Source organism: Camellia sinensis, chromosome 8 (genome assembly GCF_055761805.1).
Source record: "Camellia sinensis isolate YWXY chromosome 8, ASM5576180v1, whole genome shotgun sequence".
NCBI lineage: Eukaryota > Viridiplantae > Streptophyta > Magnoliopsida > Ericales > Theaceae > Camellia > Camellia sinensis.
This window is the reverse complement of record NC_138968.1, coordinates 39,549,661-39,621,749: the sequence shown is the minus strand read 5'-3', so window position 1 is coordinate 39,621,749 and position 72,089 is coordinate 39,549,661. Positions and strand designations below refer to the sequence as shown.

Below are 72,089 nucleotides of genomic sequence, written 5' to 3'. Positions count from 1 at the left end.
TATATAAAAAATAATCACTTTATTTGTTTTCACTTTTTAAAAAATATTTTTTTAAAAAATTTTACTTTTTTATTTTTATTTTTTTATTTTTACTGATTTTTTTTAATATTTTAAGTAATTTTTTTATTTATTAGACACACTTAACATAAATACACCTAAAAAATAAAAAAATTATAAAAAATTTTTTTTAAAAATTCACTAAATATCAAAAATACAAAAAAATATAAGAATTCAGTATATTTTTTTTGTATTTTTATATATTTATTAATTTTTTAAAATATTTTTTCATAAATTTTTTACTTTTTAGATACATCTAAGTAAGATACATCTAAAAAAATATAAAAAATATTTAAAATTTAAAAAATATTCACTAAAAACAAAAAAATAAGAAAATCAAAAAGTCAATTTTCAAAAAATTTAATCTAGAAAACTCAAATTAAACACACTGAATAGTTTTTTTAGTTTCCCAAAATCTAGGTAAGTTTATTTTAATCGAAATCAAATAATTTTGTCTCATATTTGAATATTATTTTTGAAGCTGAACCAACATAGCGTACTATTTTTCAAGAAGAAAAAAAAGGGCTGAAAAAGTCATTTCGGTGTTTAGGAAGACACAATGTTAACTAAATAGTCAAAAAATTATTATAAAAATTCTACTTATTCTCTTCATTTTTTATACATCTTCTCATAAATTGATAAAAAATTGCTAAAAAATTAATTCTCAAACGAATCCGAATAAACCTTTTTTTCAAAACAATAGAGACCGAAATCAAAACAAAAAGAACACAAGAAACAACTAAGGAGGAACTGCATTTCAACATGAGGATCTTGCAAGACTGTCAACTCCATTGCTGCCTTTTAACAAAATTCTATGCGTCTCAATGAGATCGGATATGAAATTTTGTTTACTCACTTTAAGTATCAATTTTTTTCCTTTTCGTGTTACCATTGAAGATTCTATGTTTTATATATCTATAGGATTGAGTTCATGAATTTTCGAAATGTACCCCCAAAAAGAAAGTTTTTCGAATCTTTTCTATTTGACTTATTCTAAACAAATAATAATATAAAAGTCCAAGCTGCTGTTTAGGAACACAAAAGGCACTAAAAGTTGTGAAAATTAGTGACACTGCATTTGGCACTCTCCTTTGAATTCAGCACAAGTTTTGTCTAATATTCTAAAGGCCCATTTATTCGTATTGTGTTTGTTTGTACGTTGTTTGGTTGGCACCTCTACGAACTCACTAGGAAATTCAGTATAAGAATCAACTAATTCTTTTGCGGATTTCTTTCCTCTAATTCCATACCTTACGGCTTAAAGTAGGATGTTTAAAATATCGGTCACATTGATAAATCGAATCAAAAAAACAAAAAAATACTAAAGATAAAAAATATTTGAAAAAAAAAGAAGGTAAATTTCTTTAATTATATGCCAAACTATGCGTAAAAGGAAAGGGCACTGTTAGTTTTAGTGTATAAGACTATCGTTATCACAAAATTTTAAAAAATTAGATGTACAAAATCTTCTATAATTTGAATTTATGAATGGTTTTGGTTGATACGGGGTTGTGGCTCAAGTGGTCACAAAGAGACATTTAAGGTGAAATCTCATATTCCAATCAAGGAATTGCCAAAAGTCCCTCAAATGGATTACATCTTGTGAAAAGTCCACGTTAAAAAAATTTAATGGTCAAGATCTTTCATCTCATATTTTTATTGTGAAAATGACAAATTAAATTTTTTTTAGACATTTTTGCCCACAACTCATTATATTTTTACAATCTCTCATTTTCTATCAAAATCTATCTCTCTTTGCACCTTCTCCACCCCCGTCGTCGCACATCGTGGAACTCTGTCACGACCCAAACCTGCCCTTATATGTTTAGTATCGTAACTGACCAGTAATCCTTAGATTATCAAAGGTCTCTAAATAGAATCACAAAATATAAGGGGCTACAGAAGCAAATATACAAAATACAATGTCTATAGAGCTGTGTAGACGTACATGAGACAGAAAATTTAAATCATACATATATATATATGTGAGACCCCTAAATTTTGTGAATCCTAGTATGACCCTTTTGAATTATTATAATAAAAGCCCTTAATTCCCTGTTAATTCGCAAAATTAACGCTAGAACTGAAAACGTATCACGGATGAACCCGTACAAACCCTAATCAATCTCGTTAACTTAGAAATTATTTCTAACACTCTAGTATTAATTATTTAACTCTCAAATTTTAGATTAGTAGCTTAAAATCCTAATTTTTGATTTTTATCACATTCATTCGGTTGCGTGTCTTTTAATTCAAAGTAAAATCATTTGAACCAAATTATTTTTCCTAACATTATTTTAATTAATACTACACTTGAAATAGATGTTCTAATCAATTCTAAACCCACACATTTTATTTTAATTATATTTTGAGCCCAAATCATTCTTTATACATATAAAAGCACACCCCCAATATTATAATCTTGTTTTCAAAATATCTACAATATGTATATATATAAATAAATGAGAAAAGACCCTCAAATCTATATCACATGCCCAACCACCCTAGCATATACACTTGGAGTATACTTTTGAAAACAACATTGCATGATTCATGGAGAAAAATTTGACATTGGTACCATAATTCAAGAAAATTTGTCTTGTACTTGTAACGAGGTAAGTTCCAATTAAACATAACCCTAACTAGAACTTGTTTAAGTACATAATTAAGGTCCTAATCACCCCTCATTCCATTACATTGAAACTAAATCAAAGAACTATTCAATTGAATTGGAACCAAGGGCAAAATAGGCTTTTTATCATTTTTTTCTTCTATAAATATACCATTCATCTCCACCTTTTGAGCATAAAACACACTCACACACTACATATTCAGTTGAGAGAAAGAAAGAGAGGGAGGAAGGTGAGCTTGGTGGAAGATAAGAGAGGAATATGAGTTTGTTAGCATTTCCAGCAAGCCTCAAGTAAGCCACAACACAACTCTCTCTTATTTTTCCTTTCAAATACATGCTCTTAAAAGTTTTAAACATTCATTTCAGATGTGTTTTGATGGTATTCTTGTATTAAAAATGAAAGGAACTGAGCCTTGATTCTACCCCTCTTAATCGGTATAAGACTACCTATATCCATATCAATCTCTCAAAATTTCCAAAGGCACACCTGCACCTTAAATTTATGAGTTTAATACATATTATATATTATTTAGCATGTTTTCATCACAAGAGAAGTGAAAAATTTCCCCTAGTTGACCTCTTTCCTTACCAACTTCTTATTTCAAGAACTGTACCAGAAAAATCTGTTTTACAGCCAACTTTTGAAAATTCTAGACAAATGTAGAAGAATATTCTAGACCTTGGTTTTATGTCAAAATCTTCCTTAAGGAATTAGCTTTCAACGAAAATTGGTTTCATTGAAAAAGAGTGAGCGGTTTGTAAGAAAATCTGATTTTTGTAACGATTGACGAATCTGGATAGCGCTGGAGTGTTTTTTAAATAACTAAAAATCTAGAAAAGTTATTCCATTTCCGAAACATGTTCTGAAAACTAGATTGAGTTCTATACAAACCATAGAAAGGCCGAGTTTATGAAAAATTTGAAATAGCCCTTTCAATGTTAGTCTCTAAGTGGTACTAAATCTGAAAATTATGTTTAGCATTGGTATTTTATGCTCATGTGTTCATGAATATGTTTATTAATATATGATCATGTCTTGGTATAATATTTCATGTGTTGTGGTTATATACCTTTTATTTTCGTCCTTTGATGATGCTCATACTTATGCAAATTTATTCTTTGTTATTTGCTCGTGCTAACTAACTTAAAACATTAATCTAAACGAAAAACTTAATAGGATGGCTAATGGGGTTTCGATCACATGAATATTGTTATGAGATAAGATTATGTTTTAATTAAATCATTTAGAGGGACATGTTCTCTTTTGAAAGTTAAAGTCTTGCGCAAGTGGTTGTATCAGAACCCTTGAATGGATTGATTGTATTCGGACCCTAAGTGTTTATGATAGATAAGGTTGAATGAGGTTATGGGCAAGGCCCTTATTTTATCGTCTCTTTTGAGGTCCTCGATTGGCGCTACGCTGTATATAACCGTTGGTAGGCATCCGGGTGCACAGCAGCAAAAGTGGGGAAATACTGAATAATCTGAGTCTAATTCTTGTGGTTGAGAGGATGAAATCTCTTTGGGGGATTTTTAGATTACTAATATCTAACCCTGTAATCCTTTATTATTGAATGATTATCATGCTTCATTACCTGCTTATTATAATTGTGATGGTGTATTGGATTGGAAAAAAGGGACGGCGTGTGTGTGCATTTACTAGGCATTCAAAGCTCATTGCGTTTCATGCCAGGTATTGAAGACTATTAGACTGGTCGAAGGCAAAGTTGAAGTATTTGAAGATGTATGGCTATCTTATGAGAGTTAGGAACTAGTTATGTAAAAACATTTTGAGTTTGTAAGTGATTAATCCTTGTTGTAACCTGTTTTGTAAATTAATATGTATATCATTTGTAACCTATTTGTACACTCTGTCAACTCATGTAGGTTTTGTGTTAATACTTGTCAATATCTGTCAAAAAGGTAGTTTTACTATCTAAGGTGGTTGGACTTAAAAGGGAGACTATATTGACTTCTCCGACCTTCCTAAGATCTTACTTGGTTATTAACCAAATGACTCATTAGTGACATTTCCTACTCTTGTAATCTTAGGTAAACCCAATATTTATTTGTTAATATATTCTCTAATGTTCCCGATTTTAGGGCGTCACACTATAAATAGTGTCAACTTTCATATGTCATGCATCACCATACAAATAATATCATAAAGGACTTAGCCCTATCTGTAGATGGACAAAAACAAAACAAAACAAAACATCTTTCACATGATTCACAAAATTGACTTCTTAGATGGGAACCTACCTAGGAGGCACAGTGGTTGGCTGACAAAGCAAAACTCTCTAGGCAACAGCTTAGGCCTGGTTACGCGCCTACTCACCTACATATATAATATAAATATTGAGTGAAAGCCCAGTGAATAATAACAGAGTAAAGGGGTTAATGAATGATGTCCCATAATAATTCAGAAAAGAGAAACAGATTTACGTTCATATTCTTGATCGAATCATATACAGAATTCAGAGTTCATGCTTGATCATATGTGGTACATCCAATAGTGCTAATAGATCAAATACAGAGCATTAAGGGTCATACTTGTCAGTTCCATAAATGAACCTCCTGTACCAGGAACTTGTAACGTACTTGAGCCATGGTATTGTTACCCCCAGGAAAGGGCCATGAGACTATGATATTATTATCCCCGGACAAGGGCCTTGTGCTCATAGACCACTGTATTGTTACCCTCGGGCAAGAACCATGTGCTAAGGATGTCACAAATACATTTCAGAAACTTGGACAATCATTCATTCATACAAAACATAGCATTTCAGAAAATTGATTATTTTATATTATCAGAAAATAATTAAAGTTAAACATAACTTTATAGAGTTATTACTCACAGATGGCATCACTTGCAGAATAGACAAAACAGACAAATCAGATAACTTGTGGCGTGTGACCTACATAAACATAACAGACACACATATTGAAACACACACTCGGAATTCGTTAACTCATTCTATTTCGTTCCTACTGTGTTTCTAGTCTTTTCCTCATCATTATGTCTTAAATATAGCCTAGGAATGCCTACGATGCGATGATGATGCCAAAATGCCCTTGAAAACACTTAGGCAAATATGCTGAAAACAAGGGCCTCGTTCAAGCGTAACTTCCTCCACTCGAGCGGAAGGTCAAAAATGTGAGTGGTCGCTTGATCGTAACTTCCTTTGCTCGAGCGGTCTGTAAACTCTGCAAAAGTACTGGTTGTGTGAATTCTCTGCTTGACGACCGCTCGAGCGTAAGATTGAGGTCCTCACTCAAGTGCAACTCTTGTCGATCGAGCGGTCTGCAAAACATGTGAACTTCTAAGAGCATGCATTTTATGCTCGAGCGAACTTTTGGTCACTCGAGTGAAGGTGCAAAACACAAAGGTGTCGCTTGAGCGCAGGTTCTGTCACTCAAGCGAAGAGACAGAATCTGGAATTTCTAGATTGCTGTTCATGATGCAAACTTCGAATTTAAAGCCTTAAAACTCATCATTGGGACTCAAAAGTTGAGAAAACACTTGGAAACTTGTAAAACATGGAGAATTAAAGATCATTTCATGAAATCAAGGCCTAAAGCTTTGCAAATTGTACAAAACAAAACTTAAAACTTTGAACCCTTAACATGTATACATTAACTTACTTCAAAGTTTCCAAAACATGATCAATTGATATAAAATGGCATCAAACAAGATGGATTCTCAAAATAAAGGTAAGATAGACACATGCATGTGAGATTTGCTTGAAATTCAAACTCAAATTGTCATGAAAATGCATGCATGCATGAACCATGCTCAATTCTATCATCTAAGCTTAATTTTTGTATTTACTCTTTCAATTCTCTTGAACTCATCCTCTTATTGAGCCAAACACTTAATTCATGGGTTGAATTCTTACCTTAAGCTTGAGTTCACAAGTGTGGAAGCTTAATTCTCCTAAGTCTTCTTCAATTCCCTCAAATTCTCTTCAATTCTCCTTAATTGAGTTCAAGTCTTCGCTTTCCCTTTCTCTCTCACGTTTGAGCCTCAAGAATGATGAAATGAGAGTGTGAGAGCGGTTCTAAAATCAATTTAAGCCTTATATAGGCTTGATTAGTGGTATTTAATTAAGCTAAGCTTAGGTAACTAATTCACATCATTTAATCTTAATTAATTCGTTCTGAATCGAATTTCAATTGAACCTACCATAATATTCTAAAAATTCTAAATAACACATATACCAAGTCAATTTCATGATCGGATGTCGATAAGGCCTTTAATTCGCAGAGTAAAGCAGAAACACAAACAGATATTTCTATAGCAGACAGATATAAACACAAATAATGTAATGCACATGTAATTAACTCATGATTTTATCTTAATTACTTATTTGGCATACTTAATCATGGCTTAATAGTTAATCATGGGTCGGGGTTGTTACAAACTCTCTTTCCAACGTCTCCCCCGCCATTGCTACTCATCGCCTCTATGGTTCGCCACCAATACCACCATGTTAGATCTACCACTGGCAGCTACCATCTTCACTGTTCACCATTACCATCTAAGATTTGAGATTGACGACATCGGATCTAAGATCAATCACTCAAATCTATGCTCTCTCTTTCTCTTTTCCTTTCTTCTTCTTCTTCTTCTTCTTCTTCTTTTTCTTCTTTTTCTCACAATGCTCTGTTTTCGAACAGTAAAATTTTACTCTAGTTTGAACAAATTTGATATTGGAGATCTTAGATCTGATAGTTTAATAATTTTTTCCAGTAATAGTAATTGTAAAATTTTGCTAATGATAATTGCTGTAGTAAGTGTGATGTTTAGTGATGAAGATAAAATTTAAATATTTAAATGCTAAAATTTAGTTAGTAAATTTTTACTGTTAACATCAATAAATTTTTACTCTATTAAGATTAGTTTGGACAATAAAATTTTACTGTAATTTTTTTTTTGAATTTCATATCTAACATGAATATTATTTAATAGATCTCAATGAAAGAATTTAAAAAATATCAATTTTGTTAAAATTAGACAATTATATAAAGAATTATGAAATTTTCGACTGTTTTTGGTTAGGTGTTCCAGACACATTTCCACCCACTGATTTGAGTGTGGTGTTTATTTTGAGTTTTCAAATTAAAATTTCACACCCACTTTTGAAAACTCCTTTCAAGGCGGGAAAATTTGGCTAACCTAGTCATCCTCCCGGACATCCAGCCAGTTGACTGGCCGGTTGATCGGAACAGTGTTCAGTTTTTTTTTTTTTTCTTGCACCTGTTATTTTTATATTGTAAATAAAAAATATTTTAGAAATTTTTTTAATTTTTATATGAGCTTTGAATAGAATTTTGGGTTGTGTATTTGGTTATGAGTTGTAAGTTTTTGAATCAAATAACTTTTCTAATTTCAAAAACTCAAAACTCAAAACTCAATTCAAAACTCATAACCAAACAAATTTTTCACACTCAAATCATAATTCCAAAATTCAAAAACTCAAAATACAATTCTATTATCAAATCATATTTAGAAAACTCTACCAAAACACTACCTTAAAGTTTCAAAATAAGTTTGAATCGAAAGTTACGTTATACCTTTAACTTGAAATCATTATACATATATAATGGTATTTATGTTATCTAACTTCCATTTGTTTAACGAAAGGACCTCTTGCATGAAAATTGTTTTTACCTATCCTTTTCACAATAACTTCTTGTGAAGAAGGGGCTATGGCCAAAATCTCATTGAATCAATGGAATGACATTGATTTATTGTAGTAATCTAATCTAACTCTGCTAACTTACTAATGCCGAAATAAAAAATTTAAAATAAAAACTATTTCACTTTTTATTTTTAATTGTAACAATCAACCTTTACATTTTAAGTCAAATTATATTGTCACCCTTCCTTCTATCTGTCTATCTGACCTTGATGAAGTGTGATTATTTTTTTCACTCATTAACATCGTCCCCACTTTGATCTTTCTATTTTTATCAATTTCAATTTAATTGATCTTGCCTACAATATTGATTGAAATTCATCCATTTATTTTCCACCACACCCCGATATGAAAGTATGGTGGGATAAGTTTTGCTTCTCTCTTCCTGCCCTGCCCCAATTATATTTATTAAAAATATTTATGTGTGTATATATATATATATTCCTATAATAATAAAAATAAGACACTAAAATATTAAACTTAACATTTATTTCCCATCTTACATTTTATTTTTTAAAATTACAAAATTAACTAGCTCCATCACCAATATCGGCACCAATCTATTTGTCCCACTCTCAATATAATATGAGTATAAGAGCCACTCTAAGAGAGGTGGCAAATTGAGCATTTGAGACATTTTGCCTATTGGAGTTGCAATTTATGGCCTCCAACAGGCTATGCAAAACTATAGGCATTTTAAACCCCTCATTCCCTTCCCATCCCTCTCCCTTCACTCTCTATATGTAGCTACCATTGGAAGGTAGGCAAAACTTTCTCTATCAAATTTCATTCTCCATCCCTTCAACAATCAATCCTCCAAAGATCAAGTTGTTGGTATTTTCTATAATAATTCAAAAATAAATTAGGTAAAATAAAATAGGGAAGATAAAGTATTCTTGTTTTTATTTACAAATAAAATAAAATAACATATAGATTTGGAGAATAAACTACAAAAACTGAAAATACATAATCGAACTAGATTACAACATGGAATTTGAATAAACCAAATTATTAGAACAAATTAGTAACATGGATAAATAAAAATTAGAACTCGTCAAAATAAAATTAATTCTGAAAAATTGAAGAACAAATGATAAGGGATGCAAATCGAGGCCCGTGTTTTACACGGTGTTCTTAAAACCGATTTGCCGCCTCACTTGTAGTGCTAAAGGTCTACTGGCATCTGTTTCCCAAGATGAACGGTTGAACGTCTGCTACAGTAGCACTCACTAAAGTAGCTTCAGAGAACTTAAACATTAGAAGTACTCTCTCTAACAAGAACCAAAGAAAAAGGACTAGCAAAAAAAGAAGATGAAAAATTCTAGAAATTTTTTGGTGTAAAAATCATCTCAATCTTTTCATCTCAAAAAACTCATCTCCAAATTGGAGCGGAAATGCCATTTTTATACTTATAGGGAATTCCCCAGCCATGAAGGCTATCATCAACTTGGCATCAAATTGTCATTGACCAAGGCCATTAACTCTAGCCATTAGGGTTGGAATAACAAAGGTTAAAAACCCCATGTGCATTATATAAATATCATAATGTGTATATAATGCATCATTTTGAGAATTCAAAAAAGATGGATCGCAAAATGGATATGGGTGTTGGGCCACAACTTGATCCAGGCCCAATATCAAAACACATGCATAAACCAAGCCCAGTGCAGCACAACGCAGCCCAGCCCATGCCCAAGACTAAGTCCAAGTCCAAACTCAACGGGCCATTCTATTTGATCCCAAAAATTATCTCAATACGATCAATTCAAATTTTAAAATTTTAATTCCTATGATACCTCAATGTGAATTTACTAATAAGGACAACACATATTAAACATTAGAATAAAATATTTTTTTTCCTAATGGTACACTCTAATCAATTGTACGTATTATTACTATTCAAATCTCTTCATATTCTTCCCCAATATTCAATTATTTTCTCTTCTTTTTCTTCTTTCTCACCCCAAAACTTTAATCCACCTCACCAAAACTCACAATTATCATCAATATCATTGTTTTTTATTATATTGTTACTTGTAAATAGAAGAAAGATTGAATAAAATCAAACAATGGATGAGAGTAATAATCCAAATAGTTTTTTGAAACAACCCATCAAAGAGGAGGTAAATATTCACATAAATATCAAAGCACAATTATTGAGTTCTATGTTTTTTTTTTAATAAAAGCGAATATTCAACCTAGTTTTCATTATTATTGTTCGGATTTTCATAACCAAACAAATTCACTTTATTCAGTTCTAAAAGTCTAAACAATAATGATGAAAAATAGGTTGAATATTCACCGTCCTCCTTCGCCGGTGCCGTCTTCGCTGGTGTCAGATTTCTAATCGTATTCAATGTATGTATGCGAATAGTTTTTCATAAGTAATTTGAATTTTGTAATTTGTTTTATTTGGGTGTACCTCAAAAGGTTAATTTGAGAGGGAAAAATAGGGTATACTAAGAATAAATTGTTACCCTAAATTATTTAATAGGTTGAAAAATTAGGCTCACTTAAAGATTTTTTTGGGTGTAAATAGAATCTTCCAAACTTAGCACATGCACGGGGGATTCTATTTACACCCCAAAAATCATTAAATACTCTCAATTTCTCAATACACTCTATTCAATTATTTAGGGTTTTATGTTACTCTCAGTATGGCCTATAATTTTTTCTAAATTACCCTTCAAGGTACACTCAAATAAGAATAAAGCCATCGTGTTCAGACTTACAATGCCGAACAATATTGTTTGGTTTGGACTTTCATATCCGAACATGTTGACTTTGTTCAGATCTAAAAGTCCGAACAACAATGGAAGGATTCTATTTGCACTCAAAAAATCATTAAATACGCCCAATGGTGAACTAATGGTGTAGCACATTGTTTGGCAAGACGTTGGGTGAGTTTGTCCGGTACTCTTACATAGGAGTTCAGACCTCCTTTTTGGCTTTACTCCTCTTTGGAGAAAGATGTTTGCTAATCTTGATGGTTTTTTCATTTTTTATCAATAAGATTTATTCTACAATTTTGATCCCAAAAAAAAAAAAAAAAATTCAAAAACCCTTGAATAGATTTCTCAATAGAGTTATTCCTTTTGTTCACATACGAGGAAGGTTTGTGGGTTTGTAAAGAGAGAGAGAGAGAGAGAGAGAGAGAGAGAGAGAGAGGAGAAGAAATAATGATGTTGGTGATGATAATGAGTTTTGGTGAGGTGAATTGAAATTTTGGAGTGATGAAAAAGATGAAAAAAAATAATTGAAATTTGGTGAATAAGACAAAAATAGTTGAATATAAAGAATACGTATAAATTGTTAGGTGTACCATGAGAAAAAAAATATTTTAGGATTTATTATATATTGTTATTGTTAATAAATTTACGTTAGGGTATAACAGGAACTAAAATTTTAAAATTTTAGTTGAGCGTACTGAGTTATTATTTGGGTGTAAATAGAATCACCCCACATACACATGCACAATCTAAGTCCAGCCCATGCACAATCTAAGTCCAGCCCAGTTCAAGTCTAAGCCTAAACCCAAACTTCAAACTCCACTTCATGAGACCCACTTTATAAAATAACTTTTCATTCAAAACTCAATGATTTGGACTTATTCTTTTTGCATTAGCTGGCTCGGCCAATCTTGTTGGTCTTACTATAAAGTTTAATGCTCCATTCATTGCTTTCTATTTATTTATTTTTTGTTGATGTATCTTTTTATATTGTACTTTAATTTGATGCATCAATATATTTTATTTTGCCAATCAAAAAAATATATATATACAAAATTATTTGGATTTATATCAACTGACAGTTAGATCTCACTTTAATTTTGCATTAAAATTGTCAAAAAATTATTATTTTCCAACACAAGTATGGCTTCATCTCTGTCTCACTCCCTCCCTCTATTTTAAGAATATGATAGTATAAAAATATTATTTAAAAAAATAATTTATTAATATATTTTTTAAAAATAAATATTTAAAAATATTACATTGGCAGCCACGTCAACACTAAGTGTATATGTGGTATGTTATAAAAATATTATAGTTTTTATTTATGTGTTAATATATTTTTCTTTGAAAAATTATTTAAACTAGTTTGATTAATTGGTTAACATAAAGAGTGCCGTTGGAACACATGCTAGATAAATCAGTTAGGCAAAATAAAAAAGGTAAATTATCCCAAAGTCCTCTAAGAAAGAGGAAAAAGTTTATTTAGTCCTACAACCTTTTGGATACTCTCAAAAGTTCACTATGTATTTTTCTTCTTCATTTTTCTCTGTCACTTTATTTTCCTAATTTTCGGCAACCGACAACCACGCCTTACTTCTTCTTCGCCTCTTTCTCTTCCTGATTTTCGGCAACTGACAACCACGCCTTACTTCTTCTTTACCTATTTATCTTCCTAATTTTTGGCAACTGGCGACCACGCCTTACTTTTTCTCTTTCTCTTTCTCTTTCTCTTTCTCTTTTTGATATATAGTGTTTGGCGACTGATGACTACCATTGATTGGGATTCATCGGCAACCACTGACCACCGACTCCTTACTTTACTCCCACCGACGACTAACGAGATGAGTTTTTAATGAAGAAGATGAAACAGATCTACATTAGATCTGACTAGATCTATATCTGTTTCTCTTATTCGATCTCTCAATTTTTCTATCTTTTCTTTGCTGCACACTTTTATTTTCTTGTTTTAATAGAGAAAATTTTCAAATTTTGAATAAGTTGTTTTTAAGTTTTAGTTACAAGCAGTAAAAACTATAAAATTTTACAATTTCAATTTGTTTGGTGTTCAATCATGCTTTAAAACTGTAAAATTTTGCAGTTTCATAACATTATTTAGAATTGTAAAATTTACAGTTTCATAATATTTTTTCCATTTTGATTAATAATGATAAATACTTAATAGAATCTTACTTTGGAACTATAGCATTTTACAGTTTCCAAAACTTGCATTTCAGTTTGATCTGTTATCCCAGGTAGGCAACCCATGAAGGGAGTGAATTGGGTTATTAAAAATTTTACAATATTAAAATTAACACAATATTCAAAATTTTAACAAATAAAAAAAAAGAATAATAATTATCAATATAAAAGTAAGAGAGATAGGGAGAGAAAATCAAACATTGAGATTTATAGTGGTTCGGCACGCCAGGCCTACGTCCACTCCCCAAGGAACCTCCTTGAGAATTTCTTTACTATCAATTGAATAAATACACCACCAAGCTTGTGGATTTGGCACAGGACTTACTCTTATCTATTAAGCCTCACTCAACAATAAATGTCTTACCCTACAAAATCTCTCACAAAAATAATGAATAAAAATAAGTGGTACTTAAACCCTTTTTTACAATAATTCTCTCACAAAGAGTAGATATGAAAGTGTAAGAACAAAGGCTACACTTAGATCTGAAATTGAAAGAGTATAATACAATATACTCAGAATTTTGGAGCATTTTGGAGCACACAGAAATTTTTTTCTTCAAGTTCTTGATTTTTCTCTACACACAACACTTCTATTTATACACAAAAATATACCCGTTAGAGGTAAGATGCTCCTTGTTGACGTCATGGATGACATGAGTACCTTTTCTTTTGTCAAACTATAAATTTTCTTTGTTCACTTTTTCTTTTTCTTTTTGTAAGCAAATTCAAAGCATTTTGCAACTTTTTTCCTTTTTCATTCTGCAGGCAAAACATGTTTAAAGATTTACAATGAAAAATTACATAAGTCTTCTCCTGTAATTATTACATTATATTATATTACTTTCAAGACTATGACTATATATATAATATTTACAACTTTGAATTTAAACAAGCAAAATATGAAATTATTTGCTCAATAATAATTTATATATATATATATATGACATGATATAATCAATTGTGTAAAAAATCTAATTACTCACATGATGTATTCTATTTATATTATATGCATTATATATAATATGCTAAACAAATATTTACATACATAGTAAAAAATCTCTTTAAGTAATATTTATGATAGATCTGAACATATGTACCCTTTTCAAATTTTTGTATATGTTGTAGAGATTTTAAATTAAATATAACATTCCACTCCATATCAATTTTGTCAAAAGAAGACAACCCATCAACACCAAATTTGTCAAAATAATACAACTTATCAATTTGTCAAAAGATGAATAGTGATCAGCCTATTCTTTTTTTTTTTTTTCAAAAAGTGAATAGTAAAGTTTTCACAATATTTTCATTTAAATAATATTTAACAAATGTAGCATACAATATATATTTTAAACAGATATTATTTTGTGTCAAATAATATCCAAAATTTGGCAAATAATATTTTAGACATCATCAAAATTAAATAATATGATTAACAATCTCTCCCTTTTTGATGATAGCAATATTTGTATGGATTTGACACAAAATAAAAATCAACAAGTTATTTGATAATTTTGCAACATAAAATATTTAAAGCACATGCATGCACAACAATTCAAAGTCATATTTTTTTCTCCCCCTTTGACATCATCAAAATAAAATATGGAGATAGGAAACAGACACATTTGGTAAAATAATCTGAGATGCCAAAAATATAATAATGGTCCGTAGGTCTTGTCGAGATCATTGTGGGGATTTTGGAGCATCTCGACCACACAAAATGTTGACAAACAAAAGATTTGAGCAGATATGCATCGAGGATTGGATCGATGAAGTGTATAAAAACTGACAAGGATGATAGGCAAAGAGACGAAAATATCAAGTGTTGGAGAGAAAAATTTGTTTTACCATCTTGTGTAATCATGTCATTGGTTCGGACCTGCATGAGGTGCCTGTAATGTAGACAAATGAGAGGGTACCAATGGTGCAGGCACATACTATGCCTGTAAATGAGGGTCCTAGTGTTATTGATAATCGAAATGATATCAATGCTATTAATAACACTATGGCTCTTTGTACGGGGAGGAAATAATTCTCCTCGTATAATCCTGTTGACCAAGTCCACGCTCCTCCGTACGACGTCGCTTTGTCACCTGAAAACACAAACGTGAGCTAGCCGGCGGGTGTGTGCCGGAAACCTCTCCGATGCCTAAGTCAGAAAACTTGACAAATAGACAAAGCTCTAAGTTCTCAGAAAGATTATGTTCAATTACCCCCTCCAAGGTGATGCTTGTGAGCTTTTATAAGTTTCATATGGCACAATCCTAGTAGGACTTGTATTTCTCCATACAGAGTCCTCCTAGGATTCAATCTCTTAAGGATAATGCTTATCCTTTTACACCCTCCCCCACTGCTCAAACCAAGTGGGATGGTTTTCTTTACGGCCGAACTTCCTTTCGACCGAAGTAAACTTGGCTATATCGAGTCACAGAAGGCCGAACTATCCTTAGCTCGGTCCTCTCCTCCAAACCTTTACTTCGGCTGCCCTGTTCAACCTTGATGCGCTTAGATCAGACTTCCAAGTAACAAGTTCTGACCGACCTAACCATTGTAAGTCACGACCGGACTAACTCTGAGATCGGCCTAACTGTGAGTTGCCTCCAGACCGGAGTAGTTTTACTCTTTCTTGGGCCGAAGTAACTTTGTCTTCCCAAGGCCGGAGTAGCTTTACATCCATGAGCCGAAGTAACATTTACTTCTCCCAGCCGGAGTAACATTGCTCTCTGGGCCGGAGTATCCTTTACGGCCTTCTTACTTAGTCCTTCGCGTTTTGGGCCTCAAAGCCCAACTTGCAGCTCGGCCCAATTTTTCCCAAAAATTACCCTCTCAATTGCCCCTTAATTCCATCTGTATAGCATGATTGGGATTACCAGTCCACTGGCCGAGCTAGTGTCGTTTTAAGCTTTTCCAGCCGAGCTAAAAAATACTTTAGCCTCTCCAGCCGAGCTAAAAACTCTCGAGTTTTAAGCCGAGCTAATTTTACTCCTGGCCATGTTTTGTCCGGTCAAAAACGTCTCTTCAATCATAATGTCTGTAACGCTTCCCATTCTTATGACACGTGGCATGTTTTGGTTGGCTAAGGACGGCTGTCACGCCGTCTTTCGTACTTCGTGAAATTTGAACAGTCCCGCCCAAATTTTGGGCTTTCTAACAAAATCAATCCCTGAGGCTAGGGTCCCCTCACTTTTGCCATTTCTCCATCTTCTCTCTCTGTGTTCTTGCTGCTCGTGCTTTTTCTTTACTGCGACAGTCTTCATCTTCAGTCCTTCCTTATTTAATTCTGGTAAGCAAATCCATTTTCCCTTCATGTTTTTGCTTTTACATTCGTTTTGTGCAACTGTATATCTAGTTTTCGTATGCTTTTGCGAAACATTTCTTCCATTTATCTGCTCTGCTTTTGTACTTTCTATGAAGAAGCCAGTAGAACTTGTATGTGTATGAACTATTTTGTAGGAATCTTAGATCCAAAATCACCTAGCAACCGGACTAGAAAACTGTTTGTGTTATGTATGTGGATAGATTCTGAACATAACCGAACTAGAACTTGTAGGAATAACAGTAGTTTCTTCTGACCCACTCTAGCCAAGATAAGATCACCGATCAAGCTTGCTCATACCGAACTCGGTACTTCGGTCTATAACCGAGCTAAGATTTTGGGGCCAAGCCGGCTTTCTTAGTTCTCAAACCGAACTCAGAAAGCCGCCCCTGAGAGCTCAACCGAAGTAATTATACTGTAACCGTTTTAGGCCTTGGGACTAAACCAGCTTTCTTAGTTTCTTAGACCGAACTCAGGAAAAGCTGCCCCTAGACGTTAAACCGGTCTAAACTGCTCAAAAACCGAGCTAAGAAACCTTCTGATGAGCCAAGGTAGAACCAGCCAACTAAGCCGAAGTAGGATTTGTATATCTTGCTTATAATTTTGTAGCGCGGTCCAACGATCTGTGCTTAACCCCCTTGCTTTCTACTTTGCAGACTTAGGTTGCCCAGGCCCTCCTGCGTGTGCTCAACCGAGCTTACTGAGCCAAATTTTTGTACCGAAATAACTTATCCGTAATTTATACAACAAATGGGTAAGTATAGATATTTAGTCGAAACCCCTGGTGGCATGGCCGAATTCAGGCAGGACTACCAGATTCCTGATGATGTTCAACTGGAGTTGGCCAAGAAAGATGCTACTCCCTGGGACAATGAAGGCTTCGTCCCTTTCACCCTTCAATCAATAATTGAAACCGGACTACGGTTTCCTGTCCAACCGCTAATCTGCGAATTCCTTAGGCAGACTAGGCTATGTCCCACCCAACTATCCACCAACACATATCGTATTATAATGGGGATAGCCGCATTAAACCACCAAACCGGACTGAATCTTGGTCTGGCCGAAATATTCCATCAGTATTCCATCAGTTCAAAGAATGCTGGGTGGGTATATTACCTTAGAATTCGCCGCCGTCGAGAGAAGATAATTAAGCATACTCCGGACAAAGATCTCAATGATGATGATTTCTTTTGGGTCTCTGGGAACTTTGAGGATTTTCAAGCTCAAATTCCTGGCCGACCTATAAATTGGAAAATGGGAGAGCCTGGTAATTTTACTTCGGTCTTCTGCTTTGTATGTTATCTCGGTTGCTTAATCTGCTAGCCGAACTAACACTTGTCTCTCTTTTTTTTGCAGATTTCGCCCATCTCCACTCCTTGTATAGCTATCCTAACCTCGGCGTTTTGCGAGCCGCATTTCGGGTTAAAGAAAGAGATTGGGCCAAGCTTCTAAATTTCGAACCGACCTACCGTTACAGCGGTCGACGGAAGGCAAAAGTAACCGATTTTCTTCTCGAGGAAGCACCGGAGCCGGACCCCACTTTGCCCGAGATAAGACTTGTTCCATTAACCGCTGAGGAAGAAATGGCAAAGAAGAGCAGAGTCAGGGCCCTTCTAACTTCAACAACTAGAGCCGAAGTAACACCAACTACTGAGGTGCAGCCTGCCGTCGTGGCCCTTCCTTCACAACGGCCCTCTTCGTCTCGCCCTTCAAAACGCGCCCGATCTACGTCAGCCGAACAACAACTTGTTGACGAAGTCGAAACCGTCCCCTAAAGTCCTCATCCTACCTCCCAACCAGAGCAAACTGACCGAGCTCGTTCTCCGAAGTGGGCTCCGCCTTTGATCTTCAATGACCGAAACATCAAAGCCACTGATTCGGTCGTGGCTGAAAAAGACCACCAACTGGCCTTTAACCTGGCCAAAAGTGTGTGCCTCCCCAAGGACATGGAGCACCACTTGAAGCAACTGAACACCGAAATGAAATCAATTCGGTCTGCTTCCAAGTCCATGATCTTGGTAAGTAGCTCTGTCTGCTTTATCCTGTCTAAATTTTTCTAACTTTTACTTCGGCTGAGATGAGATTTTTGTTTTGCCAGGCCTTGCAAAAGAACAATGTCACTTACAGGAAAGTCCAAGAGCTCCGCAAAACCACAAGGCAGGCAATGGCGGAAGCCGAAGCCAAGTCGGCCGAACTACTACAAGCCGAAAAGAGGATGGCCGAGCTAGAAGCAGAAAACGGCCGTCTTGCCGATCTAGTTAATTCGGCGGAAGCGGAGAAGCAGAAAGCTGCCATCGTTATGAAGGACAAGTATTTGCGGGAGTTGGTGAAGCTTGAGAGGAGGAAAGACGCCGAAATAGGCGAATTAAGAAAAAACATGGTGGAAGCCGAAAAGGAGGGCTATAAACAAGGTTACAAGAAGGCCGAAGACGCCTACGTCAAACAATGTGACGCTGCAAAGGAGCTGTTCTTCAAATGCGGCTGGAGGGCGGCAGTGGAGAAGCTCGGTCAAGATCAACAGACCGAGGTCTTCAACCCTCCAGATTATTTTATACCGAAGTCCCTGGCGGAGTACGCGGCTGCTCTGCAACAACAGTTTTTGGAAGACTCTGACTCTGATGATGCCTCTGATGAAGATACTCCGGCCGAAAATGTGGACCAGCCAGTTCGGTCGGTGCCCACTGCTGAAGACCTAACTGTTGATCCTCCCAGTGGAACCGTAGCCGAAGTGGCTCACCCTAGTGTGAATGAGCTCCCTTCGGAGACCGGTCTTCAAGTTGATGCCGATGCGGTTTTCGACGCTGAAATTGATGAACTTTTCTCTTGATTTTTTACTTTTTCTCCTTTGTAACCGAACTAAGCCCCCTTGTAATGACTTCTTTTTGAATGAAAATTTTACTTCTCTTATTCCGGTTATTGTGTGTATGCTTGCGTTTGTAATGTCTTCCTTTCACTCCAAGTGTTATTTCGGTTTTTGGTTGGTTAAACTATACTTACCAGCCAACCACTCCTTAGCCGACATAATTACTTCGGCTGAGGAGTATTAAGTGTTGGTTTATTCCAGCCAACCACTCTTCAGCCTTACACTTACTTCGGCTGAAGTGTAACAAGTGTTGGTTTATTCCAGCCAACCACTCTTCAGCCTTGCACTTACTTCGGCTGAAGAGTTACAGGTGTTGGTTTATTCCAGCCAACCACTCTTCAGCCTTGCACTTACTTCGGCTGAAGAGTTACCGGTGTTGGTTTATTCCAGCCAACCACTCTTCAGCCTTGCACTTACTTCGGCTGAAGAGTTACAGGTGTTGGTTTATTCCAGCCAACCACTCTTCAGCCTTGCACTTACTTCGGCTGAAGAGTAACAAGAGTTGGTTTATTCCAGCCAACCACTCTTCAGCCTTGCACTTACTTCGGTTGAAGAGTAACAAGAGTTGGTTTATTCCAGCCAACCACTCTTCAGCCTAACACTTACTTCGGCTGAAGAGTAACAAGTGTTGGTTTATTCCAGCCAACCACTCTTCAGCCTTGCACTTACTTCGGCTGAAGAGTTACAGGTGTTGGTTTATTCCAGCCAACCACTCTTCAGCCTTGCACTTACTTCGGCTGAAGAGTAACAAGAGTTGGTTTATTCCAGCCAACCACTCTTCAGCCATACACTTACTTCGGCTGAAGAGTAACAAGAGTTGGTTTATTCCAGCCAACCACCCTTCAGTCTTACACTTACTTCGGCTGAAGAGTAACAAGTGTTGGTTTATTCCAGCCAACCTCTAAGTTAGTTTTTCCGGCCAACTTAGAATAAAGTTTGGTTATTCCGACCAAACACCCTGCAGCCTGGATCCTTATCCTGGGCTTAGGAGGGGTGTTGGTTTATTCCAGCCAACCTCTAAGTTAGTTTTTCCAACTAACTTAGAATAAAGTTTGGTTATTCCGACCAAACGTCCTGCAGCCTGGATCCTTATCCTGGGCTTAGGAGGGGTGTTGGTTTATTCCAGCCAACCTCTAAGTTAGTTTTTCCAGCTAACTTAGAATAAAGTTTGGTTATTCCGACCAAACGTCCTGCAGCCTGGATCCTTATCCTGGGCTTAGGAGGGGTGTTGGTTTATTCCAGCCAACCTCTAAGTTAGTTTTTCCAGCTAACTTAGAATAAAGTTTGGTTATTCCGACCAAACGTCCTGCAGCCTGGATCCTTATCCTGGGCTTAGGAGGGGTGTTGGTTTATTCCAGCCAACCTCTAAGTTAGTTTTTCCAGCTAACTTAGAATAAAGTTTGGTTATTCCGACCAAACGTCCTGCAGCCTGGATCCTTATCCTGGGCTTAGGAGGGGTGTTGGTTTATTCCAGCCAACCTCTAAGTTAGTTTTTCCAGCCAACTTAGAATAAAATGCTTGCAATGTACCTAATCTTCACTAAAGCTAACTTTCACAGAGAACAACTCATGCTGAAAAGAATCGCTTGTTTTATTGAAGAAAGAAAAAATTACACGTCTTTGAAAAAGAAAAAATAAAATAACTTGAGATTGGCCGTGTTCCATGGCCTAGGGATTGCTTTGCCGTCCTTGTCTTGGTGGTATGCCCCTTTGTCTGTTAACCAAACCACTTTGTAAGGACCGTCCCAGTTTGGCCTTAACTTGCCATCTCCTGGTCCTCCACTGCTTTCCGATCCGCCGCTTTTCCGACATCTGCGAATAGCTCATTACTCTCCGGTTCTTCCACCGAATGAACATATCCTTTGGCAGCGCGGCTGCCATTCGCCGTGACGAAGCATTGCTTTGACATGATCTGATCTCCATAGACTTCTTCAATTATGCCGGTGTTGTTGGGGAACCGCATTACTTGGTGGTAGGATGACGCCACTGATCGCATGGCATGCAGCCATGTTCTGCCTAAGATGATGTTGTAAGTGGAGGGGACCTTCAATACCCAGAACTCCACTTGTTTTGTCACGGTTCCTGCTCTGACTGGAAGAATGATTTTGCCGACGGGCCATTCTGGCATGGAGTTGAACCCAATTAGGGGAGATACGGCAGATGCCAAGTCTTTGTCTTGTAGCTTCAATTGCTTGAATGTCTCGTAGTACATGATTTCACATGAACTACCCTGGTCAATCAGAATCCGCTTGACGTCAAAATCTTTGACTTGGAGAGTGACGACCAGGGCATCATTGTGGGGGCAGCAAATTCGTTCCAAGTCTTTGTCAGAAAAAGTCATGACGTTTGTTGCCTCCGTCTTCCCTTTCTTGATGGCTGGTTGGGTACTTAGTACTTCTCTAAAGTGTTCTGCCTTTTTGATCGATCCCCTGAGCTCACATACACGCTCAGGTTCAAAGACTCCATGTATGACATTGATGACGCCTTGAGGCGGGGCGTCTATTGGCATTCCATTGGGGTGGTTATTATGGTCCTGGGGGGCTGGCTGCGTCCCTCCTTCAATGTACTTATCCAAGTGTCCTGCTGCCACCAATTCTTCCAAGTGCTGTCTCAGTGGCGTGCAATTCTCAGTTCGGTGCCCTTTTTCTTGGTGGAAGGTGCACCGTGATCTGTCGTCGTAGTCTTTCTGGGCTTCTCCTAGCTTGGCTGGCCACTTGACGAAAGGCTCATCTCTTATTTCGCTCAGAATCCGATATATTGGTTTCTTGAACACCGTTGTTATGGCAGTGCGGATTCTCAACCATTTTTTATCTGGATCTTCTCCGTTATCTCGTCTGCCGCGTCCGTTTTTATTCTGTCGATCTACTGTATTGACCTTTGCTGAGGTCTTCTTTTCTGGCATTGTGGTTGTACTAGATTTTGCTTTTGCACGTGCGCCATCCTCTTCTACCCTGATGTGCTGATGTACTCTCTCCATCAGGGCCTCCATGGTGAGGGGTGGCGTCATGGTAATCGAATCCCTTAGTCTGTTCCCTACTGGAAGGCCTCTTTTATACTGCGCAATGGCTAGATTGGTGGGGCAGTCTCCAATCTGGTTGAATGTCTCCCAGTAGCGACTGTTGTAAGATCTGAGGGTCTCTTTTTCACCCATGTCGATGGAGAGTAACTGGTCTATCTCCACCGGTGTTTTAGTATTTGTCCGAAACCTTGTTACGAACGCTTCTGCCAATTGGGCCCAGGAGGCTATGCTATCCTCTGGGAGCTTTTCGAACCAAGTCAAGCCCAGGTCGCCCAGACTTGATGGGAAAAGTATGCACATTAAGGCCTCGTTTCGCCTGTACACGGCCATGACTTGGCGAAAGTGGCTCAAGTGTGAATACGGGTCCGTCTTCCCTTCATATGTATTGAACTTCGGCTGAAGGAAGCCTGATGGTAGGGGAGCGTTTTCGATTGCTGGGACAAACGGCGAAGTCTGTAGTCTTGCCAATGCCTTGTCCGTTGGTTCGTAGGCCGGTCGCGGTATTGGCATTCCAACCTCGACGCTTCCGTGCGTCCGAGGAGCCAACCGTTGTAAGGCCGAAACTCGGTGTGGATCCCTTGCCCTGGCATCCTCCTTGCATCGTGCTTTTTCTTCTAGCACGGTTCGTAAGTCGGATGACCTGGGTAGCTCGGTTTGTCTGGATCTGGTTTGGTGTGAATGTGAAGGCCAATACGTGCTTCCTTCAGTGTATGATCTTTCGGATCTCGTCCTCTCAGACCTGGAGTGACGAGTTCTTGAAGATAAGGAGTGAGTGTCGTCCGTCCTGAGGCTTCTGCTCTCTCCTTGGGAGGGTGTAGTATTCCTACTACGACTTTCTGAGTGGCGAGGGGGCGTCTTGTGCTTGTGCCCCTCTCCTGTCGCCACATCTTTAGTCTTCATCTGGCGTTTTAAAGTCTCCATGTCCGCCGCCATCCTTCGAATTAGTTCATCTTGTTCCTTTACGCGATCTTCCAGGGCTTGAGGATCAATCCTCCTCCTTTGCCTGTCGGGACTTTGAGAGTGACGAGGGCTGCCATTCCGCCTTCCCCTGCCACTCCTCCTGGAATTATGTTGTTGGGGCTCCAAGTCCGCCATGGGAGGGACAGCAGGTAATCCTTCACGCCTTGCGCCCCCTTCTGGAGTTAGTCCGTCGACGGCGGACTGCGGCAAGTCTTCAATGTGTGCCATTGAATGAGAAAAGGAGAAGCTTAGTCAAGAGGTTTTTGTTCTTGTCTGTTCTTCCCACAGACGGCGCCAATTGTACGGGGAGGAAATAATTCTCCTCGTATAATCCTGTTGACCAAGTCCACGCTCCTCCGTACGACGTCGCTTTGTCACCTGAAAACACAAACGTGAGCTAGCCGGCGGGTGTGTGCCGGAAACCTCTCCGATGCCTAAGTCAGAAAACTTGACAAATAGACAAAGCTCTAAGTGCTCAGAAAGATTATGTTCAATTACCCCCTCCAAGGTGATGCTTGTGAGCTTTTATAAGTTTCATATGGCACAATCCTAGTAGGACTTGTATTTCTCCATACAGAGTCCTCCTAGGATTCAATCTCTTAAGGATAATGCTTATCCTTTTACACCCTCCCCCACTGCTCAAACCAAGTGGGATGGTTTTCTTTACGGCCGAACTTCCTTTCGACCGAAGTAAACTTGGCTATATCGAGTCACAGAAGGCCGAACTATCCTTAGCTCGGTCCTCTCCTCCAAACCTTTACTTCGGCTGCCCTGTTCAACCTTGATGCGCTTAGATCAGACTTCCAAGTAACAAGTTCTGACCGACCTAACCATTGTAAGTCACGACCGGACTAACTCTGAGATCGGCCTAACTGTGAGTTGCCTCCAGACCGGAGTAGTTTTACTCTTTCTTGGGCCGAAGTAACTTTGTCTTCCCAAGGCCGGAGTAGCTTTACATCCATGAGCCGAAGTAACATTTACTTCTCCCAGCCGGAGTAACATTGCTCTCTTGGCCGGAGTATCCTTTACGGCCTTCTTACTTAGTCCTTCGCGTTTTGGGCCTCAAAGCCCAACTTGCAGCTCGGCCCAATTTTTCCCAATGGCTGTAGTTTCCAACTTGGCGCAACGATTACAAGCAAGAGTACAAGAAAATCAACAATGGAGAGATGATGTGTTCTTGTTAAAACAACAACTAGTTAATATGTGTAAGGAGAAGAAAGAACTAAAAAGGAAAAAATGCACAGTTGGAGAATGTGGTGCAATATTATGCAACGATTATAATGCCGAGATTCACAGAAGTCGAAAATAGAGAGAATCATGTAAAAGAGGCTCATGAAAAATTGTTGAGAGAAGTAAAACGGAAAAAATCTGTGAAGCCTTTTGAAAACTTACATGTAGTCGAGTAAAATTTTCTTCTTCTGAAATAAAATTGCAAGCATTTTTCCTCGCCATTTTTTTTTATTTTTTTTATTTATATACATTCTGTCTTCAAAAACAAAAAATTTGGTGGTAAAGATAAGAAGTAGTGCAAAAAAAAAAAAAAAAAAGTATATACTTTCCCTAAAATTATGCACAGAATATACACACACCCCCTTTTATTTATTTATTTATTATTATTATTTTTTTTGTTTATAATAATTGCGAGTCTCAAAATATATGAATCTCCCCCTAAATTAATACACTAAAAATTACATAAATTTGAAGAAACAAATTACCAATCTATAATACCAAGGGCTATTAAGATCCGGCATTAAACAACTACACCAAGTGCACTAGCATAAAAGGAGAAAATAAAAATAAAAACAATTTCTTTAGACAAGCTAGAAGCAACCATTATTAAATCCAAGAGAGTTTGGAACACATACAACAAGTAAAAAAATTTAACACAGTGCAAAAAGATTTTAACATGTTGATCGGTGATGACCTTGATGATCGGAGGAAATAGAGAAGATCGTGTAGATCGGTGACGAATTTTTGTAGATCGACAATGGATCTTGATGGATCAGTCACGGATCTTGATAGATCAGTTAGGAAACTTGATGGATCGGTGATGAAACTTGATGAATTAGTAAAGATACTGATGCAGATTTTGGGTAGAGAAGTGATGGAACTTGGTAAATTGGTGAGGGATTTGGATGGATGATAGATGATGTTGTGGATGATGGGGCTGGTTGTAGACGATTGTGAGAATGAAGATGGAGTCGGCTGAGGATGAGAGGAAAAAAGGGAGAGTGACAGAGCGAGAGAAAGAGAAAACAGAGATTGAGGGGGAGAATGGGTGCGAGAGAAACGGAGTGGGTGAGAGAAAGAGAGAGAGAATATATATGTATATAATTTATTTTTATTTTTATTGTTATTATTATTTATAATTATTATTAGAAATATTTTATTTAATTATTTATTTATAAAAAAATTATTTTTAATATAAACATTATATTAGAGTTTTCATCATACCAAGTTCTGTTCTAATATAACAAAATTGTTCTTCATTTAGAGGCTTGGTAAATATGTCAGCTAATTGATGATTTGTAGGCACAAATTCGAGTTCAATGTCACCTTTGAGTACATAATCTCTTAGAAAATGATGCATTATTTCAATATATTTAGTGCGTGAGTGCTGAATAAGATTTTTTGAAAGGTTAATGGCACTTGTGTTGTCACATTTTATAGGAATATGAACATAGTGAAGTCCAAAATCTTGAAGTTGCATTTTTATCCAAAGCAATTGTGCACAACACCTAGCGGTGGTAATGTATTTTGCTTCAGCAGTTGACAAAGCCACTAAGTTTTGTTTTTTGCAAAACCAAGAACTGAGAGAGTGTCTAAGAAAATGACAAGTGCCACTAGTGCTTTTTCAGTCGAGTCTACATCCCGCAAAGTTGGTATCTGAGTAACCAAAAAGTTCAAAGCTGGTTCTCTTAGGATACCATAATCCCAAATTTGGAGTGCCAATAAGATATCTGAAAATACGTTTGATTGCAGTGATGTATAACTCTTTCGGTGCGAATTGAAAACATTCACACATAAAAACACTAAACATTAGGTTGGGCCTACTTGTAGTAAGATAGAGTAAAGAACCAATCATATCTCGATATTTCTTTTCATCTACAAGTTTACCTTGTTCATCTTTGTCGATTTTTATTGATGTGCTCATTGGAGTTACTGCAGGCTTTGATGATTCAATTTCAAACCTTTTGAGTAGATCTTTGATATATTTCGTTTAATTTAAATGGATTCCACCATTAGTATGTTTAATTTGTAGACTGATGAAGTAATTTAGTTCCCCCAACATACTCATTTCAAACTCACATTGTATGTCTTTAGCAAACTCTTTGCACAAATTTTCATTAGTCGCACCAAAAATGATATCATCAACACAAATTTGAACAATTAGCATATCTTCTTTTTTGATTTTTATAAAAAGTGTTGTATCAAATTTTCCTCTAGAAAAACCTTTGTCAAGTAGAAAATTACTCAATCTTTCATACCATGCTTTAGGAGCTTGTTTCAAGCCATATAAAGCTTTTGAGAGTTTGAAAGCATGATCCGGGTATTTATGATTTTTAAAACCGGGGGGTTGATCAACATAAACTTCCTCCGAAATGTACCTATTTAAGAAAGAACTTTTAACATCCACTTGATACAATTTGAAATCTTTAAAACATCCAAAAACAAGTAACATTCTAATAGCTTCAAGTCTAGTAACCGGTGCAAAAGTTTCATCAAAATCAATGCCTTCTTCTTTATTATAACCTTGGGCTACCAACCTAGTTTTATTTCTAGTAACAACTCCGGATTCATCCATTTTATTTCAAAAAACCCATTTTGTACCAATAACAAAATGATCTTTAGGTCAAGGGGTCAAAAACCAAACTTCATTTATTTTAAATTGATTTAATTCTTCTTGCATTGCTAAAATCCAGTTTTCATCATTTTCAGCTTCTAAAAACGATTTTGGTTCAATTTGTGAAACAAACGCTAAGTTACCACAAACATTTCTAACAGAGGAATGGATTTTTATACCTTCCGCATCATCACCTATGATGAGGTCTTTGGGGTGGCTAAGAGCATACTTCCATTCTTTTGGTAGATTTGAGTCACTTTTTAGAAGAGCATATATTTCTTGAAGTTTCTCCACTGTCATTTCTTCTTCATGTTCGCGTAATGGATTTTCTTCATTTTCTTTTATGTAAATGCTCTCCACGCTTGGTTGATTTTCTACAATATCATTACTTACAAGATTCTTGAAATTAATGTTGTTAGATTCATCAAAAATAACATACACAGATTCTTCAATAAGTAGAGTTCTTTTATTAAATACTCTATAAGCTTTACTGGAGATTGAAAAACCAAGAAATATAGTTTCATCCGATTTAGTATCAAATTTTCTTAAGTTATCTTTATTATTATTCAATACAAAGTATTTACAACCAAATACACGCAAGTGACTAATGTTAGGTTTTCTACCTTTCCAAATTTCATAAGGAGTTTTCTTAAGAATAGGTCTAATCATGGCCCGGTTTACAACATAACATGCAGTGTTAATAGCTTCCGCCCAAAAATATTTAGGCAAATTATTTTCACAAAACATAGTACGGGCCATTTCTTTAAGAGTTCTATTTTTTCTTTCAACTACTCCATTTTATTGAGGAGTTCTAAGGGCAGAAAAATTATGATCAATTCCAAACTCATCACAAAACATAATAAAATCATCATTTTCAAATTCTCTACAATGATCACTTCTAATACTACAAATATTAAGATTTTTTTCATTTTGAATTCTTTTACAAAGTCTTGAGAAATTATAAAAAGCTTTATTTTTATGTGCTAAAAATAATACCCATGTATATCTAGTATAAACATCAATACAAACAAGAGCATGCTATTTTTTACCTAAACTTAATGTTCTAGATGGTCCGAATAAATCAATATGCAACAGTTGAAGCGGTTTAGTAGTTGAAATGATATTTTTGGATTTAAAAAAAATTCTAGTTTGTTTTCCAAATTGACATGCATCACAAAGTCTGTGTTTTTCAAAAATAATTTTTGGTAAACAAGTGACTAACTCATTTTTTGAAAGCTTGAAAATTAAATCAAAATGAGTATGTCCTAATCTTCTATGCTAAAGCTAACCATTATCATTTATAGCAGATAAACATTTAATATTAAAATGAAAAGACAAATCATGCAAATCAAACACACATACATTCTCATGTTTATAACCTACAAATAAAGTTTTGTTTTCTAGGGTGTTTTCAATAGTGCAATGAGTTTTCTAAAAAATAACTCTATAACCTTTATTACATAATTGACTAATCCTAAGCAAGTTATATTTTAAACCTTCAACAAATAAAACATTTTTAATAATAGAAGAGAGATTTTTATCAATACTTCCTACAACAATGATTTTACCCTTGTTATTGTCGCCAAAAGTCACATATCCGCCATCCTTTGGTTGTGTGGCGAACATAACTTTATTTCCAGTCATGTGCCTCGAACATGTATTGTTGAGATACGATCTATCGTTACTGGATTTTATCTTGAAACATACTTATAAAAATTTGATTTTTCTATTGGTACCCATTTTTTCTTGGATCCATAAAAGTTATAATTTGAAACTCTTGAAATGTCTTTAGGGACTCACATTTTTTTTTTATTTTAGCAAAAGGATTTTTTTTAACAGGACATGAAGGTGAAATATGACCTTTTGTACCATAAAAATAACATGTGAGATGAGAGTGATTAGAAGATGCATACACAAAGCCATTTTTGACAGTTTTTACTTTTGAAAAAGGTTTATAACCAATTCTAGCTCTACCAAAAGTATGATTTTGATTTTTAAGAATTTTATTTAAAGTCTCTCTACCTTGAGTGAATTTTGAAAGAGTATTTTTCAAATATTCAATATTTTCTTTCAAAATAATTTGTTTCTTGTTTAAAGACTCTTTTTCTTTTTGCAATACAACTAAATATTTTTCAGAAATCGAAGACTCTTTTTGAGTTAAAATCTCATTTTTCATTTTCATTTTCATGGCTTCATTTTCTAAAACATTTATCTTGGAAGTTAATGATTCATTTTCTTTTGATAAACTTGAAATCACTTTCTTTTGACAATTACTTTTCAAACTAAGTTTCTTAAATTCAGCATGTAATTCATCAAAAGCTAATTGTAATTCATCAAATGCAAAGAATTCGTCATTTACCTCATTTTCGTTTCCAAGTGCCATTAAGCATAGGTTAGCAGTTTCATTTTTGTAAATTTCGGTTTCTGTGTCGCTTTCATCGCTATCTTCTCCCCATGCTGCAATCATAGCTTTCTTCTTGTCCTTCTTGAATTTTTTCTTAAGTTCCAGACATTCTGATTTGTAGTGTCTAGGTTTGTTGCATTCGTAGCAGGTAACTTCAGATTTTTTGTGATTTTCTCCTCTTTGAAAATCCCTGCTGTTGAAGTCTTTTCTAAAAAAATTTCGTACGCCTTGTTTCTTTCTCACAAACCTTTAGAACTTTCTAGTGATGAAAGCCATTTCCTCATCATCATTTGAATCATCTTCCTCATCCTCTTGATGTTTCGAGGTGGATTTGAAGACTATTCCTTTCTTGTTGTTGTTGTCCTCCTCTTCCTTTCTTTCTTGCATTATGAGCTCATAAGTTAAGAGAGATCCCATTAACTCATCTAGACTTAGTTTTGATAAATCCTTGGCTCCTGTAATGGCAATGACTTTTGTCTCCCAACTTTTTGACAATAACCTAAGTACTTTTCTTACAATTTCAGTATTAGTATATATTTTTCCAAGAGAAGTGAAACCATTAATTATATCAGTAAAGCGAGTAAACATTTGAGGAATAGTCTCATTAGGCTTCATTTTAAAGAGTTCATAATTATGGACTAACAAACTGACTCTAGATTCTTTAAGTTGTTCGGTTCCCTTATGAGTCACTATAAGTTTGTCCCAAATTTCTTTTGCGGTTTTACATGTGGAAATTCTGTTGAACTCGTTGGCATCTAAGGCGCAGTATAACATGTTTGTGGTTTTGACATAAATTTGGGCCATTCTAGTATCTGATTCATTCCACTCATCTTTAGGTTTTAGTACGCTAAGTCCATCTACGGTTTTGGTAGGAATTTTTGGACCATTGCAAATAATTTTTCAGCATTCATAATCATTAGATTGAACATGTATGGTCATCCTAGTTTTCCAATAGCTAAAATTTGTACCGCTAAATAGTGGTGGCCTATTGGATGCTTCTCCCTCAGGTAAGGAATAACTAGGGGTTGCCATGATCTACTCTAAGACGGTTAAGTCACACAAACTAGAGTCTAAGTTCTGACACCAATTGTTATCCTTGGTAAGCAACCCAAGAGGGGGGTAAATTGGGTTATTAAAAATTTTACAATATTAAAATTAACAATATATTCAGAATTTTAACAAATAAAAAAAATAGAATAATAATTATTAATATAAAAGTAAGAGAGATAGAGAGAGAAAATCAAATACTGAGATTTATAGTGGTTCAGCACGCCAGGCCTACGTCCACTCTCGAATGAACCTCCTTGAGAATTTATTTACTATCAATTGAATAAATACACCACCAAGCTTGTGGATTTGGCACAGGATTTACTCTTATCTATTGAGCCTCACCTAACAATAAATGCCTTACCCTTACAAAATCTCTCACAAAATAATGAATAAAAATAAGTGGTACTTAAACCCTCTTTTACAATAATTCTCTCACAAAGAGTAGATATGAAAGTGTAAGAACAAAGGCTACACTTAGATCTAAAAGTGAAGGAGTATAATACAATATACTCAGAATTTTGGAGCATTTTGGAGCACACAGAAATTTTTTTCTTCAAGTTCTTGATTTTTCTCTACACACAACACTTCTATTTATACACAAAAATATACCTGTTAGAGGTAAGACGCTCTTTACTGACGTCATGGATGACATGAGCACCTTTTCTTTTGTCAAACTATAAATTTTTTTTGTTCACTTTTTCTTTTTCTTTTTGTAAGCAAATTCAAAGCATTTTACAATTTTTTTTTTTCATTCTTCAGGCAAAACATGTTCAAAGATTTACAATGAAAAATTACATAAGTTTTCTCCTGTAATTATTACATTATATTATATTACTTTCAAGACTTTGACTATATATATATAATATTTACAACTTTGAATTTAAAATAAGCAAGATATGAAATTATTTGCTCCATAATAATTTATATATATATATATATATATATATGACATGATATAATCAATTGTGTAAAAAATCTAATTGCTCACGTGATATATTCTATTTATATTATATACATGATATATAATATGCTAAACAAATATTTACAAACATAGTAAAGAATCTCTTTAAGTAATATTTATGATAGATCTGAACATATATACCTTTTTCAAATTTTTGTATACGTTGTAGAGATTTTAAATTAAATATAACCTTCCACTCCATATCAATTTTGTCAAAAGAAGACAACCCATCAATACCAAATTTGTCAAAATAATACAACCAATCAATTTGTCAAAAGATGAATATTGATCAGCCTATTTTTTTTTTTTTTTCAAAAAGTGAATAGTAAAGTTTTCAAAATATTTTTATTTAAATAATATTTAACAAATGTACCATACAATATATATTTTAAACAGATATTATTTTGTGTCAAATAATATCTAAGTTTTGGCAAATAATATTTTAGACATCATCAAAATTAAACAATATGATTAACATGGTCACTATTGGAGATTATTTGCTTAAATCCTACAAAAATTAAAAAATAATATATGTTTTTTCCCATTATTGTTGTTTGTTGTTGTTGTTTTTTTCTTTTCTTCTTTCCCTTTTTCAGTTTATCAATATTTAGCATTTTTTGCTATGTTTTTTTCGGTCTAATTTTCCATTTATTATTTTTTTGGAGTAATATTCTGGACATTATATTGAGAATCTGACAATGTTTTTATGTCCAGCGAATATTCTGGACATTCCGATGACTTCCAGTGACATTCAGAACACTTCGGCAATACTACGACAAACTTCTGGCGATACACCATTGACTTCTCAATAATGTTGAACATTCCAGCGAGTCTCTAACGGAAGTCCAGCTGTAGTGGGATAAAAAAATATATATATATATATATAAGATTTTTTTGGTAACAATTAAAACTATATAAAATTAATGGGTGCAAATATTTTATTTTGGGATTAGATGAATTTTAAATTTTGTATATAAGACTTACGGATAAGTACCCTAAATAAAAATAATACTTTTTTATGTACATTTATTAGATATTTGGTCTAGTAAAATTAAAATTGCTCTAATATAAGGTAGAGACGAGTTAGGCCTATTTTGAGAAGTGAGTTATAATCCACTTCCCAAATTATAACCCACTTCTTTTCTCATAAAAAAAACTGTTTATAAATTATTTATAAATAATTTTTTATCAAAAAATTAATTATAACAACTTTCTCAGAATAGTTCTTAATACAAACTCGCCCCTATTGGGTGAGGGAGTACAAACTCGCCCTATTGCTATATCTAATTTGACAGTGATTGATTCCCTGGCTGTGACGACTTCTGGCGAATCGATGCTAGCCGCGGCTAGCATTTGATTTCCATTGGAGTTAGGGGACCAAAGTCATTAATGTCCATATAATTGTAACACCTCATGGAAAACGCATGCCTTTGACAAAAATGGTCATTGCACAAATTTAGGTTAAATTTGACATCTTTAAAAAAAATTAAAAAATCAAAAAGTCACTATCTTATTTAAGTCAAATCATTTTATTTAAGTCACACCACTTTTCTATCACATCACTTCAAACTCAATCCATATTTCATAAAAAGTCAAAAAATACATTTATTTAGGACATCTCAAACAACCCCTTAGTCCAACATTATCTACCTAATAGAATTTTTTTTTTCTTTTTTTTTCGATTGTTTAAGAAGTCATTTATAAAAGATTTTTATTGATAAATCTCATTTAGAAATGTTATAACCTAAGAAGTCTATAAATGAATTTTTTAATCTACTTAGTCTCATATATTTATATTTTTATTCCATAAATTTTTTTTTCTTGATTTATACTATTTTCTTAGAATCCTTATATTTAATTTTGGATGGAGGAGAGAGAAGGAAAATGAGTAAGGCATAGGAAATTTCATATACAAAGAGTAAATAACATTGATTCTATTTTTTTGTATTATTATATAATTTGAATATATTTTTAATTGACAAGACATTAAAAATAACGTGAACATTCTCTCTCATATGATGTAAACGTTCACAATATTTTTCGAAAAATCCTCTCTTATCTAATGTAGTGATGTGAAACTTCACAACATGTGAATCTTCTTATTTTTAATTGATAATACATTAAAAATAACGTTCATTATATTTTTAATTGACAACACATTTTTATTGACAACATGTAGTGATGTGAACGTTTATATTTGTATGTTTTAGTATGAATATTCACATAATGCAATTGATAATACAATGACAAAAATTCGTTTAATTAATGTGAATAAAACACAATGACAAAAATTTGAGTGCTCAAGAGTGGCCGTTGGAAGTGCCCCAACGTGGCCTAACATTGGCCCCAAGTAGCCCAAGGCATGTATGCCACCAATAGCCAACACAAGACAAAGCCACAGCCCATATAAGTCATTATGACTCCTCAGACATGTATGATGTTTCCTCCTGCCAGATGAAGAAGGGCTTAACAAGCTACTATAAGGGGGTATGGTGTGCTGCCTACCAACCTCCCCGTCCAAACTGGACTTGAAGTGAGCAACCTTGGGGCAACTCAAGGGCGGGCTGTAGGCATCCAGAGGGGTGTCTAGAGTCTCCATGTGGGTTTGGGAGCCCCGTGGACGGTGCGAAGGTGTAGGCACTGCGCGTGTCCTCCCGAGGAGAGGTCCTCTATGTTGTTTCCACTATGCCACGCAATATGGTATCTTTGGGACTCGTTTTGGACCGAATGGGCTATCGAGGCACCACTAGAGGCCTCGTGTGCCAACTCTAGTGCTTGGTTTGGGTTCGACCTTGCACGAGGGGATCCCGTGGCTTAAGCTAAGCGGTTGGAAGGCAACGCCGCATATGTGGGCTATCGAATGAAGGCATCAAGCTATGCAACGACTACGTCCATTGAGGGACTACATTATGCTACGAGCAAGCTACGGATTGAGACGTCGCCTTACTCATGCTACGCGTTGGTGCAACGCTAAGGTGCGCAATGGCCTTAGGCGGAATCTAGCACGCGTGTTGGCACGAGGACTACGCCGTGGGCACAAGATTGGCCCTCGGTGGCTTGTGGGTTTCGCATGACCAAGTGGCCATCCAATATGCATCTATTGAGGCATGCTAGACCCTGTGGCACTTCGAGATGCTGCTAAAGACCCAACATGCAACGTTGGCTTGTCAGCTAAGTTGAGGACCTTTGCTAGCACATTGTTGTGTGGCTAGGCGCCTTGATGACATAAACCTAAGTTGGGCGAGCACCTTGCTTGAAGTAAGCTTGGCGCTATGAAGCGACTTATGCCGCGCTTGGTGCACTTGAGGCGTCAGGCCTACTTGTGGCATCCGGGGGAAGACGGAGCTTCCTTGTGAAGTTGTTTTGCTTGACACAGCATTGGGACCTAATGTTCAAACGGGTGAGATCATCAACACTCGATTTGTCAACGAGCAATGGCGGGCTTAAACTTGGTGGAGTTTGAGCGCCACACAGGCAAAAATTGATCCGCTGCGCCTCTAAAGGAGTCGGCCTGTGACAGTTGGTATCAGAGCTAGATCACTCATTTGGGGTGAGTTCGATCTCGAGCGGACATGCGGCTATTTTGTGATATCATTCTTCCGTGGACCCCGATGCAGCTGTTTGAAGGAGTATGCATGAAACTCATCCTGGGGGACGTGCTTGACATCCTAGACTCTAAACAAGATCGCCGTTGGTTTTCTGGTCAGGTTTGAACTGTGGGAGCTGATTGGTGAAGTCTTGGGGTATCCGTTCCTATTGTGCTATTCTTCAGCGATGCCTTGAATGCAGCAACCGTTCTCGAGGGTGCGAATTGAGCAGCATTGTGGCATCTAGTGTTTCCTTGCTAACTTGGTGTTTCCCTCTCACTTTGTGGACTTGGTGAGCATTTCTACACTGTGGGCACACTATGGCGTAAGTAAGCTACATCTGTGGACGGGTTCCTTCCTAACCAGCAGGGTTGGCATGATTGTGTTACTTTGTTGGCTACATGGGGATCTCTACTACAGTTTGGACTTGTGGAATGCTTGTATCAGATTGTGGGCATGTGATCTTCAGCTATTGAGCCTTAGAGACGGATTTCGTTGGCAGCCGTGCACGTACTATGGCATTATCACTGGTTCGCTTCAGGGGGCCTATGTTTCGACCGTTCGTGGTGGCATTTGCAACTTGTGCTCGTCAGTGGTTTTGCATCTTCAGACGCATGGTTGTTGACTATTTGAGGGTTCGTTCGGAAAATATTCAAGACAAAATTTGAGATCTTGACTCCCGTGTGCAGAGGCACCGAGTGTACATGCTTGCTAGAGAGCGGGGTGATGGATGAAATCATCGTTGTTGGAGGACAACCATGTAGCGGGATTGTAAAGTCAAGACATGAGTTTGGTGCCAGGATCAGTGCACCGTTTTGAGGAACTTCGTTGAAATGGCTAGTTTTGTGGGTGGTAGGAGCGGAGAGCCTTTGAAAGGCGAAATCATTGAGCTTGAGGAGATAGCTGACTCGGGTGAAGGCAGTGGCCGAGGAACTGGGCAGCACGAGTTAATTCTAGCCAGAAGTGATAAGTTGGGAGCAAGAGGGCTACCCATTTCCAGAGGGCATGAGTTTGAGTTCAGCCAGAGGGCTTCATTTTGCTAGAGGGCAACAGCCAGAGGGCTTCAGAGTTTGAGTTTGCTAAAGAGCAACAGCCAGAGGGCTTCAGAGTTTGAGTTTGCTAGAGAGCAACAGCCAGAGGGCTTCGAAGTTTGAGTTTGCCAGAGGGCAACAGCCAAGAGGGCTTTAGAGACTGAGTTTGCCAGAGGGCATCAGCCAGAAGGCTTCAGAGAGATCAGCTTGCTAATGAGCAGCAGCCAGAGGGCTTTTGTTTCGCCAGAGGGCACAGTATAGAGATACTTCAGTGTATTGAAGATATCAGCCAGAGGGCTTTGAGCTTGCCAGAGGGCACTGTTGCATAATTTTGAGGAGCAACTGAAGATTTGCATTGAGTCGACGAGGGCGTCGACAACTCGAGTGGAGGAGGAAGTCGCGATGCGACAACCCACTGTGAGTTTGCTCAGAAGAGCTTGAGTTTGCTCAGAGGAGCATTGCTCGGAGGAGCATTGGCAGAGAGGCCATTTTGAGTTTGCTCGGAGGAGCATTGGCAGAGAGGCCATTCGAGAAGAGGGCTCAAGAGGAGCATTGCTCGGAGGAGCATTGGCAAAGAGGCCATTTTGAGTTAGCTCAGAGGAGCTTGAGTTTAGAGGAACATCGTCTAGTGGAGTCAGCTCAGAGGAGCATGAGTTAGCTCAGAGGAGCTTGAGTTTGCAGAGGAGTTTGCTCAGAGGAGCATTGGCAGAGGCCATTGGAGAAGAGGGCTTGGCATTTCAAGAGTATTGGCAAAGGAGCAGAGTTTAGAGACGCTCAGAGGAGCTTTGGCAGAGGCCATTTGAGAGAAGTCACCAGCAGAGGGTGCAACCAGCAGAGGGTGCAACAAGTGGAGTGCAGTTCAGCTGGGTTTGAGTAGAGAACAATGAGGGGAGCTTGGCTAAGAGAGTTAGACGTTGAAGGTAGGCCATCCACACAGAGGTGTTGGACTGATCAGAGGAGCCGGCACACGCACTGCAGCATCAACTTTGTGCTACATCAACGAGGACGTTGATGGTTGAAGTGGAGGAGAGTGTCACGGGTTGCCTTGCAAGGCTAACTCCGTGACGTTTCGCTCGCGGTGGTGTGGCCATTTGAGTGCTCAAGAGTGGCCGTTGGAAGTGCCCCAACGTGGCCTAACATTGGCCCCAAGTCGCCCAAACCCACATGGAGACTCTAGACACCCCTCTGGATGCCTACAGCCCGCCCTTGAGTTGCCCCAAGGTTGCTCACTTCAAGTCCAGTTTGGACGGGGAGGTTGGTAGGCAGCACACCATACCCCCTTATAGTAGCTTGTTAAGCCCTTCTTCATCTGGCAGGAGGAAACATCATACATGTCTGAGGAGTCATAATGACTTATATGGGCTGTGGCTTTGTCTTGTGTTGGCTATTGGTGGCATACATGCCTTGGGCTACTTGGGGCCAATGTTAGGCCACGTTGGGGCACTTCCAACGGCCACTCTTGAGCACTCAAATGGCCACACCACCGCGAGCGAAACGTCACGGAGTTAGCCTTGCAAGGCAACCCGTGACACTCTCCTCCACTTCAACCATCAACGTCCTCGTTGATGTAGCACAAAGCTGATGCTGCAGTGCGTGTGCCGGCTCCTCTGATCAGTCCAACACCTCTGTGTGGATGGCCTACCTTCAACGTCTAACTCTCTTAGCCAAGCTCCCCTCATTGTTCTCTACTCAAACCCAGCTGAACTGCACTCCACTTGTTGCACCCTCTGCTGGTTGCACCCTCTGCTGGTGACTTCTCTCAAATGGCCTCTGCCAAAGCTCCTCTGAGCGTCTCTAAACTCTGCTCCTTTGCCAATACTCTTGAAATGCCAAGCCCTCTTCTCCAATGGCCTCTGCCAATGCTCCTCTGAGCAAACTCCTCTGCAAACTCAAGCTCCTCTGAGCTAACTCATGCTCCTCTGAGCTGACTCCACTAGACGATGTTCCTCTAAACTCAAGCTCCTCTGAGCTAACTCAAAATGGCCTCTCTGCCAATGCTCCTCCGAGCAATGCTCCTCTTGAGCCCTCTTCTCGAATGGCCTCTCTGCCAATGCTCCTCCGAGCAAACTCAAAATGGCCTCTCTGCCAATGCTCCTCCGAGCAATCTCAAAATGGCCTCTCTGCCAATGCTCCTCCGAGCAAACTCAAGCTCCTCTGAGCAAACTCACAGTGGGTTGTCGCATCGCGACTTCAGTCAACATCCTAATGCATGGGAACTACCAAAATATAATGACAATCAACATTAAATATCAACATTAATAGGGGGCAGGAGAGATTGATGGTGTTTTGGTCTTCTTACCTTAAATATGATCTAATGTAATAGTTAAAAAGAATATAGATTGGATGGAATAAAACTCTTAGAAAGAGAATTTATTAAAAAAAGCTCACATTTGTAAATATTATAAAAAAAAATCTCAAATTGAATAATTGTGTAAAAATCTATCACTTTTTCTCTTTTATAATTAATGGATCAATATGAAGAGCAATTTTTTTGATAATAATTAAGGGAGTCTTACTGTAATTAACTCTAAAAATGATATCAAATTGAATAATTAACTGTGTAAGTTACCATTAAAATAGTAAAAAAATTCTAAGTACATAAAATTTAATCACAAAATTGGTTATAACATTCTCGTATGAGCTGAGACCCATTAATAAATGTATAGGTTGCATCCCGTGCAAAAAAAAAAAAAAGAAAAAAAAAAGGGGAGTAAAAAAAAGTCGTGTTTAATTACGAAATAATAATTGCAAACTTTTGGCCCAACATTTTCTGCCTACTAATGAAAGAAAACAAACAAAATGACTTCAAGTCACGCGTAGATCAAAGCGCAAGGAGAAAATATATAATCCATAATATGATAACTTTTCAAATAAAATTTTATAATTTCTTATAGTTTTAACGGTATATTCATTGAGATTATAAACACAACTGGTTTTTTTTTTTTTTTTTTTTTTTTTTGAACTAGTACTTTAAAATGTGCTTTTGTTACCTTGTTTTTTCGTAATTATATTCCATTATTTTGTAGTTTTTTTTTTTTTTTTCATTTATCTTATGTTTTCTCAACTTAAAATGGTTATTCTTTAATTATTTTATCATACTAAATTAACATATAGTACAATAATGGAAAATAATTTGGTTAATAATTATTCATTCCAAAAAGTATGTTCTCAATCCCATAAAAAAAAAAGTATTTTCTCAATATTTTCTTTATTAAGAGAAGAGAAAATCTTGTGCTGGGAGTCCAAAAGGTGTTGCAGCGAGTATAAGTTGAGTATGTGCAAAGTTAATACTTGGAATTGTTTCAAATTACAAAAAGGATTACCAATAAGATTAAGGCCAAGTTTGGCTACTACAAAATAATCCATCTTTTTATCTTTTTTTCATCACATCACCTCTCTATTTTTTTCACATCTTTTCGTAAAAAGACAAAAAATGCACTTATTTAGGTCATCCCAAACAATCCCTAATTACTGTAATTTAATTCAAAAGTTTCTTGAATTCAATTCATGGATAACTGCTCAAGACAATATCTGATTTTGAGTTTATAAAAATAGTTTTTCAGTTTCTTGTTTTTCATGTTTTGTTATTTTATAGGATTAAATGATTCCTAAGAGCATATTTTTACCTATTATCCAAATTTGTTCGGTCAATTGATTTGGTAATAGTAATAAAGAAAATAACGAATAGAAAAGCATAATGGCTTGGATCGTATATCTACGGCCAATTTACGGTAGAAGAGAAGGCTCTATTAGAATAATTATTTATTTTTCAAGTTATTTTGTTTTTTTTATTAGTGAAATTTTTTATAAGATTTTATTAATAAATTTTATATTTTTTAAGTATATTTAAATTAAGTGAATCTAAAAAATAAAATATTTTGATTAAAATATTAAAAAAATTCATTAAAAATTAAAAAAAAAGGTTCAAAAACTCAAAAACTGTTTTTGAAAACTGTAAAACTAAATGGTGTGCAATATTGATATGAAATGAAATGAATAATGTACAGTATTGTTCCAACATTGATAATAGTGTTACCAGATTGTAGCCCACTAGGAGATTGTTTAGTATTAATGGTTGCGATTTGTCAAACCAAGCTTGTTCTTTTTTTTTTTTTTTTTTTTTGGTTAAATTATAAATACACTTCTTGAAGTTTACTTAAAATATAGATTATTTTTGTGGTTTGAAAATTATAAATACTCTTTTATTAGAATTTTTTATTTAATAGAATTAACTAAAAAAATAAAATTCATAATTGCTCTCGTATATAATAATAAAATTACTTAAATTATTAATTAAAATATATTTTAACATCACTAAAAATTGTTTATTGACTTGATGATTTATTAATAAAATGGACAATTTGTTATGAAATTAAAAATCTCAGGAGATGAAATGTAATTTTCAACATTACAAAGAGCGATTTATATTTTAATCAAATCTCAGAAAGTGTATTTGTAATTTATTTATTTATTTATTGGAAAATGTTAGAGGTCCCAAATTTTTTATCAAATAAATGACCAAATGTCTCACATGGGTGTGGGGCCCACAAAATTGCGGACCCCATGAGATATTTGATCATTTATTTAATAAAAAATTTGATGTCCCTAACATTACCCTTATTTATTTATTATATTAGGGTGATTGTAGCCCACACGGTAGGTTGTTAGTATTAATGGTTAGGATTTGTCAAACCAAGCTTGTTTTTTCTAACCAGATGATCCAACGATGGCGTGAAAAGTTAATTCTCATTTTTCATTCACATAATACATTATTTACTAATTAAAAAAAGTGAAAAATGAATTGAGTGTTATGTGAATTAAATTATAAAAAAGTTTGACGTAATTATGTCAAACTTGTAATTTATTATATTTGCTCTAAACTTTCTGAGAAGTCATTATAATTTATCTTTTATTTTATTTTTTTATTTACACGCATGAGCTAAAATTATAAACGGATTTGATCAAATAAACATACGAGAAGATGCCACCATGTAATGGGATTGGATTGTCCATTACCAATCAAAGGGAAGTACAATCGTTTTATGGATTGGAGTGGGTTGGACCGTGTAGTTTGGATATGTGAATTTACTATGAGTCTTATTTTAATGAGATAATTTGTTATCTTTTAGGTTTTAATGTATAAAGTATTTTTTAAAAAATTAAATTGATTATAATAATATGACTTTTTTTATCATATTTATCTTTAAAAAAATAAACAATCTATTTCAAAATCATACTTATCATCAATTTTTTTAAAGGCGAATTACACTAACAGTCCCTATAATTTGGAACTTGTGTCACTTTAATCCTTGAGCTTTCAATTATGATACATTTGACTTTGAATTTTGAATGTCATTCTAAATAAAGATAATTGAAGACATTGCTGCTCCATTTCAAGGGTAAAGTTGTCAATTCGATAAAATATAAACTAGTTTGATAAAAATAAATGTCAAAAAATTATTTTTAAATTTTTAAAAAGTATTTCTACTCACCAAATATAAAGTTATATAAAAATGATAAAATTTTTTATTTTTTATTTTTTATTTTTTTTACCAAATTAATTTTTAGTATGTGTTTGGATGATGATCATATAATGAGTGGTTATTTTTGTTGATATTTTTAGATAGTTATCATGTACTAGATGGTTGTATTTGTTGTTTACAGATATTTTTGAATTGTTATCGTGTAATGGATGGTTATTAGGATTTTAATATATAATCGATATGTTTAATATATGAAATATTTTTAGTTTTAGATTTTTTGATTTAATGAATTAGTTTAATAATGATATCAAAAAGTTTCAACATTATTCATTAAGAAAATGGCCATTATATTTCAAACAACATATAAATTAGCTAATACAAAATGGTCATGTTTGATTTCACAAGATTAATAGTGAGGTATTAATGATCCTATTAAATTAGTGTGGTATTCACAATCCCACCCCTACCCCATTACTAATAATCCTACAAATTTGTTGGATTAATTATTCATTGGATTAATAATCCTAAAAGAAATGTCAAAACAAACATGGGATAGTTGGGCCCACGGATTAATAATCCTAATCCCATGTTCTAATCCTTCCAATCAAACATGCCAAATAAGTTATATGACAACTTTACCTTTCAAATAGAGCAACAATGTATTGAATAAGCATTATTTAGAACGAGATGGCCATTATATTTCAAGTATGTGCTTGGATGATGATCATATAATGAGTGGTTATTTTTGTTGATATTTTTAGATAGTTATCATGTACTAGATGGTTGTATTTGTTGTTTACAGATATTTTTGAATTGTTATCGTGTAATGGATGGTTATTAGGATTTTAATGTATAATCGATATGTTTAATATATGAAATATTTTTAGTTTTAGATTTTTTGATTTAATGAATTAGTTTAATAATGATATCAAAATTGTTGTCATATTTGACTTTTGAAAAAACAAAAACTAATTTAACAAAAATAAATATAAAAAAATTATTTCTACCCTCCCAAAAAATAAAATTATAAAAAAATTTAGTGTTCTTAAATTTTACCAATTTAATTTTTAGTTTCTTAGAAATTTTTTCTGAAAATAGATTCTGAAAACCAAACCAAATAAAACTTTATAATCAAAAAGTTTCAACATTATTCATTAAGAAAATGGCCATTATATTTCAAACAACATATAAATTAGCTAATACAAAATAAGTTATATGACAACTTTACCTTTCAAATAGAGCAACAATGTATTGAATAAGCATTATTTAGAACGAGATTCAAAATTCAGAATCAAATGTATCATAATTGAAAGGTCATGAACTAAAGTGATACAAATCTCAAACTATAGAGACTTTTAGTACAATTCGCTCTTTTTTTTAAAGACAAATATATGATTAAATTAAACGACTAAAATCATCTATTCAATATGATTTTTTTTAATATAAATAATCTACACATAAACTTAATTAACAAAATATATAAATAATCTATAAACATAAACTTAAATGATAAAATATCTAATTATCAAAATGGGCCTATAGTTCACCCACGCATCATTCGAGAGATTTTTTATTAACAAATAGCTTCTCATCAGTTTAGAAATGAAAACGGTGATTTTGGGCCTCAATGGGACAGACTCAAGGGCCCATCTTGATAATCCATGTGTAGAGTTCGTCGAGTATATCATTTTTGTAAAAAATTACATTGATTGGATATCAATAGTCATTTAATTATATTGTATTTGTATTTGCGATTTATTTTTAAAATCACAGTTGCCATTGCAAAAAATGCAATCTGATCAGTATTTATCGATATTCGATTAACATAATTTTTTTTTTTCTAGAATTGATGTACTCAACAAACTCTACACATTAAAGAGTTTAGATGATCAAGATAGACATGGAATCAGGCCCACCGCATCCTAACAGAATTCTCCAATTTCATTCCGGGACGGGGGAGCTACTGTTATCTTTTAGTAAACCCATGTTATTTTAAAACAAAATTCCCTAATCCGAAACAGTGTGAAACACGACCTCATTAAGCAACCTAATTTTAGAAAACAAATTAAAATCTGTTTCAATTTGAGAATTGTACTTTAAAACAACCTTTGTTAAAAGTCCACAATCTTAATTCCTATAAATATTAGTATACCTTCTTCCCTCAGAACTCTCTTCTCATAAACTGGCCGGAGGTGAAAGAGCTCCACACCAGATCATGGTTTCTCTTCCTCCTATAATTCCCACATTCAAATCATTCATCTTTTTCATGAAGGACAATGTCGTTGATTTCACTCTCTTCTCACTTTTGTTCATTGGTTTACTCTACATCTTCATCTTCATTCCCTCCACCAACAAGTCTTCCCTTCCCTCCCCAAAGTCTCAATCTCATCCCTCAATCATGGTAATCATCTTTCTTGCCACATACATCTATATCTATATCTATACTATCTATTATCTATGCTAAAAAAATTTCTATATTGTTAACTGCTTCAGAAAATAACTATTGTATTGAGATATGTATCGATGTCAACAACATAACCATAAATGAATTATTTATTTATTTATTTATTGGATAATTACAATCATATATTAATTGATATTGGATACATCTGAGAATATTTGGTATTTGAAGTTGAAAATCCAAAAACGGCACAAATATGACAGGTGCAACTCCCCAGCCCAAAAAACCCTAAGAAAGAGTTGCACCTCCACCTCCCTGTAATTACTTTTGATCTTCTATATTGATTTGCAGTTTTTCCTATTTAGAACTATGTTTTTGAGTGTTTATGTCAATGTGATGTACCTTAACATATTTTTACAGTTCAACATGACAATCTACAAAGATGATCTTGACCAAGTTTTAGCCGAGACTTCGACGAAAAACAAGACTGTAATAATTGCCATTATCAACAAGGCCTATGTGGAAGGTGACAAGTCGATGTTCGATCTGTTCTTGGATAGTTTTTGGCTCGGAGATGATTCTAGGGCCTTGAGAGATCACCTTTTGATTGTGGCTGTCGATCAGACATCCCATGAACGGTGCAAGTTTCTCCAGCTTCATTGCTACAAGCTTGAAACGGATGGTGTAGATTTTGAGGGTGAGAAGCTGTACATGTCTGATGAGTTCATCAAGATGATGTGGAGAAGAACTCTATTTCTTGGAGACGTACTTAAACGGGGCTACAACTTCATCTTCACGGTAAGTCCTATCACTCTAATCCCATACAAAAATAACCCTTTTTTAGATTGTTTTATATTTCACAAAGGCTCAGAATAAATTTGATTAGGAACAAGAAAATTGAATTTTGACAGAAAAGAACTTAGGATCGATCAGATTAACATTTTATGTATAAATTTTTTAAGGTGAATTATACTGACCTCTCCTAAGATAAATATAAGTCTCACAAGTTTGGTATAATTATACTAGCATCCCTAGTGTTATAATTCATATAACATTGCCCCTAGATGAGGATGATGCTATTGGAAAAGGGAATCAAATATTAGAAGGAGAATCTATAGATTCATGTTGTGTATATGCATCAATATCGATATAAATATTAAGAATATTAAGATCTATGGTAGTGTAAGTAAAATAATATATATGAACTAATAATTAATTAAAATAATAAGTAACAAAAACAAGTAATATATGTTAACAAATAATTAATGTAAAAAAATGAGTAGCTAATAAATATTAATTCAAATAATTAATGTTACCGATTAGTGAATGCGAAACAAAAATTAGTTTCTTCTCGTAAAAGTTTCTTCTTGTATAATTACAATTGCCACTTGGAGATGAGATTTGAAAATTAATTGAAAGAGTTGAGAGTTGAGAATTGAGAGAGAATGAGAGTTTAAGAGAGACTTGTCTATGAGAAATAAAATGAGAGAGGGGATGATATTTATAGGAGTTGGGGGAGGAGGTATCAAAAATAAAAATAAAAAAATAAAAATTGGGTTGTTGGGTATTTGATGATCATATGACAGTTTTTTGTTCAAATTTCAAAATGTGACCGTGGGGAGGGGGGAGGTAGCCGTTGGAGCAGATCGGGCCAACAAGGAGGCAAAATTTTCACGGTACGTGGGGACACAAAACACACGGTCCAGGTTCAGGGTCTCGAACGGGGCTCACCTGGATCGCAAGTGGCCTTCGGATGAACCATGGGCTCGCGAGTCAATTTTACACTCCTAGTGGGAACCCATTGATGGATCCGTTTGGAATTATTTATAAGTTAATTTTTATGATTATAACTTTTTAAATTATATGTTTGGTGTAACTTTTAATAATATATGAAAGGAAGTTGACCTTAGGCCTCGTTTGGGAACAAATTTTTTTAGTAATTTTTTAATTTTTTGGATAAAATAAGATGTAAAAAAATTAGTATATTTGTGATGACTTTTTGATTTTTTACGAAAAGATGTGCAAAAAATAAATAGAAAATGAAATTTTTAACTTTTTGGTATAGATTATTGACTTTTTGATTTTTTTAATAATATTTTGACTTTTAAACTAAAAAGTGATGTTGTCAAACGAGATATTTTTTTTTTTTTAGTGTAAATATTTATAGTGCCCTCGAAAGTTATAATTATGGCAAAAGAAATGGTTTTTATGTCTATACACATATTTAAGAGTTCCAAACAAGTTGAAAAAAGCTATAAATTGTAGTTTAAGAAAATCTTAGATTGCGTTTGGTAGAGTTTTGTAAATATGATTTGAGAATATGAGTTGTATTTTGAGTTTGTAAGCTATGGAATTATGATTTGAGTATAGAAAATTTGTTTGGTTATGATTTTTGAATAGAGTGTGAAATTGAATTTTGAAAGTTTGATTTGACATGTGAAGTAAGAAAATTTGTTTGGTTATGAGTTTTGAAAAGATTTTTCAAAACTTAATTCAAATTATTATAACTCATAACTAAACACACTACTTTCACACTATTGAAAATTTTGATCAACACTTATAACCAAATTCTTTTTAAAATTCAATTAAAAAAAATTATTATTAACAGAAAATAACATTAATCAATTTTTTAATTGAAAATACTACAAATGAAATAATTTTTTTTCAAAATAAATATTCAAAAAATTTAAATCATAAATATTTAAATAATCTAAAAAATTTAATAAGTAAAAAATTAAAATAAATATTCAAAAAATTTAAATCATAAATATTTAAATAATTTAAATATTCAAAAAATTTAAATAATTTAAAATGTTAATATTTTAAATTTAAAAACAACTCCACACTCAAATCGTAACCAAACATATAAAACAAAACTTAATTAATAAATTATTTTTAAAATTCATAACCAAACACATAACTCGAAACTCCATACTACTTTCACAGCTCTACACTCAAATCATAACCAAATATATAACAAAAAAATTAAAATATTTAAAAATATTTTTATAAAATCGAGTTTGAATTTATTTTTATAAAATATTTTAAAATTTAAAAAATTAAAATCGTAATATTTTGAAATTAAAATATTTAAAAATATTCAAAAAAATTAAAAATTAAAAAAATCGTAACATGTTTAAATATTAAAATATTTAAAATCTTAACAAAATTAAAATATTTAAAAAATATTTAAAAAATTAAAATATTGATTTGGATTGAGTTTTGAAAAGAGTTTTGAATTATGTGTTTGATTATAAGTTTTGAAAAGTAATGATTATGTTTTGAATTGCGTTTTGAAAAATGGGTGTACAATTATGATTTGAAAACTCAAAACAAACAACACACTCAAATCAATGGGTGAAACTATAATTTGAGAGGCTTACCAAACGGAACCTTACTTTTTTAGGCCAAATAAATTTAAAAAAGTCAAATAAGTCAATTTAAAATTACAACCAAACGCAATAAATTAGTTTTTCTTAAGCAAATAAGTTAAAGGGAAGTGCTATAGACCCCAGTGAGCCGTCCCCCACTGACAACCCCAGTGAGGTGTCGGCTCCCCATTGACTGAAAATAAAAAATAAAAAAAAACAATTTTTTTCTCCAATTAGAGAGACCCCAGTACCCCACTGGGGTCCAACGGATTATCCTAGAATAAGTTGACTTATGAATACTATCAAACATGGCTGATACTGACAGATATGATTTACCCAATTGCTTAATTCTTTCTTTTAAATATATATATATATATATATATTAATAGACACAGATTTTGGGTCTACAACATTATAAATGGGTCCATTACTGGACATGACCTAACTAGTTGATTAATTCTTTGACTGACAGGACACCGATGTAATGTGGTTCAGGAATCCGTTTTCAAGACTGGTTCTAAACGAAACGATCGACCTCCAAATCAGTGTCGATCATTTCAATGGTGACCAGTGGTCCGAAGCCAACAACATCAATACCGGTGTCTACATGATCAGATCGAACAATAAGACCATTGCATTGTTTGATGAATGGTATGCGAGAAAAGACAATTCCACTGGAATGAAAGAACAAGATGTCCTTGAGAAGATGATGCACGAAGGCGTGTTTAGAGGTTTGAGGCTTGGGGTAAAGTTCTTGGATACCCTATATTTTAGTGGGTTTTGTCAAAGCAGTAACGATGTTCGGGTTGTGGTGACAGTCCACTCTAATTGTTGTAGGAGTATTAGTGCCAAGGTGGCTGATCTAACGGCAGTTATTCATGATTGGAAGAGGTTCAAGAGATCCTCCAGTAACGAGGCCTTGATGTTTGAATGGTCCAAGCACACAGCCTGTGAACATTCTTGGTGACATTGAGGGAGACTTTAGAATATTGTAGGTAAGTCTACATATATTGATTGAAACTAAACCCCCCTCCCCCCAAAACACACACACACACCCACACAAAAAAAAAAGAATGTATGTATTAATACTATAAAAATCACTGGAGATATCATTGTACCCAAGTTTATAGTTTTGACTATTTTTTTATGACTTAATTCTTTATGTTTTTTATTAGCAAAAAAAATCTTTATTGATGAAAAAAAACATATATTTCATATGATATTACATTAATAAAGAAGTGAAAGTGCAAAAAATATCAAAGCAAAATACCACAATCTCAACTAGGTTGGTACTGAGGAAAATACCCAATCATTTTCAAGTACAACCACAAAGGGTTGGTGAGAAACCAACAGCAGCAAAAAAACAAACAAGAGACCAAAAACAGTGAATTTTCCTGACTGCAAAACAGAAGTATTTTGGCAGCCAAACGGAGGGCATTTTCGAGTGAAAATCCGCGTGCATGCAAGAGTCATCCCTCGTTTTTTGGAGCCCGTATTAGTTAATTACTTAATTAATTTTGTATTGTAACTAACTAGTTAGTTTTTGTATTAATTGCGTAGAATAGCTAATTAATTTTGTATTGTAATTAATTAGTTAGTTTTAATTTGTAAATAATTAGTTAGTTTTAAATCCATTACTTTTGGTGTTGCAATTAGTTAGGCTAGTTAGTTAATTTGTAATAATTAGCTTAACTAGGACGTTTATTTAGACCCTCTTGTGCGAGGGCAGATATGTAATAATGTGTTTATGTCTTCCAACCCCCATTCTTCTTCCTTTTTATTTATCTGCTTATAATGGGTAGTATAAATCATCATATTTCATTTAACATTTTCCATGATTTGCATCCATTGTCTTGCATGCATAAAATTCGACTTATCATTTTAACAAACATTGTTTTTTTTTTTTTTACTTCTTTGAAAACATGCTTCAATTGCATGCTATCAAATTGTCTCATATACTATATTAGTAGCCGAGCCTATTAATTGTATATTGTATGTGTTGCATTAGTCACGTTGCATTAGTTAGGATCATGTATTTTTTCTAACTATTCTGCTTTCTTTTGGTTTACCTTGGAGTACTAGGTGAGCATTTATTACTTTAACATAGTGCATGCGTGTGAATGTTGCCATGTCAAGCATAAAACCATGAGGCTAAGTTCTTAAGTGATACATCATGTTTGAATGCCAGTGGATGGAGGCTTTTTTGCTTAAGTTGGAATGTTCTGATTAAAGGCATATAAAAATTTATTTTTTTCAAGTGACGCGTAATCAAAACAATTTTCAAGCAAATATAAAATCAAATGTTCCAACTTTTGCAAATAGGTCTATGCTTGTGTACATCACCTAGTAAAGATAGCCTAAATAATCAGAACAAGAGGATATAATGTAAATAAGAATCACATCATGATTAGTAAAGACCGATTTTTGATCGGATGAGTGGGGTGCTCAATTCATGACCTTCCTTTCTAATACAGCCGAGACACTTTGGTAATGACAGATACGTGGCCATTGGCACGAGTCATAAGTTTCCTAAATTTTCCAAAAAGATTTAGGTGGTGACTCTAAAATCTAGCAAAATAGTCAATTTTTAGCATTTTGATTCAAAATTGATTTTTTAAAAGATTTGTCGAATTTGGACTCATTTGTGTTTATATATTTCACATTGTACATGTGAAATCAGATTTAGAATCACAAGAATCCGAACTGTAGGGCTATCGTATCTGAAAGGAGTACGAAAAGAAAACTACAAGAAAGCATGCTAAAAACACGTGCGATGGATCCGGCTCATACTTCCGAAGCATGCTAATATGAAACACATCATGAACCCTGGAAAGTTGTGGCGGCAAGGCCAAACAGTAAGCTATCTCTCCAATCTGCTTAAGGATCTCAAAATGCCCAATAAATCGATGGGATAACTTTCCACTCTTTCCAAGCCTCATTAAACCTCTCCTAGGTGATATCTTCAAAAATACATGGTCTTCCATCTCAAAAGACGAAGGTCTCTTCCTACAGTCAGCATAACTTTTCTAATGACTCTGGGCCGTAACCAACCTCTTACGGATAAGTGCAACTTTCTCTGTCGTTTCTCGGACGAACTCTGGACCCAACATGGGTGCATCACCCACCTCAGCCCAATATATAGGAGATCTACACGGTCAACCATACAAGGCCTCAAACGGTGTCATGCTAATGCTCGATTGGAAGCTATTGTTATAGGCAAACTCCACTAAGGGCAAGTGCCTCTTTCATGAATCCTTAAAGTCAAGGACATAACACCGAAACATATCCTCTAAAACCTGAATGGTGCGCTTTGACTACCCATCAATCTGAGGATGATACGCGGTGTTAAACGTCAACCTAGTGCCCAAGGCACTCTATAAGCTCTGCCACAATTGAGCTATAAAACGTGGATATCTATCCGAAACAATTGTTACAGGGACCTGTGTAACCTCACTATATCCCTAATGTAAAGGTTTGCAAAATGATCTACCGAGTCACTCTCGCGCATAGGTATAAAGTGCACTGACTTGGTCAACCAATCAACTACCACCCACATGGCATCAGTACCTCGTTGAGTCCTCAGAAAGCCCACAACAAAATCCATCGTGACATACTCCCACTTTCACTCGGTAATAAGCAAGGGTTGCAACAAACCCACTGGCCTTTGATGTTCGGTTTTCACTTGTTGACAAGTAAGGTACTTTGACACAAACATAGCCACATCTTTCTTTATACCCTTCTACCAAAACTGGCGACAAAGGTCGTGATACATTTGTGTGTCTTTCGGATGCACTGCAAGGTGCGAATGGTGAAACTCTCGAAGTACTTTCTCTCGGCAAGACTCCGGTACAAAGAGACGGTCAAGGTATCTAACACTCGAGTTAGAGTACACATTCAAGCCTCTTTCTACCTTCCCACTGGAAATCTTTTCCCAGAAGGATTCTACCTTAAGGTCATCCTTCTGTGCTTCTAACACTCGGTTCACAAGTATAGGTTGTGCAATTACCGAAAACATGGCTGCAGACTTAATAGACTTGCCAAGATGCAAGTCAAACTTTCCAATGGCACCAAACATCTCTTATTCCCAGATGGCAATACAAGTTACACTACTAATAGATTTCCTACTCAATGCATCGGCTATAACATTAGCCTTTCCCGGATGATAGTGTAACTCAAAGTCATAGTCCTTTATGAATTCCATCCACCTTATCTGCCTCAGATTCAAGTCTTTCTGTGTAAATAGATATTTCAGACTCTTATTATCAGAAAACACCTCAAACTTCTCTCCACACAGATAATGCTTCCAAATCTTCAAGGCAAGGATCACCGCCGCTAACTCTAGGTCATGAGTAGGGTAGTTCCTCTCGTGTGTTTTCAACTGTCGCGAGCCATAAGCTACTACCTTTCCCTGTTACATCAAAACACAACCCAAGCCTTCCCGTGAGGCATCACAATACACCGAGTAGCCCAAACCCCTCTCCGGAATAATCAATACTGGAGCAGTGGTAAGTCTAACCTTAAGCTCTTGGAACGACTTCTCACAGGTCTCACTCCACACAAACATAGCTCATTTTCTCGTCAATCTAGTCAATAGTAAAGCTAATCTAAAGAAATCCTTCACGAACCGACGGTAATACCTGGCCAACCCTAAGAAACTACGGATCTCAAAAGCATTCTTAGGTTGTTCCTAATCTTGCACTGTCTCTATCTTAGATGAATCTACAGTCACCCCTTCTCTAGTTACTACATGGCCTAAGAACTTAACTTCTCTCAGCCAAAATTCTCACTTCCCAAACTTAGCATACAGTTTGTAGGCTCTAAGTAACTCAAGTATTACCAGCAAGCGTTCCTTGTGCTCCTCCTCAGAGAGTGAATAAATCAAGATGTTGTCCACAAAGACGACCACGAAATGGTCTAGGAACTCGCGGAAGATCCAGTTTATCAAATCCAAAAATACAGCTGGCGCATTGGTTAGCCCAAAGGGAATCATTAGAAACTCGTAATGGCCATACCGCATACAGAATGACGTCTTTGGGATATCCTCCTCCCTTACTCTTAACTGGTGATAACCCGATCTCAGGTCTATCTTAGAGAAGCAACCAGATCCGTTCAATTGATCAAACAAATCATCTATATGAGGCATTGGGTACTGGTTCTTAACAGTTACTCGGTTCAACTTTCGGTAATCTATACAAAGTCGCAACGCACCATCTTTTTTTTTGGCAAAAGGAGTTGGTGCTCTCAAGGTGAAGTACTAGGGCGGATAAAACCCTTATCTAGCAGCTCTTGGAGTTGAATCTTCAACTCACTCAACTCAGCAGACGCAGATCTATACGATGCCATGGAAATCGATGTCGTACTAGGCACTAAATCGATAAAGAACTCGATCTCTTGATGAGGTGGTAAACTAGTAAGATCCTCCGAAAAAATATCCGGGTATTCACAAACTACTCCTTGGCAACTCAATTCGAACTTCATCACACTCACTACTTAAGAAGTTTGCAAGAAGGCAACTAAGCTCACTCTACTCACGTGGATCATACACTAGTGATAAGACTCTATCCACCCAGTCCCCAAGAAATAAAAACAATCACCGCTCAAGGTACATATAGTAACCCTCTGATGGTAGCAGTCTATAACAATCCGATAGGATGACAACTAGTCCATACTCAATATAACGTCAAAACTAGACATATCAATTAACACAAATGCAAAAGGAAGTCGGTGACCGGCAACCTCTATGTCACAACCCCGACACCTCTACTTCAAAACAACATCACCACCAATAGGTAACTCTACAAAGATAGGAGATACTAACTAAGCTAACTCTAACCCTAAAACCGATGCAAATGCAGATAAGATAAATGAATGGGATGCACCCGTATCAATCAACACGTTAGCAATTGAATTACAAAAAAAGAAGGTACCTTTGACTACTGAAGGCGCTGGTACTAGATTTGGTGCGGTAACAGTATACATACACCCTATAAGTCTCTGCTCAACCTGTTCACCCCTCGAGCATAAGCTTGATGCAGTGATTGAGCCAAATAGGCTCCCTGATTGGCTCTCGAGGCCTGTACTGACTGTGCAGGCTGGTGGCTCTATGTCTGTCTCGAACTAGACGCATCAGGTGTGCCACCCAACTGAGGGCAAAATATTTTCATGTGCCCCGCCTGCCCATACTGATAAAAAATGAACGAATGCCCTCTTCCCTGACTCTAGCTTTGAGAACGAGCTGAGAACGATGCAGGCCGTTGCCCTCCTCCTCTCTGCGAGCAAGCTAGAGACTTGTGGCCCAATTGACCACACTTGTAACAAGTAAAATCTTCTTGACCACCTCTCCCAAAACCCAAACTCGGCAGTAAAAAGGTAGACCTCGACTGTACTCCCTGGGAGTGCTGTGGGGTCGGACTCCTCTGTCTCTTACTGTCCTCCTGAACATCCTGACTTCTCCTAGAGCCCTTTATCCTCTCCTTCTTCATCTTCATCATGGTCTCAAGATGAACTGCCGCCTCCACAAGGCGTCCATAATCCCTAATCATCGACCCGACCACTTTAAACATGAGCCTGGTCCTCAACCTCTTCTCAAACTCCAAACAACGGTGTCCTTCTGTCGCCACTAACTTTGGTGCAAACCTAGAGAGGCTAGTAAACGTGGCCTCAAACTCGGCCACTAGAGTATTCAACTGCACCACCTTGGAGAACTGGTCTCTTAACTTCTCCTTAACCTTAGGAGATAGAAACTTGTCTTGGAAGGCACTGACAAAAGCCTCCCAAGTCACTCCAATGCGCCTACGTGCATACTTCCACCACTGACCCGCATCTCCCTTCAGCTGGAAGGATGCCAAGGTCACTTGCAACTGATCGCCCTAGATGCCAAGCATATTGAACATTTTCACTATCTGCTTCAATCACTCATATGCCTTCAACGGCTCATTGGGATCACCCAAAAACTCATCCGGATTTGACCAAAAAAACTCTCGCTTCAAGAAAGGTGGCTCTGTCTCAGCTACTTAGGCCTAGACTTGATTCTCAGCCCTGAGAATGTCCATGGATTCCCGCAATGCTTTGGCCATTTCGCGGGCTAAGGCGCCCATGGCCTGTTGACTAATTGGTTCGGCCACATTGGCCTAACCAACTCCTTTTTCCTGTGCCGGAATCTCATCCGATAAAGACACCTCACGCCTTCTAGGCCTACCACGCCTACCACTACCATGTCCACGTCCTAACATCCTAATGAAGGTAACAAAAGAGATTAGCACATTTACAAATGTGCCGAAGCTACCTCATTCGTGTCCTAGTGCGGTGGACAATAGTAATTCACTCCACATAAGCACGTAATCACGTAAACATATACGAATTTCATTCTTGGATAATGACCATCCCGCGGCGTTGCCAGAGTTCCAATTAAAAACAGCAGTGATCAAGTGCCTTCTAATGGGACTTCTAGAAACCCGTAGACTCAATCAATATCCTAGAAGTTAAATCTCATACCCATATAATCATATAAGCATGTTATCACAGAAGCCTATTATATACTCAGATATCTCTAACAAGCGAGACAAACTCATTATGGTACTAACCACTTCCCATGTACCCAAGTATTCAAACCTAGTATGCTCTGATACCAAGTTGTAACGCCCCCAAAATAAATACAATAATCCAACTCAAAACACTAGGACAATGTGATATAAATAACATCAGAAGCTTTGATTAAATCAGAGTTAATATACAAAATATGACACATGTGATATACATTCATAAATCATTTATCCTAAATCTATAACATGTGTTACAAGAGGTAATAAGAAATGAAAGCCAAATAGATAATCATATGCCCTAATGGCTTACATCTTTCCAAGACCATGCTTGGTTACAACAAAATAAGCCATAAGCTCAATACAAATAAAGCCCTCGGCTTGTGAAAAGTAAATACAAAATAAACAAAAATGAGCCCTTAACTCCACAATCCTCCCAAGCTATATCCTTGGTGGAGGCATATCACCAGTACCTGAAAATATTTTTCCCGAGTAAGGTAAACCAAAGCCCAGTAATTTTGCAGATAACAGACCAACGCTCGAGTGCTCGAGCGTAAAATACACTCTCCCAATAATTTTGTAGACTTGCAAAAGTACGGAGAGTTCACAAATCCTGCTTAAGTGCAAGAAGTGCTGCTTGAGCGGAGGAAGAAAATTTTAGGCAACAAGAGTTTGGAAACTAAGTAACGAACATGTCCCAAATACAACCACAACAATCCAATAGCCAAACTCAAATAAGAATAAGGGGGAAAAGACATGAACAATATTCAGAAACCATAAAACGCGAGTTCAGGAAATCAAATGGGTCGGTATAGCTTGACTTTTTCGCGTCCTCTTTCGGAGAGCTCGAATTGGTCTTACAGTTCAGACTCTTGTCACGGTTCTGAATCTAATTTCACAAAGTGCAATGTGAAACTGATAAACACCAAAGAGTCTAATCCGGAAAATCATTTTGGAAAATTGATTTTGAATCAAGTAATGCCAAAACTGTACTGCTTTGTTAGATTACAGAGTCGCCACCTAAATATTTTACTTTTAGAAAATTTAGGAAATCCTGACTTGTGCCAATGGCCACGTGTCCGTCATCACCAAAGTTGCCTTGGCTCCGGAACTTGGATACGAGAGGGGAAGGTCCTGAAATGAGCACCCCCGCTCGCTTGATTAAAGATCGGGCTCTACTATCATGATATGATGTTTTATAAACATTATGTGTTCTTATTCCGGTTATTTTGCTAACTTTACTATGTGACGCACACAAGCAAGTATAGACTAAAATTGTAAGAATTGGAACAAATTCAACTCATGTTTGTTTTCAAAAATGGTTTGAAGTTGCTATCCTCAAGCGGGCTTAAAACATGATTTGCCATATCGCAAAGTGGGCTTAAAACTGACATTTGTTGAATTGTTCCAATTCAAGTAACAAAGCCTTCCTCCATAGGCATTCATGCAATTAATCATTTAAGCACATAGTCTCATGGCAAGCATGCGAAAACATTGCAATATGGCAATCACACTCATGCAAGTATGCTAAAGCATAAAACTCACTGAGTACTCCAGCCAAAACAAAAACTAATTAGAAATATGCATGATCCTAACTATACAAGATGCCTAATGCAACACATGCAATATTAAATTAATAGGCTCGGGTACTAATATGGCATACGATTTGATTCAATGATAACATGCTTTTAAACACGTATTCAAAGAAGTGTATTGAAATTGTGATGCAGTTTGAATGATGCGCCAAGCCTTGGTGCATGCAATACAAATGAATGATGCAAACATGCAAGCATAATGTATGCTAATTGAAAATGGCCCTAAACTAACCATCGAAAGTGGTTAAATAAAAGGGAGAAAGATGTGGGGTTGGAAGACACGCATACAGGCACACACACTTATTACAACCTTGCGCCCTCTCGAAGGAGGGTCCGAATGAATAAGCTAAGCTACACTAAGCTAAGCTAAGCTGATCAAACTAATTTACTTAAACTAATTAGACTAATTATTACAAAACAAAATAAAGAAATAGCTAAGCTAAGCTAGTTAATTATTACAACATTTAACTAATTAGCAAACTAGTTAATTAAATTACAAAGCCAAATGTACACTAATTAAACATTTAGAGAACTGAACTACGCTGCCTCAGCTCTGCTTTAGGAAATGTAGGATGCATGCACTCGGTTTTTGCCCCGAAAAGCCTTCCGGTTTGCTCTTGAGAGGCTCTGTTTGCAGGGTTGACTACACTCCAGAACCTTCTACTCCAACTTACCAATTCAATGCTGAGGATTGCACTAGTGGCCTGCCGGCCATGAATGCTTTTTGTCGGCCCCTTGCCAGCCAAAAATGTACCTCTGCCAGCCAAGGGTGAGCCACTGCCGGCCACCAATGAGCCACTACCGGCCACTGGTGCTCTGAGTCACCACCTTGAAACAGAGCACAAACAGAGGAAAATTGAGGATTTTCCAAGGGTATGTTTGTACTGTGCCCCTCCTTATCATCTCTAAACATCAAAGGAGTGGCACTCTTGGATCCAAAACCACTAATCAAGCATTTTCAATGCATCATGGCCAAAGACCCAAGAAGTACAATTTCAATAAATGCACAAAACAAGACTCAAGACCACCACCTTATCATAAGTGATCAAAGGTAATGGAGACTAAGGAGATTGGCTCATTTCATCACTTTGAGTATGAAATGCTCCAATCTACCTTATGTTCAATATAACGTTCAATTGAACACATGTAATGTAGACACAACATGCTTATCTTGTTTATGTTTTACTTGTCCAATTTTGTTTACACATTTGACATTACCAAATCATTCTTTACCGGTTAGTCTGAGGTGAGTGTCCCCTAATGAGAGAGGGGCCAACCAAAGGATGATTTAAGACATGAGAGAGATCATGCCGTTGGTTAGTGGAAACCCTCAAAAGAGGATTAAAACCATTAAGCACAAGTCTCAATCCCAAGCTTAAACACAACCTTAAGTCTCAATCCCGGCCACTGGTGCTCTGAGTCACCACACTGAAACAGAGCACAAACAGAGGAAAATAGAGGGTTTTCCAAGGGTGTGTTTGTACTGTGCCCCTCCTTATCATCTCCAAACATCAAAGGAGTGGCACTCTTGGATCTAAAACCACCAATCAAGCATTTTCAATGCATGATGGCCAAAGATCCAAGAAGTACAATTTCAATAAATGCACAAAACAAGACTCAAGACCACCACCTTATCATGGGTGATCAAAGGCAATGGAGACTAAGGAGATTGGCTCATTTCATCACTTTGAGTATGAAATGCTCCAATCTACCTTGTGTTCAATACAACGTCTGATTGAACACATGCAATGCAGACATAACATGCTTATCTTGTTCATGTTTTACTTGTCCAATTTTGTTTATGCATTTGACATTACCAAGTCATTCTTTACCCGGTTAGTCCGAGGTGAGTGTCCCCTAATGAGAGAGGGGTCAACCAAAGGATGATTTAAGACATGAGAGAGATCATGCCGTTGGTTAGTAGAAACCCTCAAAAGAGGATTAAAACCATTAAGCACAAGTCTCAATCCTAAGCTTAAACACAACCTTAAGGTTAACCAACCCTCAAAGTAAATGAAAAAGTGAAGAAATGAGGGAGGTTGTAGATATTTCAGTACTGAAATGGCATGCAAAATGATACTACAACATGTAAGCAACTCATGCACAACATGTTCAAAAGTCAAAAACATCAAACTAGTGAAGATCACTACACTAAAGGCATGCAATACAAAGCTTAAAAGGTACAAACACTTCAAAACAGTCCTAAAATAGTTTAAAAGGAGTCCTAAAACATGCTTGAAGTAAGCTAAAAAAAGCTAGAATTGAAAGGCCAACACATAGCACAAACTAGACTATTAAGCGCAATTGCATTATAAGCATACAAAGCAAGCCTCAAGTGACCAAACCATCTAAAAACAGAGCTAAAACATGCCAAAATAATAGCAAAAACATGCTGAGATCAAGTCATAAAAAGCTAGAAAAACATGGTCACATGTTAAGCTATCTACTCATGCAAACAAGACACAAAGAGAGGATGTTACCCCCTCTCATTTTGGACCTCAAAATAATGTTTTTACCACTGAAAATCCCCTGGAATTCAGTGGTTAAGAGAGCCAAAAAAGTTGTTTTAGAAAGCTTTGAAAGATGGCACAACAACTTAACAAGCAAGCTACAAGAAGGGTGGACCACCCCTAACTCCAATCAAACCTCAAACCACCATTTTAGTACATGAAAATAGAGATTTTTAGAGGTTAAAACCAGCCTCAAAACAACATGCAAAGATGGCCAAACAAGTATTTAAATTAGGCTTAAAATATAAGTGTTCTACCTCTTAAAAACAAGATGCTATTTAGGCAAACAAGGCAAGTCAAACCAAACCAATATACTGTTCTAGAGCTCAAATAGGACCTCAAACAACCTCAACTCAATAGTGATCAAGTTTGATCAAGGGCTTATATGCAAGAGTGTAGAGAATTTAGGCTTTAAGGCATAAAATATCAAGAGAGAGAGGATTCTAGAGAGAGAGAGAAAAAAAAAATTTGTCTTCAAAATTTCCAACCCTTCACACGCAAGAGGAAGGCTTCTATATATAGAGGATACAAAATCCCCTCAAAGAGATCCAGCCATACACGTGCAAAAAGATGACTCAACCTGTGCAAACAGTTGACACAAAATATCAGAAAATATCTACTGATACACTGGTAGCCGGCAGGCCAAAATCTATGGCCGGCAGTGCATCAAAAAAACATGCTGAAAAGACCAAAACATGGTCCAAAAGTGAGATAGAATTGATGCAGGGTTTGGAAAGCTCAAACCTGTGGCGCTTCGCCGTGGACTTCGAGCGCTCGACGAGCAATCAAACTCGTCACTGGATGTACCTGCAAGAACATCTAAGTCCTGAGGACGATAAAAAATGGGGTGTCCACAGTTGGGTCAAAACTGGAATCGCTATAAGATAGTTTAAATTTTAAAATTAAAATAAATTTTAAAAGTTTTAATTAATTAATTTTTGTATAAGTTGGTTGGTCCATTGACCTAGCTGATAGGATGAACCATTTTCGGTTTGACTAATTCGTTGGTTTAACTGCGATTTTAACGATTTTATCAAAATATATTGTTAAATTTGTTTGATTCGAAATAAATTAAAGATTGACCTAATTAAAGATTAAACGACTAAGATTGCTTGATTCGAAATAAACTTCCCGCCCAAACAATTGTTAACTTTTAAACAATTAAGAAAATTTCTATTGGTTAGCTTTTATTTAACTTTTATTTTATAATCCCACATCAAGAAAAGAAGCAAAAATTGAATTGTTTCACTTACATAAAGTGAATCTTATACTCCCATTTATATAAGCAAAATGAGATTTTTAGTGAGAATCCTTATGATCAATATCTCATACTATTTTTTTTTTATTTTCTTAATTTTAAACAATTAGAAAAATTTTGATTGGCTAACTTCCATTTAACTTTTATTTTAGATAATATAAAAAAATTAAATATAATTATCATATTTTTATTAAATAGTATATTATTTTATCCCTTGCATAGCACGGGTGATATGCTAATTATAAAATAAAAGGTAAATAGAAACTAACCAATATGAATTTTCTTAATCGTTTAAAATTAAGAAAATTCAACAATTTTATAATGAAGGTTTGGAGCTCCTAGAATGCTTCTTCCTAAAAATCCCCTTTCCTTATATAATACATAGATAGATTTAAAATTATAATAATCTATCCCATGATTTATAAGTTTTAAATACAGATTTAAAATTTCATAATTATCTCATAATTTTTGTATTAAGAAGCAATAAGAGTGATGTTGAGATTATCAATATATCTATATTTTACAAAAGAATATTTTTAAGGATAGATATTGTGAGAGTTTCAAAATCTCATACAAAATTATTTTTCAAATCAAAATCTTTATGTGGGATTGTAAAATAAAAGTTAAATGAAAGTTAGCTGTGGGTGTTGATTTCCGACCACACTACCAATCAAGCACTCAGCTGGAGAACACCGGCAGAATAGATTAACCTCGAACAACCTGTCACAGAAAGATAAGAATCCCGTGGTGGTTCGTCCACCCGGGGGCACTCCGACGATCAAGTCAGTAAAATATCTCTCAAAGATAACCAATAGTGCTTAACTCACTAAACAAAGCATAAAAGACATACCTTAGACCCATGAGGGTGCCTCTCTTTTATAGCCAACACAAACCTAATCCTAATAGAAGCCTAGTTTCAATGGATTTAGGATTACTGCTAATCTTGGACTCCCAGTAGGATTGGGATAAACTCTCTAAGAGCTTTATCCTTATCCAGACTGAGGTCTTTCCTCATTCTAGGACTCTTGTCTCTTATCCGCTTATCCCGGATTCCGATATTCTCGCAGATAACCTCGGCCTAGCCGAGATCACCTCGGCGTCACGACCACGACACGTGGCACCTCGGCTGACACTTCGGCATCACCTTGGCCACGTGTTGGTACTCAGAAAATATGTCCCCACAACTGCCCCCTAGGTTCTATTATCTCGGCATTCTGAGGTGATGGAACCTATATCGTCATATCATATAACATATCGGCTATCTTGCTGTATCATCCATTTACCGAGGTCATAATACGTCGGCTTCACACGACCAGGTCCAGCCGAAGTCATTGCTTTATTAAACCAAGAACTCCAAGAGTTTTATCACGCGTATGAGCTATCACGCAAAATAAATCAACCGTTTTTGCTACATGTCTTCCCCTCACTGGATCATACTCGATACGCGCCTGTAAGTCGAATTTTTCTCGCGTGTGCCGTCTGACGCATACGTCGTTTTAGGCACATTAATTGCCTCTTTGCCGCCGTTTTTGTGTTTTAGACAAAACGTCCTTCCTCTCTCCGTCTTTTCACTTTACACCATTGTTTCTGAAGCTTTTTCTCTTTCTAACTTTTTTCCCAAAATCTACCATTGTTCAAGCTTTCCTAGCTCTGCAACTTTGGTCCGTTCACCTCTTTCGATGTGATTTTCACCGCTCTGTCGCTTTTGCAACCGTCGTCTGACTTCGGCGATCCTCACACCGGCCTCAATTTTTCTGGTAAGCCACTGTTCCTCCTGGTTTCAGTTCTTGATTTACCTCGAACTCTGTCATTTTTGCGAACTTGCTCATGTCTTTGATCATTTTAATTTATACCTTAATTTTCACCATGTGTTTGAGTATGTTTGCTTCGTGATTCTGTTTTTGTCCAATCCTTTCTTGAATATTCATACACTGCTCACAAATTTGTTCACTTTTGTCACTGTTCTTGGCCTTGAACCCTTGCACACACTCTGTCACAGTGTTCTTGATGACTCACCACTATTCTTAATTCTGAATCATTGCTTTTGTTTGTGTTTTCTGTATTTTCTCCAGATTCTTGCCTTCAATCTCCGTTTGTGTCATGACCCAAACGCGCCCCTATGGGTTTAGTACCGTAACCGGCCAATAATCCGAGATTACCGAAGGCCTGCTTAACAGTCAGACAATAATACAGAGTACAGGGGCATGACGGAAGCCAAAACAGTAAATGAACAATGTCCAATGAGCTGTGACAGTCTGTATGCAAAAAGACTCTTCATACATATATACAATCAGTGCGAAACAGTTTGTACAACATTTACAATCATCGAGGTCAGGGACTTAATCCCTATTAAGACAGTACAGTACAGTGTTATCAGTCTATACAATAATACAAAGTAGATACAGAGACAGACGGGGGAAATTAAAACACCCCTAAGCCATAGCTTGAACGAGCTCGGAACCTCGCAGTGAGACACATAGGTTGGCTTGACAAAACTAGAGTTTACCCCGACACTTCTAGCAACGGTCCGGTGCCTGAACACCTACATATTTATATGAGCAGTGAGCTAAAGCCCAGTGAATAACATAATGCGTAAAGAGGTTAAGAATGAATGTTCTTACAGTATTGAAAACAGTCAATTCAATCAGTATATCAGTTATTCAGTCATTACAGTCATATGTGGTACATCCAGTAGCAAAACAGTACAGTAGGTCTTATCAAACCGAACAGTCAGTTGATGGCCATCATATCAGTAAACAGTAGTGGTTCCAACATGGAAACTGACAGAGATCTCTGTAACAGTAACAGTAACAGTAGCAGTAACAGTAACAGTAGTTACTAAGGATGCCACAATACAGTTCACAATTAGGACATCATTCATTCAGTAATAGTATCATTTCAGAAAACAGTACAGTTCAATTGTTCAGAAGATAACCATATTTGAACATATCTTTACACAGTTGTTACTCACAGAGTTCTGGGCTACAGTTAAGCTAGAGCGCGTCCTCAGAAAGCCAATCCTACACAGTTGCAGAATGAACACACACTAAGCTACACAGTTGGGAAAATAATAACTTAATCCCTATCTTGACTCGGTGTGGTTCTACATCTATGTCCTCATTAAGATGCCTTAAACTAGGCCTAAGAATGCCTAGGATGAAATGAGGATACAAAGATGCACCTTAAAAGTATTTTCAAAATTTTCAGAAAACAGGGTTCCAGCTCGAGCGCCGATTACTCTGCTCGAGTGGACATGCAGACAAAGGTTTCCGCTCGAGCGCAGACTTAGACGCTCGAGCGTACTGCAAAACAGTCAAAAGTGCTGGATAGGTGAAAATCACGTTCGATTGGGTACTCAACATCCGCTCGAGCGTAAGACACAAGGTCCCGCTCGAGGGTCAATTACCCCACTCGAGCGAACATCAAAACAGTGCAAAATACTGGGAGCACAAATTTTACGCTCGAGCGCCAGTAACCCCGCTCGAGCGTGAGTTCAAAATATGGAATTCCCAAATTTGAACCTCAAGCTCAAATTCGACTTCAAATGTATCAAATTCGATTCCTTTGGGCCCATTTCCTGGAAAACACTTCAAAACTCATAGTTTAACATGATTCAAAGCTCAAATGTAAAAAAAAAAAAAATCAAAGCCCAAAGATAGTTCAAATAAATCCAATTTCAAACCAAAACTCAAGAACATAACTCAAACATGACATGCATGAGTTTAAACCAATTCAAAGCTTCAATTACTTGCTCAAATGAGCCAATTCCTTCAAAACCAAGATGAGTTCATGGTCCAATGCAAAAATATAAACATGCATGTACCAAATTCCATGTATTCAACCTCAAAATGCTAGGATATAAGCATGCATGCATGATTTATGCTACAATTCAACATTATAAGCCAATTCTAGACTTGGACCACTCATTAACCATGGACTATGCAAGATACAACTCAATTACACAAATGAGAGGGTGAAACACCAACCTTAAATCTTCAAGCTCAAGAAAATAAGCTCAATTGCAAAGAAACCTTCAATTCTTCAAGTCCTCTAAGCCAAACTCTCAAGAACAACTCAATTCCTCTCACTCTCTCCTCTTAGTCGGCTATGCTCTCAAGGAATGGCTGAAGAAAATGTTTTGTGGTCAAGTGTAATAAGGCTCAACATGTTTAGTTAATGGGTCACTAGGCATGGCAAGGTTGTGATTAAGTCTAAGTTTGCAATTTATCAGTATTTGATCTAATTTAACCATACCAAATCACATTTCAGATAAATATGCCATAAAATCTTATAAATTCTAATGATCATAAAACATCAATCGATTTCAGATTCGGCCGCCGATAAGACCTTCAATTCACGATTTATAACATAAAACATGGACAGATAATTAAACAGTCAAACAGATAGACATGCATTTAAAGTAGTACATTCAATCAGTCAGTTCGGTATTTCAGTCGATTCAATTACTTATCATAATCAGTCTCAGTTTAGCAGTAATCAGTGGGGTTGTCAGTAATCAGTGGTGAGAGTTATTACAGTCTCCCCTCCTTAAAAAAAGTTTAGTCCGCTAAACTCGAGTTACCTTCATTCTGGAAGAAAACAGAATTCAGAGGGAATAGTTCAAGATATCTCTTGGCCATGTCATCTTCCCTTTCCCAAGTGGCATACACACCACCATGGTTTTGCCAGTCAACTTTCACTAACGGAATCTCTTTGTTTCTCAACTTCTTATACCGAGTTATCAACGGTATAATAGCCATAGCCAAACAAGAGAATGCTATGGTTACTCTTGCCAATATCCAGTGCTGCTACACTATGTGTCGCCTGAAATCGGAAAAAGGCTACATCTATTACCTCAAGCCGAGGTCCACTGAGTACAAGCTCATTGCCGACCTCCTAGACTCAAACAAGGGTGCTGGAGACAATTACTTCATCGTCTCGGGCAACTGGGAGTTTCAGTCAAATGATGACCTCCACCTTTATCGCCTAAGCAGAACAGTTTTCGAGGAAGGAGATGGTAAGGGCCAAGTGTCACTTTTTCTTGCTCTCTTTTTTAAAGTTTTCAATACTTTGTTCTAACGTCTGTGCTCTTCTTTTTGCAGTTCTTCACCAGCCACCAAAGGGCTTTCGCAAGTCTTTCTTCCCCAGTAAGGACTTGAAGAAGCTATTGGATTTGCCAGTTCATAAGCGGAGAGCCCCCTGTAGACGTCCCCGAACGCCCCGGGAGGAACGAGCTCCTGTTCCGTTCATTTTGGGGTCACTACAGCTCAGGACTCTCAAATTTGTCACAGTTCTAAATCTGAACCAAAGAGTCCAAATCCGGCAAATCGTTTTGAGAAAACAGATTTTGAAAGAAGTGCCAAACATGGACTGCTTTGCCAGATACAGAGTCGCCACCTAAATATTTTATTTTGGGAAATTTAGGAAACCCTGACTCGGTGCCAAAGGCCACGTGTCCGTCATCACCAAAGTTGCCTCGGCTCGGGAACTTGGGTACGATTGGGGAAGGTCACTTCGTGAGCACCCCCGCTCGCCCGATCAAAGATCGGCCTCTACTAACCATGATATCTATTTTTGAAAACATTGTGTGTTCTTATTCCGGTTATTAGCCTAGGTTACTATGTGATGCGCACAGCATACAAGTATAGACTGGGTCGCCTGAATTGGAACAAAACATTTCATGTTTGCTTTTTTTTAAAGATGGTTTGCTACTCGCAAGTAGGCTTAAAATGCAGATTTTGCCACCCTCAGGTGGGCTTAGAAAAGATGGTTTTGCCACTATCTAGTGGGCTTAAAACAAACAGTTGATGATTTATTCCAATCCAAGTAACCCAACCTTCACCCACAGGCATTCAGGCAGTTATATCACATAAGCAATTAGCCTCATGGTAAGCATGCTATTCATGGCAGTCACTCACACGTATGCAAGGATGCTAAAGCATAAAACTCACCGGGTACTCCAAGCCAAAACAAAATTTACATTAGAAATCATGCATGAATCCTAAGTATACAGAAATGCCTAATGCAACACATGCAAAATGCAACTATAACAGGCTCGGCTATTCTAAACATGGCATATGGAATGCTACAGCTAACATGTATTCAATCTTGGAATTGAAATACTATGCAGTTAGTACGATGCGCCGAGCCCGGTGCATACAATACAGATGAATGATGCAAACATGCTATCATACTGTATGCTAATTTAAACATGCCCTAATCTAACTATCATAAGCGGATAAATAAAAGGGAGAAAGACGTGGGGTTGGAAGACATACAACACACACACGCACACTTATTACAGTTATGCCCTCGCGCAGAGGGTCCGAATAAATATACAGTCCCAAATGAAAGAATAATACAGTCCAAATATTACAGTCCAAATAATATACAAATTCCTAATTAATTATCAAATTAACTAAGAAAGTAAATAGAACTGGCGTGCAAGCCAGGGACTGCCTTGCTTCTGATGGATGATGCATGTCCGGGTTGTCTTGCGCGAAAATCCACTGGATGCCCCAATTAGCCTCTGTTTAGCAGTTATCCTTGGAAAACGCGCCAAGCTCTGAAAAGTTACTGATTCTTCATTTTGCTGCAACAGAGAACAGGAAAGGGGCATAGCAATGTATTTTCACAGATATATGCATGCCTCGATCCTCGTGCCACCAATCACGCATACCGAGGCATGATGGCCGAAGAGTCAAAATGCACAATTCAATATAGGATGAATGCACACGAAAACACAGCTAAAACCTAACTCCATCATGGATAATCCGGAGTGTCGGTGACTGGGGAATTGAGATACATTCCGTCACTCGGAGTACGAAACACACCTCGTTTCCCGTGTCCGAGCTAACTTCTATCCCGAACACGATGCAATATGCATGATATGCATGGATGCAACTAAGATACAGCCTAGCATGCACAATGCTATGAAAACGAGATGCCTCAAAATGCGTGCACACAGGCACGCAAACCGAGGAAATGACATACGCAATGCAAATGACATGGAAACATGATATGGGCATATGCCAACATGAGAAAGCCTCAGCCACACTCACATAGGATGCCGATGGATGAAAATGAAGTGCCTCGAAATGCGTGCACACGGGCACGCAAACCGAGGCAATGGCATACGCAATGCAAATGACATGAAAACATGATATGGGCTTATACCAACATGAGAGAGCCTCAGCCACACTCACATAGGATGCCGATGGATGAAAATGAAGTGCCTCGAAATGCGTGCACACGGGCACGCAAACCGAGGCAATGGCATACGCAATGCAAATGACATGAAAACATGATATGGGCTTATACCAACATGAGAGAGCCTCAGCCACACTCACATAGGATGCCGATGGATGAAAATGAAGTGCCTTGAAATGCGTGCACACGGGCACGCAAACCGAGGCAATGGCATACGCAATGCAAATGACATGAAAACATGATATGGGCTTATACCAACATGAGAGAGCCTCAGCCACACTCACATAGGATGCCGATGGATGAAAATGAAGTGCCTCGAAATGCGTGCACACGGGCACGCAAACCGAGGCAATGACATTTGCAATGCAATGGCATGGAAATGGCATATAAAATGCAACATGGAATTTTCAGTAGCAAAATGAGGGGCAAAACAGTCTCGAAACGAGGCGAAATGACACTCGATGCATGGAATCTCTCCCGAAATGCAAATTAGGCACATAGAATGAACTACAGCTATACAAAGGATGCATAATTGGTACATGGAATGAAAAGACAGAAGCAAGGAAGCCCTAAAATAAGCATTTTACTAGTACAAAACATGGCCAAACAGCAAGCAAAGATAGGGCAAAATTAGCATACGAAAATGGCCCTAAACATGAGATTATGAAGCAACTCACAGCTGCTAACTCCAAATAGGTTAGGGCCCTTCAACAAAATTGAAGAGGGGCCAAAAATAAGCCACTTTACAGAACTGTAAAAACTCTAAAAACAAACATAGATATGGTTAAGCTCTTATGCAAGAAAAAGGGCCAAAAGGTGGCCAAAGAGGCAAGTGGTATATGCACAGCCCAAACTGAAAAATTCCCTTCTACAACATTGAAGAGGGACCAAAAATAAGAATATTTTCAGAACTGTAAAAACTCCAAAACAATATACAAACATGCTAGAAATGCAATGCAAAATGAGGCTCAAAGGAGGCTATAACATGAAGTATGCAAAATATTCCACAAATGGCCAAAGACCCTTAATTAAACATGTTAATAAGGTCAAAATAAGGCCATCTCTAGGCCTGTAAATCGTCCAAAAATGGAAGCATAATGGGCTGCCAAAGCATGCAAGAAAATGGCATTCAAGGAGGATATTGAGGCAAGTGCAATATGGAGGGCTCAAACCGGGTTGAGCCCTTAATGAAACAACAAAATGAGCTCAAAAAAATGACCTTTTCAGTTTTGGTCGGAGCTCAAATCAATAAGCATGTATGGCTAAGAAATGATACCAAAATAAGCTCAAAAAATGAAGAACACTACTTACCCTTGAAGACTTGATTTTGGTTGCCTCTTGGCTTGAGTTTGTGGTTTCCTTAGGCCTTGGAGAACACCTCCTTGCTTCTGGAAATGGAGTGGTGGTGGTGGAGCTTGGTGTTGTAGAAGAAATGGTGGTGTAGGGCTTGGAGTTTCTTGCTTCAAAGAGAGGGATAGAAAGAGATTTTTGTATGCAACCTTGAAGGTGATTTTTTCTAACCCCTAAAACAAAGGTTGGAAGCTGGTTATATGGACCAAAAGGAGGGGGAGTATGGAAGGAAAGGGTGGGGGGAAAGGACCAAGGCTTTCTCCCACAAAATATCCCCCGGATACAGATCTTTTCTGGGGGAAAAGGCTATACAGCTGTAAAGTATGCTGTGTGAGGAACATGGCCGGCCCATTTTTGGACTTTCAGGTGGTCGGCCGGCCACCTCCCCTAGCCGGCCAGCTAGGGGTCAAAAGGGTCAACTTCAATTAGTGGCCGGCCACCACAAAAAGGTGGCCTCCCAGGTCTCCTCTTCACAACCCTGTGGTTCGAATTTGGAAACTCTGAAACAAGAGAGAGAACAAGCCATTTTGAGGAGGGGTTCAAAAGGTTCAAATGGAATTAATGGCCGGCCATAAACTTTTAGGGTCCTCCCATGTGTGTACAACACAAATATGTGATTTGGGGTTGAAGAAAGTGGCCCCAAGGTGTTCAACATTGGCTCGGAATGAGGGGTTCAAAAGGGTCAAGTGGAATTAGTGGCCGGCCACCAACTTTTAGGGTCCTCCCATGTGTGTACATCACAAATATGTGGTTTGGGGTTAAAGAAAGTGGCCCCAAGGTGTTCAACATTGGCTCGGAAGTGCGAAAAACGGGTGCCGGAGGGCGAAAAATGGAATATAACTGGTTGCCAAGATAATTGCTGGCCTCCCACCCTCCAGTGACCTTCCCGGTGATGAAACAGAGGCACCTGCCAAAAATGAACGAAAACCGATGCAAAACGAATGCTCGGGGGCCAAAACACGCAGTTCGGGGTCCCGAAAATTGCCTGTTAAGCACCGAAAGTGGCGTTCGGCCACGAAGTGGGTTTCTCCGACCCCAGTGTCCCTTGAAAGGGAGTAAATAAGATGTATGCCAAAAATCAAAGCAAACAGAGATGGTTAGGCGGTCCCGAACCGAGGCACACGGCCAATGGTCCCAAAAAATCGGAAACCGGACTCCGAAATGGGCAAAATGGCCTGCGGCCACAAAATGTAGCCCACGGCCACTGAGAGATGGTCTACGGGACCTCTCTCTCCCCTCGGGAAAAGAAACAAAGAAAACCGAGTCTGGTTCGCGAACCGAGGCAAGGCACAGAAGAGGGTTCGGAAGTCCGGAGGCGGGGCTCACGGCCGCGACTCTGAAACTTCTGAACGAGCACAATATGGAACATCACCAAGCGCTCAATCGGTGACGTCTGAGTCTTAAGGTCGGTCAAAAATGGGGTGTCTACACCCCTCTGCTACTCAACTTCATTCCCACTTACAAGTCGGTTCTTCCCGACGTTCCAAAGAAGAAGAAGAAGAGTCAGTCTCCTCCGTCCAACAATACTCCTCCAACAGCTTCATCATCTCGGCCAGATCAAGTATCGACCTCTGATCCAGTGGAGCAGCCGTCAACCTCAGCTTCATATCTAATCCCACCATCCCAACGTCAACGCCGCCGTAGGACTGTGATTGTTGCCGAGATGGGTCGCAAGAAGGTTGTCACTAAAGATCTTCTAGCCGACATCCCAGTCTCAGTTGACACTCAACCAGCACAAACCCAGCCTCAACCAAAGCAAAAATAAAAAAGGCTGAAGAAGGCTCAGTCAAAGGCAACGGTGACTCAGATTGATACTGAGGACACCTTGCCAATTTCAAAATTGGTTTCGAGCGAGAAAACCCCCTCCGTCTCCAAGAAGAGGCCTGCCGAGGCCGAACCATCCCAATCAACTCGGTCAAAGAGGCCGAGGTCCGAATCCGCCACAACCTCGGGGCCCTTGAAAGTAGATGCCCCCTGGGCTCCCCCAATCACCATTGAGGACAAGCCGGTGAGAGCAGGTGATAGCACGGCTAACCTCGAAGTCGGTGTCGCACTCTCTACGGCTTTGCTCCTTCCAAACGATCTCAACAGAAACACCGAGATGAGCGAGTATGAAAAATTTGCTCTGATGCTCCAGCGTTCCGTTCAAGTAAGTCTTTCACACTTGGTATTTTTCTTTCTCTATTCCTTCATACTCAGAGAATTTTTATTAACTTTTATTCTGCTCATTTTTTTCAGGTGATCCAGCATGCCCATTTCTTCTCAATGCAAGCTTTTGAGGTGAGGAAGGAATTGGCCGACAAGATTATGGAGGTCTCTGGTTTGCAAAAGACCATCAAAAAGACTAAGGCCAAAATAAAAACTTTATCTGACCAGGCTGCGACGGCCATTAAAGCTAAGGATCAGGCCGAGGAAAAGGCTGAAGCTGCCGAGGCCATTGCCAAGGTCCTTACGGCTGAAAAGATCGAGGCCGAGGAAAAGATGGTCGAGGCCCAAAAGGAGCTTTAAGTTGCCTTGGCCACCAAAGAGGCCGAGATCAAGGCAGCTGATGAAAAGGCGTATGCTGAGGGGGCAGCCAACGTCAAGGAGGACTACAAAAAGCAAGTGAGACAGGCATGCAACAAGGGTTTCACCCTTGGTTGGATGGCTGCCCTAAAAAAGCTTGATGTCCCTGAGGACACCCCCCTCAAGAATGCTGATGTGACGCCCCAAAAATCGGGAACATCAGATAATATATTAACCATTGAATATAGGGTTTATCTAAGGTTACAAGAGTAGGAAATGTCACTAATGAGTCCTTTGGCTAATAACCAAGCAAGATCCCAGGAAGGTTGGAGGAGTCAAAATAGCCTCCCTTCTAAGTCCAACCACCTTAGATAGCAAAGCTACCTTTTTGACAGATCTTGACAAGGTATTAACACAAGGCCTACATGAGTTGACGGAGTATAAGGATAGGTTACAAATGTTATATATATACAAATTACAAATCATGTCTTAAATACAACATGGGATCTATCACTC

At 36.8% G+C, this 72,089-nt stretch overlaps 1 protein-coding gene across 2 annotated transcripts; it reads left to right on the top strand.

The window, feature by feature from the left end:
- The first annotated feature begins 43,980 nt into the window (after positions 1-43,980).
- LOC114293278 (uncharacterized protein At1g28695) lies at positions 43,981-49,351 on the top strand. Of its 2 annotated transcripts, XM_082881755.1 has the most exons (4): positions 43,982-44,237; positions 44,658-45,035; positions 48,081-48,353; positions 48,446-48,570. In XM_082881755.1, exons 1-4 carry the CDS (start codon positions 44,052-44,054, stop codon positions 48,452-48,454), a joined length of 846 nt encoding a protein of 281 aa, XP_082737881.1. In that variant the 5' UTR covers positions 43,982-44,051; the 3' UTR covers positions 48,455-48,570. The 2 variants fall into 2 exon arrangements, with proteins under 2 accessions (XP_028093144.2, XP_082737881.1); XM_028237343.2 differs by having other exon boundaries at positions 43,981-44,237; positions 48,081-49,351.
- Positions 49,352-72,089: the final 22,738 nt, after the last annotated feature.

Excerpts from the sequence above, each read along its gene's own strand:
- LOC114293278 (XM_028237343.2), top strand. The coding sequence starts at position 44,052 with ATGGTTTCTCTTCCTCCTATAATTCCCACATTCAAATCATTCATCTTT. Across the intron at positions 44,238-44,657 it reads AATCTCATCCCTCAATCATG|TTCAACATGACAATCTACAA; the intron begins GTAATCATCTTT and ends ATATTTTTACAG. Across the intron at positions 45,036-48,080 it reads GCTACAACTTCATCTTCACG|GACACCGATGTAATGTGGTT; the intron begins GTAAGTCCTATC and ends TTTGACTGACAG.